Genomic DNA, 58025 nt, shown 5'->3' with positions numbered 1-58025 from the left:
CTAAAGCCCTTTGCAGCAGTGGGGGAAAGGCAGGTTTGGAAGAAATCCGAGCAGCTGGCAGATGGGGAGAGCTGGGGCACCTGGGGGGGCTCTGCCTGCCCCAGCTCCCACCAGCCCCAGCATCGCAGGCAGGGCACGGTCCTGAGCCAAAACCTCAGGGATTTTTGGCAGCCGCGTCCCCGCTGTGCCCAGTGTCCCGGCAGTGCTGGCTTCTCCCACACGATGGAGCAAAGTGCCCGGGCATCTCCCAGAGCAATGGCCAACACAGAGCTCCTGCACCCTTTGGCGCTTTGGGGAAACCCCAAAACACAGAGCAAACTTGCACAACTCCATGTTAGGAGGGGACAGCAGGCTGTGAGTAAGGACAGACACGAGCACTCAGGTCTCCAGACCGCTTTATTGGGGTGCTCAGAGCCGGGGGCCGTGGCTTGGGGGCCCCACAGAGCGATGCACACAGGGCTCCAGTCACTCACCCCAAAGGGACGGTCTGGCTGGTCACTGCACGGCCCCTGCCCAGCCCAGGGAGAGCCCCCAGCCCCATGCAGCAGGGCCATGACAGCCAACCCCGCTCCCCCCACGTGCCCCAGGCCACCACGAGCTGTCCCCAGCGCCCCCCAGCACGAAGCAGCTGGAAAAGGCAGTGCCCCCAGAGGGTGTCCAAAAAGGGTGGGAGCACTGGGGCTGAAATGGGTTTGATATCCTGCCTAACGCCTAACGCAGCACAGGGAGGAGGGTCGGAGGGCCAAAAGCAGCGTGGTGTTATAAATAATCCTCTTTTCCCCCGTCGCCAGGGGGTGATGGGGCAGGGGGGGCGTGGAGCGCTGCCGCAGCCCTACAGCCAGCCCACTTGGTTGGATTTGAGTCCCGTGAAGCACATGTTGTTGGAGCAGACCCCGCCGTAGGAGGGCGGGCAGGCTGAGCACGGCCTCCCCACCTTGTAGGGCGCCTCCCCGATCCAGTTGCCCCTGGGAAGAGAGGAGAGCAGCATCGCCCCTGCACGGCACCCAGCGCAGCGTGGCACAGCGCGGTGCGGCCGGCTCCCCGCGCGCACTTACTTGATGGCGTAGTTGCAGACGAGGAGGACGGCGCGGCGCCACGTGCTGCCCCAAACCCGCACGTTGCTGCAGGCGTGGATGGCGCAGCCCAGCCTGTTGGAGGACGCCCACACCATCTGTGCCAGGACAGAGAGCGGGTGGTCAGCACTGCCAGCTCCAGCCAACGGGCAGGGACCGGGCCCCGACAGCCCCAATTCCCTAGGGGGATGCTGTGCCCACCCTGGCACCACTCGGCCACCCGAGGGTGGCTTCTCCATGTCCCTTTTCTGTGCCCACCCAGCACCAGGACACACTGCCTGAAATGAGCAGCGGGGTCTGGTGGTGTCTGATTGACCCGACCGAACCACCAAAGCTCGCCCTGAAGCACTGCCAGCGGAGGCTGCAGGGAGGTGAAACTCCTCCCGTGGGGACCAGAACCAGAAGGCTCCTCCTAAAGCCACCGAGGGCTGAATTTCTCCCTTTAAAAATGTGTTTTGCCCATTTGTAGCCCAGACAGCCCCCGAGACACCCCGGGGAACCACACCGGGACCGAGGCAGCTCTGCGCTCCCAGACAGCCGCACAAACATCGCAGGGGCTCAGCCCCAAGGCGGGGAGGCAGAGGGAGGCTTGGAGGTTTTCCACCTCGTGCTGGCAACGCGTGGCCGGAGGTGCCGCGGGATGAAGGGGCTGCATTCACGGGGCCGGGCAGCGCCAAGAAGCCGCTCTGCCACGGAGGTGATTCATGATCGGGCAGAGCGGGAAGGGGCTGGTTGGGTTTCTTTTGCTTTTCAAAGCCTTCGAGGTGTTAGGGGGGTAATAAGGAGAAAGTGAGGGCAAAGTGGGGAAAAAAGCTCCTGGAGCGAGCTTTGTGACTCAAACCAAACAGAAGCAAGGATCCAGTCCCAGAGGAGGAGGATACAGAAATGCGCGTGCAGGGACCGCTGCGAGCACCTTCAGGGGCTCCATCGCCCCCAGCACAAATCCAGCCCCCCCCGTTCTGTGTGAGCCGGGGGCTCGGGGGGGCTCTCACCTGGGTGTAGTGGCTGCAGACGGAGCCGCTGCACTTGGAGGGGCAGCGGGGGTTGCACTCGCGGGGGTGCGGGAAGGAGAAGTGCTGCTGCTCGCGGTGCCACGAGCGCACCATGTCCACCACGGAGCGGTACCTGCAAAGGGAGCCTGCGGTGTGGGCGGGACGCCCCGCTGCAGGAACCACTGCTCCCCAGGCCAGAGGCAGCAGCTCGGAAGATCCAGCCCCCAGCGGAGCACCAAGTGCTGGGAGCCAGCTCCCGGGGGCTCCCCAGGGGGCCCTTACCTGCCCGAGTGGATGGAGAGGTTCTGCCCCACGTACTTCATCAGCTGGGGGGGGCCGTGGTCCCACACGCACTGCACGGCCCATGCCTCCGCCGCCCTGGCCAGCCGCTCGTCCCACACCTGGAGAGGGGGAAAAGAACGAACGGTGGGGATTTGGGCTGCTAGGGGCGGGCAGGTGGGGAAACCCGCTCCTTGTGTTTGGAGAGGGGGATCTGAACCCCTCCAGCTGCCCCCAAAACCTGGCCTGCATGTCAGTCTGGAAAAGAGCTGCGGGAAGGGGGCAAACTGCTCTGGGGATGAGCCTCAGCCGTGCCCAGGAGAGGGATTTTGGAAGGCAGGGATTTAGGCCAAGCACGAAGCAGCACAGGATGCCCCAGGCACATCTGACCTGCTGTGTGCTGAGCCTGCTGCTCCTCCAGCAGCATCCAGGGACCTCCCGGCTGCTCCCAGCTCCATCCCGGGTCTGCTCCCACCTCCCTCCTGGATCTGCTGTCCCACCCCAGAGCCCTCGGGGACCAGCTCAGGAGCAGCACATGGCACCACCTGCTCCAGGTGGCATGGAGACACCCGAGGCACGTCCCCCTCTGCAGGTGTGGGAGCTTTCTGCTTCACAGGGTACCAGAAAGACCCTCCCTGCTCAGTGCTAGAGGAAGGATGGGGATGTCAGGGTGCTCCATGCTGTAAGGAGCCGGTCCATCCCCAGCCAGGTGCCTGAGGGCACTGTAGTGGTGCCAGCAGCTTTGTTCCCTCCCGCAGCATCCCCATGGGGCACCTGCAGACACAAGCAGGGCCAGGCAGCCTCCCTGCAGTGCTGGGACTGCAGGAAAACCCAGCTTGCAGCAGGGGGAATGGCCCCAGGGGCAGGGAAATCAGGGACCCACATCTGCCCTGGCACGGGATGTGCTGGGTCGCATCCTGCACCCGCTCTGCCTCTCCTGGAGGAAAGCTCTGGGCGCACATGGGTCCATCCTGCACCAGGGGTGCAAAACACCCCCGGGATGAGCCACAAACCCCAGCAGCCCCCTGCCCCGCGGCACGAGCGATGCGCACTCACCATGTACTCCATGTTGGCGGCCGGGGGGGACACCTGCGCCCGCACCTGGTTGTGGTAGTCCAGGATGGCGCTCACCTCGCGGGGGGCCAGGGAGCGGCGGCGGCGGCCGCGGGGCACCCCTGTGCCAGGAGCCGGCCCCGGCCCCGCGCTGCTGGGAGGGGACAGGAGCTCGGTGGCGTTGGGCAGCGCGAAGGAGCCGGCCTCGTGCGCCAGCCAGCAGAGCACGCCGGTGAAGCAGAGGTGCAAGCGCAGCCGCGGCATCGCAGCCCTGCCAGCCGGAGCGCGGAGCAGAGCCCGGGTCAGGCTGCAAGAGAAAACACCGCCCGCACCTCTGCTCGTGTCTGTGCAAGCCCCTGTCCCCAAAGAAGGTGGAAAAGGGTTTGCTTTTGTCCTTTCCGAAATCGGTCTTGGATCACCCTGCTGACCACCCGCCGTTCCTGCGCGTTCGTCACGGTAACTTCACCAGGAGCGGCAGGGAGCTGGCTCGCTTGTCTTGGTGTTTCTTTTAAGAAAAAAGCAGCGCAGACTCTGCCCCAGTTGTTTCGGTTATCCCAGCTACCTGCCAGACAGGGCTAATTAGGGGCATGCAGAGCTACTCGCCCCGTCACTTCTCAGGTGCTGGGCACGTAGAGAAAATCCCCCGGGCAAACAGAAACCTCACACAGGTAAAGAAACACCCGGCAACTTCTAAAAGCATCGGCGAGAAATCCTAACAAGTCCTTATCTTGGGGCAGGAGGGGGAGAAAAATAAACCACCGCAAAACCAGAATGATTAAAAAAATAAAAGGCTGGAACCTCCTCGTCCCTCAGCGCTGCATCTCCTGCATCCCCCACGTACCTTGAGGACCGAGCCACGGGTCCTGAGCGCGGGGCTGAGCGCAGGGAACCTGCTCGGGGCACGTGTGCGAGGGATTTAACCCAGCCAAGGCGGGCAGCCCGCGGCAGCGTGACGCAGAAGCTGCATCTTAGCTCTTCCCCCCGGGGAACGTGCTGAGGTTTGGGAAGAGCTCTGCCCGGCGGTTTATAGCCGGCTCCCCGTGCACGCCTCTTGCACACGCAGCCACCGCCGGCAGGCAGGGAAGCTGCTCTTTGGCTGCCGGGTGGTTTTTTGTTTGTTTTTCGTGAGATACCCGCAGGGAGAGAGCCCCAGGGATGTGTGTCCCTGCCTGTGTCCCCCACGGGGGTCTGGCTGGGGGGCTGCAGCCAGGAAAGCAGGCTGGGTGCAGGGGTTTGCTCCAGCAAGGCAATGTGGGGAAGCAGGGGGACCCCAGGGTGCTGTGAGCTGGTGGCAGAGTTGTCCCTTCCTTGGAGGACACAGCCACTGGGGTGCACGTGTCCTCAGGCCAGCAGCGGTCCTGCACAGATCATCCTGCAGCAGCAGGTGTGTGTTCCTGCAGCACCCGAGCAGTCAGCATCCCCGGGGGGTGGCTGAGTGGTCACAGGGCACCGAAACACAAGAGCCCGTAACTGTTTTGGCAGAGACAACGAGCGGAGAAGCCTGGCACTGGCTGAGCACCCGCAGCAAACCCACGCTGCAGCACAAGGGAAACGGGAACGTGGGGAGCACCAGGAGTGTGCATGGAGTGGGAATAGGGTGAGGGTACGGAGCTGGTGTGAGCCACCAACGCAGCCTCCCCCTGCTGTGGGGCACTGCTGAAACACGCCCCAGGTAGCTTTCTGCCAGCACTTGAGTTTTCCTGGAATCTGCTCTCCTGTAAAGTAACTGGAGGTGCTGCGGGCCCCGGGGGCGGAGGGAGGTGTGTGCAGGAGGGATATCCCCGTCTGCACCCCAGGGAGCTGCTCACCACATGCAGCCTTCCCAGGGCACTGGGGCTGGTTTGCAGAGGGGGTTTTTCAGTGATTTATTGTTTCACAAAAGACAGAGCCCTGCATAATGAATGCTCGCCCAGTGCCATGAACTGCAGAGCTCTGCATTTGAGGAAATAGCTTTTTTTTTTCCCCAATGTGCTGTGCCTTGCTTTGTCAGAGAGGTGAACCTGCCGTGGTCCTGCAGCCACACAGGACAGGCAAGGGACTTGCCTTGGGTGCAGAGGAAAAGCGCTGCTTGATCAGCACTCTGCGAGACAATCCGAATTCCAGGAACTGGAGGGGTTTGTGTCCCTGCCAGGGGTAATATCCTGCAGCCCAGACTGGCCGGGCTGCCAAAGCACACGGCATCTGCAGAGAGCAGCTCGCAGGGCGCCAAGAAGCACACACACTCGGCTGGAGGCAGCAGCACCGGCGAGCTCATTTTAGTGAGCATTGGGGAAAGAAAGGAGAGAAACCACCGGGTTCGCAGCCCTGTCTCAGCAGAGATGTGCTCGGATGCTTTTTGGGCTGATGCACCCAGCAGGGTTTCTCTGGCACATCTGTGTGGCTCCTGGTCTGGGGCTTTGGGCATCCTCCACCATGCATGGAGGTGGCAGGGGTGACACAACCCCACGAGGGGTGGCACAGGGCGGTGCTGGGGACCTGCAGAGCTCCCCAGACCCTGGCACAAAGGATGGAGGTGCAGTGGAGGCAGCCGGACCCTCAGCGGGTGCAACAGAGCCAGGCCACCCCAGCGCCACCTTGGCAGGGATAGAAAGGGATTTGGGGTCTCCTGACATTGCCAAAGCCCTGAGGCAGTCAAAGGCTGCTCAGCCAAGGGCTAGGTTCCTCTTCAGGGAACATGGAAGGAAATTCTCCTGACTTGCAGGTCAGAAGAACTCGATCTTCGTATTTTACAACATGAGAAAGCCCAGACCAACCCTCGCGCATTTATTTGTGAACTTTGGAGGTAAACACGCAGTTAAGCTGTCACTGAGACTCTTTCTTCAGGACTCCCATTTTAAAAATGACTCCTCCAAAGCATCCACACTGCTGGCTCCATGTGGCAGGGCTGTCTGGCACCCTGCTACCACCCCGTCCATGTGCCTCGGCTCCTCCAGGCTGAGGTAACGCCACGATTTCACACCAAAAGCCCGAGGGGGACATCCCACTGCTCCGGGCGAGGATGAGGAGGGCGGCAGAGCCCTGCCCTTGGGGAGCGAAGCAAAACCCATGGCCTGGGGGCATTCAGGCAGCGGTGGCCAAACGCTGCCCACCAAAGGGCGAGGCTGCCGGGCTGCCAGGATCCCAAGTGATCTCTTTGGGAAGGAGCGGGGTCACACACACCGCCTCTCCTGGTGTGCCCACGGCTGTGACGAGGACGCGGGGAGCTCCTGCCAGCAGCGGGGCACAATCGGCGCCTTTCAACGGCGAGAAATTTTTCTGCCGTCTCGAGAAACGAAGCTCTCTGAAGTTGAAGCTGCAGACAGAAGGTTCTTGCGAAGGTATTTTTTACAGTAACCGGGCTAAGTTTAGAAATCCACTTAGCAAACAGCACGGCAGCTACTCGAAGCCCAGCTCAAAGGCAATTTGCTGTTACTGTTTGCCAGCAGCCCTGCAAATGTGACGGGGAGGTGAATATCTGCAGTTCTTCACCTCGCCTGGTGCTTGGTGTCTGCATGTCCAGCTGCCGGGCTTCGTGGCAGAACCACATCCATCCTTTATTTTAGCCCATGTTCAGCCTCTGTCCCGTCCTGCTGGTGCAAAGGGGTCCAGGTGGGAGCTCCCCACCCCTGCCACTAGCCAATGATGCCCGGACCACGGCCAATTTCTGCTGGTGGCCACCCCACGCTGCCGCCGTGCACATCCAGAGCCCGCAGCATCCCCTCTGTCCCTGTGGCTGCTGCGCCCGTGCTGGGGATGTGAGCACAGGGAGCAGGAGCAGCAGCACCCACCGGGGCTGCGCATCGCTGGGTGCCACGGCACAGGGGCAAAACCCACCCCACAGCCGACAGCATCCGAGGTCACTTCTTTCCTTGGTGTCTGGCGCGGGCAGCGCTACCTGCGTGGTGGTGCCGGGGACGTGCTGCAGCTCGGCTGGAGGGCTGGATCCCAGCTGGCCAGGGGCTGTGGGATCGCAGCCCCAAAAGCCCAGACCCGGCAAAGTGAAGTCAGGACACCCTGGCAGCCTCCCCGTGTAATTTTCTTGCTGGGACGGGTGTGCACCGCAGCTTGACTGGAGCCCCTGTGTGTTCAGCGTGCTCACTTTTTTTTTTTTTTTTCCTAGACCAAAATTAAGATAGAAACTGAGCACCTGGCACTGGCTCACAGGCGGATTTCTCATGGCCGCACAGGGAGGTCTTGTTCCCGTTGTTCCTCTCCTTGGTCACCTCCGTGCCCAGGTGGCCCTGGCACCCTCTACCCCTGCTCACTCCCCCCACAGCACCAGCAGTGCCCTCCAGCATCTGCAGCTTGTCCGGGAGAAGAAAAGGGCTGAAACAACCTGCCAGGAGAGGCAGGCTTGGAGCAGACCATGGAGGGACACAGCTCAGCAGCTGCTGGGTGCCCAGGGGCACGGGGGCTGAGCTCACGGCTGCAGGACGGGGACTTCGGGCAGACAGGACTGATGGGTTAAAACCCTTCACGAGGCTGGGAAACTGCAGGGTCCAGCACCTCCAGTGCTCCCCGTGGAGGTGCAGAGGCACAGCAGGGGCTGCCCCTGATGCTTTCGGTCTCCCGAGTGGCACTGGGCACATAGCTCTTCGTGCACAGCACCACGTCTTTGGGGGGTGCTGGTGCCCAGCACCATGCAGGAGCTGATCCCATGCCCCCAGGGCAGCACAGGGTGGGATTGCTGTGATGTCTGCCTGCTTCTAGCATCAAAGCTGAGAAAAAAAAAAAAACTGCTATTTTTTGCACAGATTTATAAAATCTCTTGCTTTACCTGTGCACCTTGAGGACTCCTGGCTTGTGCCAGCAGAGCAGGCACAGCCTGACAGACACCTCATGTTTCCAGCCCTCTGCTCTCCCGGAAAGATTGCCTGAGCCTTTGCCAAGAAATCTCCCTTTTCTCATGGGGCTCCCGAGCTTTCCCACGTCCAGATGGCTGGACCCAAGCCATCAGATTTCTGCCTGCCTGGACGAGAGATTTCTCAGGTTCAGCTGCGGGGGCTCAGATGTTCGCAAGGACCACTTTGCTCAAAGCAGGACAGTGGCTGGAAAAGCAGAAAACGAGCCCTCGGGGTGCTCCTTTCTGCCTTATTTCTTTATTACCTGCCCCATCGACTGATACTGATGCAAAGAAAGGAGCTGTAGGGACGTGAACTTTAACTGAGCGCATCCAAAATGGGAGCAATGTGCTCAGTGCCTCTCCCAGCACAGAGATGCTTCCCCTGGGCTCTTTTCTCCCCTAACCAGGGGACACACAGACTCGTGAGCCCCTGAAAAGCCCAGAACTGGAGCAGCTTGGCTGAGGACAGATACCTTATCTCCCGAGGGCCTGGGCGCTGCCAGCTGCGCTCAGCCCGCGCTTCCCAGCCTCCGGCCTTTGAAGTACAAAGGGAGGCGAACGGGCGGATTCCTGCAGCTCATCGGCAGCTCTGGATGTCGCTGGGGCTGCAGGACAAAGCTCTGGCTGTGCCCTGTGCCAACGCATCTGTGCTGCCATGGCTCTGCCCCAGTGCCAAGAGCAGCGAGGAGGGGACGGCCACGGGGCTGGGTGCACGCGGGGCTGGAGCCAAGGGAAAAGGCACCCTTGGGGCCGGCACGTGGCTCCCAGCTTGCCTCAGATACAGCCCTGGTGCTTCCTTTTCCGCTTGCCTACAGCCTCTGCTTGTCTACAACTTGTCTACATCTGGCTAAAAGTCAGGGAGGGTGGCGTTGCCCCAGGGCCACGGTGGAGCCAGGGGGATCGGCCACCGGCAGCTGGGGTTTGGGATGGGGGAAGGAGCCTTGCCGCCTCCTTCTGCATGTGTCTCATCTGGTGGTTGGCTGGTTTTAGCTTTTCCCTTGCCTTTTTTCTCCTTTAAGATGGCATTTTTGTGCTGTGCTAAGCAAGGGGAAGGTTGGGAGCACTGGTAGGGTTTGGTGTCTCAGCCGATGGCAGGGTGTCTGCAGCACAGCCCTGCTTCCACACTCCACACCTCAGGCCCCCTGCGTGGGCCAGGGGATGTCAGAAAGTGGAACTTCATAAATTCCTGGAGGCGTTATCTGATGTTACAGCTTCTGGCACCAATAGCTCGCAATGCCCACCGCTAAAACCTGCAGGAGCAGGTGGGACACGGGAGGTGTGCGCTCAGCCTCCGCGAGCAGCTGACGCCAATCTGGAGTAATGGGGGTGCGAGGAGGGGTTACAAACCAGAGCTCTGCTCCTCTCCCCTCCTTTGTGCCTGAGGACAGGACCTTCCTATGCCTACCAGCCAGCAACTGAAGGAGATGTCTGTGTGAGTTCATGGCTTGTGGTGAGGGGAAAACCTCCTGCCCTCCTCGCTGCAGTGCTGGGTGTCTGTCTGCCTCCTGGGGAGGTTCGGTAAGCCCCAGGGCTCTGTGCCTGCCAGATCATGCAGATGACTTTTGAGGGGATGAGGAGGCTTAATTGACCCTGACAAATATTTACCTGTTTCCCTGAGTTTACAGAAACCTTGCTCTGGCCACAGCTTTGAAGTGGAGTTCAAAGCCCCAGCAATGCCCACGTCCCTGTGGGTGCGGGGATGCTGCTGCAGGACGGGCCCTGTGCTGCTCAGTGCTGGCATCCCCCATCCTCTGCACACTGGGGGAAGAATGGTTTTCTGATTGTTTGGAGCCTATGTTAAAGAAACAGCCCTAAAATGGACTTTTTTCAGCCCAGTGGCAGGATGCACTTCTTGTGTGTTTTTTTCCTAGCCTCTGAATCGTGTCAGCGGGGATGGGGTTGAGTCACCCATCTGTGGCAGGCTTCTATTTAAGAAAAGCAGCTTGTTTGAGCTGGACAAACAAACACTTCTGGAAAGAACCTGACTGCTTTAACTAAAGCTGTTAAATGCTCGGATTTGAAGCACTAGGATTTGGCTGTAATTCTATTTCTTACAGAACATAGAGGAGAAATATGCTGAAGAGTTCTTCATTGTAAGAACAGGCAGCAGGAGCACATTTGCCATCCCTGCGCAGCTCTGGGCTGTTGGTAGGATCTCGATGTGGATGCAGTTTGGTGTCCATCCTAGCGGAACTGGCTGGGGACCCAGAGCTGTCTCCCTGCTGCTCGTGGACACCATCAGCGGGGTTTGAGTTGGGCTGACACCCGTGCCTTCACCCCAGCTTGGTGAGGAGCAGACAGGACCCTGGTATTCTGGGGATGCTCTGCTCCTGGTAGACTGGGATGCATTTCCTTGGTGAGGGCAGCTGGCTTGTTCCTCTTGATGTCAGGAAGCTGGGTGAAGTGAGTGCCCTGCCACCAGCTGGTGCCCAGCAGTGAGAACTCACTGGATGCCATGGGGAAGGTGCAAGGATCTTGCTCACCTCCACACAGCAAGGCAAGCTGAGTTGCATGCCACAGCCAAACGAGTGCTTCTGAGCTCCTACAGACACTAAAGGAAAGAGCCTGGCTCAGAAAAAAATGTGATGAAGCCAAGCTCAGACACTAGTACAGCTCTGGCTTCTCCTTCAGGTAAGTGCCTTAGCCATCATCCCAGTCCTGAGGACAGCTCAGTGCCTCTGTCTGTCACCCCACTGTCCTTCCAATAGCACCCGTGGCTGGTTATCACGCTGGAACTCCCCAGCCTTGGGCATCCTCCTTTCCCCTTCTGATGCAGGCTGAGATGTGGAGCAGCTTGTGGTGGAAGAGCACAGATGGGGGCAGCAGGAGGTGTTCAGCTTGCTGAGCGCAGGGAATAGATCGGTAAGAAACCAAACAAATCATTAGCAAAAATAAATGTGTAAATTTAAACTTCTTAACTACAGCCAAATTAAGACTAGGACAACCCTGAGTCCACTGGCCAGTCAACATATGCTTTGATGTTTTCTGTAATTATTATTTTTATCTACAGAGCACTTCAGTAGGGATTATTTTCAGGGCGAATTGCATCACATTTCTAGCTGACAGTTATATAATTAACTAAGCCAGTAAAGCACAGATTAAATATTATGTATGCATATTTATTTTTTAGCTTTGCATTTAATATTTGTAATTACATATTTGACTAAAGCAGCTGCAGCTCATGTTATGTGGTTTGTTGTGCCAGTTATCCAGGCAGGAAGCTGGAACTGCTAGCTGTGGTCCCTGCAGCTGATCAGCATAAAGGCAGCTCCAGGTCCTACACCTGAATGTAAACACATGAGCTAAAAATGCACTAGTAAAGTCTGAGAAGTTCATATTTCTGAATTTAAATTCATAAGTACAGATCACTTTCTTCCCGTATTTGAGCAGTTACAGCAAGCTGTTTTTTCTTTAAAAAAAAAAAAAAGTCTATATTTTTATACAGTAGCTCAAAGGCCACCCATGAAGGACTTCATGGATATTGTGAATTTTGCATGAAGTTTAACCTGTGATTGATAACCACTATAGAAAGCAAATAAATGAAAGAAACAAATAACACTTCTAGCACAGGACTACCAGAAAAGTTAATCTAAGTGGATGGGAGTTGCTTACCAGTAGCCGTGCTTCTCTGAGAATCCTGTTAAGTGTGTGTGTGGGGGGAGGGGGGGGGGGGGATACATCAGCTACTGCGAAAAGACAACACAGAACCAACTTAATTCATGTATGCAGGTGTTTGGGAGTGAAGATTTTCTTTGGCAAACACAAAAAGCACGTATCATCTGCTGTGCAAAAAGGTGAATGCAAACCTGGCCAGCTATTTCAGCAGGGAGCTGTACACAGCCACCGCAGCTGCACTAGGTCAGGTAATTACAGAAACATGACTAGTTAAGACCATTTTATGCGCAAGTGCACGTATACTTACATGAATCAGGCATTTTTAGGTGTAATCTCATCCCCATTTCATCTGCTAATGAGCTGCTTTATTCTCTCTGTAGCAAGAATAAATATTTCATAGCTTTGTGAGCTCTGGTTATTTTTAAGCTGTTTAGATACTCACTGTATCTCTCTGCAACCTCACATTATCTCTGAGGAAGCAGGAAAATGTAACTGCTCCCATTTCTTACCTGGAATATGGGAATACAGAGGTTAAGGAACCTGCCTATGGCTTTAGAGGGAGTTTGTCAGAGCCACAAATTAAAACCAGACCCTCTGAATCCTTGCTTGGGGCCTTAATCACCAGACCATCCTCTTCCATAAATTCAGACCTGTCATTAGTCTGCCCTACTGAAATCTGGCTGTGCAGAGCAAGGAACATAAATATTTTGTAGCAGTAGGTATTAATTTGTAGTGTTAGTAAAGTTTACTCCACTGAAAACTGAATTGGTTCTTTATTAGGCTTTGCCCTGTATCCCAAAATATTTTGATCTTTGGGTATAACCACCAGCTATGCTGAAAATTCCCTTCAGCTAAGATCATACCCTTCCGATTCATCTGAAAAGAGTTTGAGGGGAAATGTGTGACCTGCAGAGGTTTTAAAGCTGGGCCCAGTCTATACAAATTACCTGGGGCTAATTTCCATAACTTTTTCCAACATTTTGTGGGTTTGGGGATGAGGAAAGGTCTTTCCCATTTGTTTGAGCAGACGCACAGGTTGTGAATGGCCGTTTTCTCTGTCTCTCGATTTGTCTTTGCTGCTGCAAATAATGCAGCATCTGGTCACAGAAGTGAGAAGCCCTTGGTTCTGCAGAGCAATGATGAGGTGTGCTGGTGTGAAGAGCATCCCTCACCATCAGGGACAGGCAGCGAGGATCCAGCTCAGTGTGATGGGAAGGCTGTGGTGACTCTGCTCTGGCTGCATTTCAAAGGCATCACTGACACAGAAAGGAACAAAGCATACTTTTTTTAAGCTGACAGTGAACAGAGAAGGCTGCAGAACTGAAAGCACTGAAGTTGAAGGATGGTATCTCAGTAAAGGGCCAAAACTATCTTCGACTTCAAGCTTAAGCTCCTATTAGGCAAAGAAAATACAGCACAGATAATGCTTATGTAGCACCTCTCATGCAAACATCCCAGCACACTTAACAATCAAACTCAAACACAATCAATCATGGAGATGTGAGCAGCATTCACCAAGGAAAGCAGAGCAAGCAAGGCTTGGAAAGGAGGGGTGCCACAACCACTGAGAGCCCGTGGTTTCTAAATGGTTTCCATCTGGAAAGTGCCTTGTGGATGGAGAGAGCTGGGGTAGATGGTCCCCAGGGTGAAAAGCAGGCAGGTAATGATGGACAAGCAGATGCCACCGGGTTGTAGGTATTGTTCTGAGACAGGAGGGCAAGCTGGGAAGACGGGGGGTCTCCCATGTCCAGATGGGTGCCTTACTGGGGTATCTCAGACCCATCAAGTGTGCAACCACAGGCAGTGTGCTCTGAAGGGCACCTGTTGTCCTTGTCTCCTCCTGATTCCAAGTGAGGATGAGGTGCAAGTTGTGCCCGCGTGCTACCACATCCATGGCAAAGAGACTGAGCCGTGTGGGCAGGTGAGTGGCTGTGCTGAGCTCCAATACGACCCCCGGCCCAGGTGCCTGGGGAGCGCTCCCTGAAGCACATCTTCCCTAAGGGTAGATCAGCTGCTGAGAGCTCACCTTAGCCCAAACTCAGGTCAGAGAAGAACCAACCTTTCCTGTGTTTAATATATATATATATATATATATATATATATATATGCAGTTGTTTTTTTTATTATTTGTCTGTTTTTTTTTTTTTTTTTTTTTTTTTATTCTCTAGGCATCTTTCTGTGATTGCAACAGAGTAGTGGACCCAGAAATCATACTATGACTGAGCAAAATGTCACTCAGACAAAAAGGTCTGGCAAGAGCTGTGAAGGGTCAGGGTCTCTCTCCACTAACTGCACGCTGAGGTTAGGTGACTGTTTCCAGATGATTATTCTCAATTCTGCAGAAGGCATCCATGCCATAGTCTTGCATGAGAAAGGCAAGTTTCCTTGCAAAGTGAAATGGATGATTAATACAATTGCTAGAACTAGATGAGTTATTTTAAGTGTAATGTAATTATTTTAAATAATATTAAGAACAACTCAGTGTCATTGTTCTTGCTCCAATGAATAATGGAACACCTGCTAAAACATGGAACTTTATGACCATGAAAGATTCCCTCCAATCTGACACGGCTCAGGAGCAAGGACACTCTCAAGGCATATTTGATCTCATTTCAGACCTCTGCTCAGGATGCTGTGATTTCCACGTTGCACGTCCAAATAATTGCCCAAAGCTTTGGGCAACTGGGCATGCAGGGGCAATGCTCACCAACTTTGTCTTGGGCCTTGGTTCATGTTAAACACTTTCTTCAAACGGGGAGGAAAAAAAACCAATGATCTTCATCAAATAGTCTGGAAGTATTCAGCTTGAATCAGGCAGTGACTTGGTGAGCTTAAGGAAAAAGGTATGAAAAAAGGAAAGGACAGCCAGTTTTGTTATACCTGAGCAATTAATTGTTTGCTATTGTTTATAGCCGTCAAATACTAATTTGCTGTCTGTGAGAACATTTTGGGAACCTTCTACGATTGCCCTAGAATAAACCCCATTTCCTGGTTATGAGTAAAAGCATTTTCTGCAGTTTTGAAATATCTAAATCCTGCTTCTGTTTTTTTTTTTTAATATTTTTTACTTTTAATGAGGGAACTACACTTGGTTTCTCAAAAGGACTGTTGGCCTTGGCTGGTGCATGTGGCAGCATATACGTGGTATGAAAGTACAGATTCAGTCTAAATCTGCAGGACACCTGGAACCCAGTTGAGCTTTGCTCACTGCACTTGCTAGAATTGATGATTTATAGAGATAATCCTCAGACATTTCAAGCTGGGCTGAAGACAGACAAATTTCCAGCCCATGCCATCAATTCCATTCATCTGTAACAGGTGCCAAGCTTATGAAATCCTCCTGCAATGTGGTAGACACCACAGTATGCTTCATTAACAGCCAACCAAGCAACTTGCCATCTCCAGCTCACAGGCACTGAAAACAATCTGGAGATCAGAGACCCAAACCTGTGAAGCAAAGAAGGAAAAGTTTCAAAGGCAGCTGGACTCCCACAGGAGGGGATTTAGGCAGACAATGCTGGACTCTGTGAAACCTGCTCCCAGACCCTGTTATCCTCACTCATTTGAGTGAACGCAGCTGTCTGTCTTTTCTAATTCAGGGGTACAATGCTGTGGCTAGAAGTGCTAGACATGGCCATGTCAGTCTTGTTAAAAACAACATACAATAAATTGCCAAATGCCATTTACCCTGGATAACCTTCTTAGCTGAAACTGTCCATATCTGCTGCAGTTGCTTGTGCGTCAGTCGACTTTGATGTATCCTTCTGCTCTTTCAGCCCAGATGTTGTCATAGATTTGCTGACGATGACTGCAAAAAGGCTTTGAAATGCACTCTGGCAAGAAATACTTTCCCATCCTGTCTCAGATAGGGTCTGCTTTCTTTTCACCTCACATTTTTTATTACTAAGGCCATTCAGATGAATAAAGGCTCTTTGTTCATTTAGCAATTTCTCTGCTTGCTGATGGCATTTTCCAAAACGTAAGTTGAAATGACATCTGCAGCAGCTCAATAGATGAAGCAGGTCTCAAACACCATAGTGACAGACTGCCAGTGCCTGGACACTGTTGCTCTCAGCAGTATGAGCAGTGCAGGAGTCTTACCAGAACACTCTTCAGGCACAGAAAAAAAAAAAAAAAAAGTTCAAAAGTTACATGTTAGCATGATTGAGAACTTCTCAAATTCTCTCTCATACTATGGAAAGATACTCTCTTTAAGGGAAGCTGTGCATGTTACTCTACAAGGAATGGATGTTCATTTATGGTGCGTGGTATAACCCCCTTGATGCCCTGTTCTGATGTTCTGGTCTGGAAGCCACCTACCCATTTGGTAATGGATGTAAAAAGTAATTTTTGTTCTTGTTTTGATACATTAGGGTGGGAAAACAATGCTTCTGAATATGTAGTTTACTGACATATGTTGAGGATCTTGCTGTTTGAGCAGCATTTCTCTCATTATACGTGATAGATTTGGAGCTTGTACTCCACTTTACACCATTGAACTGAACCAGGCATGCTGTGCCCCCAGATCCCTGGTTTTCTGTGCTTGTTTGCAGCGAGAGGTGGGGCTGCTCATGTCCCTCAGCTGCACGCCCAGCATGGGAGGTTCTTTAAAGCCAGATGGTGACTTGTGGCTAGAAACCAGTGCTTTTTGTCCACCCAATTTTAATGTTGTGTTAGCATCCCTGCAGAGCGCTTTCTCGCCCTGCTAGGATCACTCAGCTCCTTCAACAGACACATCAGCTACAGCAGCCAAAAAGCCCTCAGAGCTTTACGAGGGAACCTCGAGGGGATTAAGCCCTGCCCGCCCCTGAGCCGTCTGTCGGGGGCAGGAGCACCCCTAGAGCCCAGGAACCCTCCCGCGGCCCGAAGCAGGGCGCCGGGCCCCATTCCCGCAGCGCAGCTCGGCGCCCTGAGGCCACGGCCACAACATGGCGGGGCGGGGGGCGCGCATGCCCACAGCGGCCGCGCTCCTTCCTCCCCTCACCGCCACCGCGGGACCGGGGGCCCGGCGGGCGCCGCCCGGGGGCGCCCGAGGAGCTCGGCGGTGGCCGTGTGGTGGCGGCGGGCGGAGCCGGGAGCCGGGCTCGGCTCGTTCCGGGGGCCGCGAAGGAGGCGGGCGGGGAGCGATGGAGCGGCTGGAGCGGTGCAGCCGCTCGCTGCGCGCCGGGCTGGCGGCCGGGGCCGTGCGCCGCCGGCTGCCCTGGGTGCTGCTCGGCATCGTCCTCCTCGGGTCGGCGCTGAAGGACGGCGACCTGGTGCCGGAGACGCCCATGCAGAACAAGCGCAACCTGCTCAACGTGTGAGGAGGGCTGGGGGGGCCCTCGGGGGGCGAGGAGGTGAGGGGGGCTGCGGGTCCCCCCGGGCTGGGGCTGCCGGGGGCTGCCCGGCTTCGAGGAGGAGGAGGAGGAGGAGGAGGATCCTTGCCCCTTCTTCAGCTCCCAGATAATTTTTCAGGTTTTCAGACCTGGCAGTGAATTGATCCAAAAGCAAGCTGAAGTCTTGCAAGCCTAAGTCTTTTAGCATCTTTGTAAAAGCAGCGTTATTATTCTTGTTTTCTGCTCCTTAGGCGATGGCTCAGCGTTTCCTTAACCCTTTGCTTGAACGCTGAAGGGATTGAGCCATGCGAGTGCACCCATCCTCTACCTGCTGTAGACCAGAAGATGAAGCTAAGATTTCTGTATTCCCTGGCGACTTGGGGGTTCTTTACTTTATTGATTTGAATTTTTCGCTTGTCGACACGTGGTAGAGGAAGTGCTTTCAGCGTGACTGCAGAGAGCAGTTGGCAGGGTGCTCGGAGGGGAGTTGGTGTGACAGTGCTGCGGTGCCCTGCCCGGCTGAAAGAGGGGAGCTGTGTCAGTACCGAGGCATTTTTTTTCCCCACAGGTTATTTGTGTGCTGGTTTGCTGACAGCAGTCGTGTTAGCAGCCTTTTTTTCTTTTTTTTTCTTTTAAGTGTCTCAGCCAAATGAGAGTTTTATTTTCAGCTGTAGTTGCTGCACAGGTGCCCATGCTGTACAGTGCAGGGCAAGGGAGGTGCTCCTTAAAGTCCTGGGCAGTCCCTGACAGTTTTTGTTAGGACCTTAATGAAAACACAGAGCTTTGTTCCTGCTTGTTCTTGTCTTAGGTGCTGAGGTAGGTGATGATTAAATTATGAGTGTGTCTGGCTATAACTTGGTCACAGATCAGAATTCTGCCTATGCTTTTCAAACAAAGATGTGGGTAAAGAGGAAGCAAGCTGCCTGGGAAAGTGCTGCTGGGACAAAGGTCAGAGGCCACGGTCTCCTTAACGTGGTAGTAAATTCACTTGAACCTGCCCCATTGTAAGATCTGAAAAGGGGACTAGTTACGCAATGCTGTCAGGACTAGTTAGGCAATATCTTGTTAAACAGGATAGCAGCACGTTGTCAGCTCGTTTTCAAAATTTACAGACATCACAGGAAAAAAAAGGCAAGGCAGAGAGTGAGTTTTGAGACTGAAAGGTTTGTGTATGCCATAGGATGGCTTTCATCAACTGGAGGGATAGCAAAAGACCAGACACTACTGTGAGGTTATGTTACTTCATTTATTTTACAAGATATAATGGAGGAAGAGTGTTGTGGGCTGATGAGGGAGAAGAGTCAGCCCTTCTCCTGGGTATCTTAGTATGAAGAGGGTGAGGTTGTGAAGGGATTTGAAAGCAAAGATAATCTGAGATGGAGGAAGAGGGGAACACTGAAAGTCAGAGAAAGGGTTACTGTGGTCGGGGTGGGAGGCTGAGAATATCTTTGCAGCTGTTCTTTGAGTAAGGCAAAGTTGAATGGGTTTGTAGGGTAAAGGCAATTGCAGTGGCTGAACTGCAAGTCAGCTGGGAGTCTGAATGAGGCTCTAGGTCCAAGGGATTGCTGCCTGGGAAACAGTTGAAGTATGTGGTCAAGAAAGTACTCAGGTTTTGGACCCAAGAGAAATTAATGGGGAGAGGATTAAGATTTTATCTATACTGTACTCGGAGGGCAGGAATCACGTGCCTAATTTAGACAGCTCTGAACAGTGACCTTGAAAAGCTGCTAGTTCAAGCACCATAACATACCCCCAGCTCCCTCGTCCTGGCTCCTATGAAATTTCACACGTGCATGTTTCTCTTCTGGCTTTTCTCTGGCAGATACTTTGTCAAGGTGGCTTGGGCATGGACGTTCTGGCTTCTGCTGCCCTTCATCGGAGTTACCACCTACCTTTTTGCCAAGAGCAAGTTCCTCTATGGTCCCACGAAGAGCATTTTGACAGCTCTGCGGCGTCTTAGTGCACTGCTGGTGGGCACTGCCATCTGGTACGTCTGCACCGGACTCTTCATGTATATCGAGAATCTCACCGGCATGTGCTCTACCTCGGGTAAACACAACGAGCCTCACCGGCTGTACGCCACCAAGCAGGAGTGCCACCAGAACAATGGGATCTGGAATGGTTTTGATATCTCAGGGCACTGTTTTCTGCTCTCGTACTGTGCTCTAATGATTGTGGAGGAAATGGCAGTGCTGGAAGGCTTGTCCATAGACCAGAACTCAAAGCTGCGTGTTGTGGTCAACAGCCTTTTTGTTTCCTTGTGTTTTCTCACCATGATCTGGGTATTCATGTTTGTGTGCACTGCCATATATTTCCATGATTTCAGTCAAAAGCTTCTTGGTGCACTGATAGGTTTGTCAGCTTGGTATGTAACGTACAGAGTTTGGTACTTGAAACCCTTTTCTCCTGGACTACCTCTCCCAAATATACCTTTGAGTTCAAAGAAATACAGCTACAGCAGATAAAAGAAGTTTTAAACACTTTGAATTTTGCTTTCAGTACTGGGGTAGTTGAGTATAGGAATGGTTACAGTATTTCCACTGTAAGGAACAAGATGATGGGCTGGGGCAGAGAACAATCTTCACTAGCTGATGGCTGGCAGGTGGTAATGAGCTTTGTCCTCATGAGAAAAAAAAATGGTATTGGAAAAGGTCAGCTCTTGTTTAGGAGTTCCTGGCTGGCGTTCTCAGCAAAGGAGTAAGAAGTTGGATTTGTTTCTCTTAATGATATATTGAGGAACAGATCCTCTAAGACTGACAGAGGCCTTTGCTCGTTAGGAGCTTAACTGATCTTAAGTCAATTCTTTTTCTTCTTTCTTGGTTTGTTTTTGTCAAAAACTCCAGGGATGATCCAAACCTCATATTCTTTTTAATGCTCTACTTGTATTGCCTTAAGGGAAATCTCTCGTAATGATAGTGCTGCTAATTGTTGCAATAGGCTTGGCCAAAAATATTCACTTGTTAAAGCAGCATAGAGCTCAGTTGTGAAACTAGAACATCTTATGTTATCAAACCAACTTGCCACAAATTATTGTTAAGAGGATGCACAATCTACAAGAAAAAGAGTGAACCTGACATGTAATGTCTCAAGCAGATTGTGACTTCAAATTCATGCCTGCCTTTGGAAAGGAAACTCTTGAATAACAAGTCTTCACTTTCTCCTTACATGAAGTATCTGTAGTCAAGTTTTGTCATTTTATTCTAGACAGAAAGCAAGTCAAATAAGAGACTTGGAGGGGTTATTTTTATTTTTTTAATTTTGCAAATTGAGCACCTTACAATGAAGAGTATTTTCTAGTATGTTTCTCCCAGAAGAACAATGAAATTCTGGTGTTACAAACATGTTGGTTTAAGCTGCCATTTTCTGAATATTATGCTTGGAAATGAATGAAACATATCATTTATCCTAAGAGCTGCAAAACGGTGTGCTTGAAGCAATATTTATTCTTGCTTATCCAGGCGTATCAATAAGCTGCTTAATTTTGATTGCACCTGAAGTTGTGGCCACTTCTGTTGTGGTTGGGAAGCCACTACTGAATAAAACACTACTGTTGTGTAATGAATAGGTATGATATGGGATGGGTTTACTCATCATATCAAGCAAACATTTAGCATAGTTTTTATCTGGAAAAGCTTTTTATTATTTCATAAAGGCTTATTCATGTCGCAGTTGCACAAAACTGGTCTGACAGTTGTAAAGATGAACAAGACAGTCCAGAAGGTCTGTAGGCAAGGCTGTAGAAGTGTCTGTTGATCCGATAGTGGACGTGATCTGTCTGCAATGTTTGATTATTTTGCTGAATATAGATTATGATGTACCATAGTCTAATCTCGGCACATTATTTTGCCATCTCAACATCTCTTTTCCAGCAAGTGAGTGGAAGTATATGCAGTAAATACGATATTAATTCCACTATTGGGCCTGCCTCTGAGGAAAACTGAATTCCCTTGAATTCAGTGGCAAGTGGGAGCTGCACATCCTCAGAAAGTGCAAATCACCTTTCAGAAAGAAGCTCTTTCAGGAGGTTATGTATTTTCTGTCAAGTGTGCCCTTTTGTTTTTGGCATTAAACTGCATTTAAACTGACTCTTTGGGAAATTTGTACTGACTAACTCATATTGGGTTTAACTAACAATGTAGATTCATTTGCAGACGTTCTTTTGATGTAATATAAGCCTGCTCCCAATTGAGTTAAGATAGTTTGCAAGCAACTTTGATCATGAAAAAGGATTATATACCCAGAAGGTCTTCTGATTAATTTCACTAGATTTAAGTTTCTATTTTAGGTTATCTTTATGTAACTTTGCTACATAGACAAGGCCTAATAATAGGAAATGCTATTTATTTAAACTAACAGGGCTTGCTGAAATTATCTTCAGTGCCACCAGTGTTTTGTGCGATCACTATGTGGATGTTTCTGTGCACTTCAGACCAGTGTCATACAAACTGTTTATTATGAAAATAATGTGGGATATGGCTGCTCTCAAAATTTAAACAATGAAAGAAAAATACTTAAACCTTATCAGTGTTTGTGTCTTTGAGGATGTTTCTGGAGTCTGTGAAGATACTGCTGCTGCTCTTCATTTCCCTGAACAATCCAGCCTTCCAGTTGTGGTTGTTTTTTTGTTTGTTTGTTTTTTTGTGGCTGTTGAGATGCAGGATTATCAATCACAGTCTGAGCACACAGTATTTGAATGAGGTTAATATGGCACAAGCTCTCAAATGTACAAGGTTTAAAAAAACAAAAACAAAACCTGCCAAATGCAAGATTCCTAACGTGTGCCTGTTACGCCATGCAGCTGATTATTTAGACACCAACAATTGCTCATCATAGCGAAATGAAAGCCTAATCCACTGAAATCTATGGAAAAGTTCCCATGCACTGTAATACTCCTTAGGAGTTTGAAAATCATGGCCTGTGTGTCTTTCTCAGTGCCCAGAGACCATGTGCCGACTGTTACCTTAGGTTTCCTTATGCGCCAGGCCTCCTTTTTGTGCCTTTTGACTTTATTTCCGTTAACTGGAAATCAAAGGTGCAGATTTTCTGTTTGCATATGTGCTGTCACCTTTACCTGACTTCCTCCTCCCCACACTTTTATCATTAAAATAACAATGTGGGTCTATTAGAAATTTTCAGCCAAAGAAGAAACAAGGCTATGAATAACTGGAGTTGAGGGCTTCTACCAAACTGTCAGATCCTTTCGTTCAATTATCAACAGTTACTCATAATTTGTTTTAAAATTTTGGAATAAAATAACATCATCTAAAGGTAAATGTTCACATTCTGTAGTGGATTCCAACAGAAAACTATAATATTGAGAAACAATTGGGTTTTGGTTTGTTTGGTTTTGGTTGGTTGGTTTTTTGTTTTTTTTTTTTGCATTAAAGTTAGTTCAGCACAGCATTTCTCTACTTCCACAGAATTGTATTTCCATGTTTGTAGAATTACATAGAGAATTTTTCTCTGCAGCATCTTACTGGCTTATTGTTTTAACATAAGTTTGCTAATTTTTCATTGCATGTGATTGTCTAGCTTGTTTTGCAGGCTCTTTATCTCTGCTTTCACAAAAGTAGCATTTAGCCTGAGTGATGCAGATGATGATCTTGGTCTTGGTGCCTTAGAGGTTCTCCTCTGATGGAGCCACTAAAGGAGGGAGTCTCAACTAGAACACAGGGGGAAGTTTAAATGGATTAGGATTCATTTCACTCTTCACTTACCTGGGACTCGTTCAGCTGTTTGCATCACGGGAGGCAAGATCAGGCAAACAGGAAGGCTTGGGTCTTTTGTAAAATCCATTCGAACAGTTCAGGCTTCAAGCATACCTGAAACTGGGGGTTTTGATTCTTCCTCAGTGTCTGTTCACAGCAGACTTGTTCTGTAAATCACAGAATGGCTGAGGTTGGAAGGGACCTCTGAAGATTATCTAGTCCAAAACACTTCACTGGTGCTAAATTCCTGGTTTCCCCTTTTTTTGTGTGCATGGGCTGAAGCTTGGGTCATGGAGCAGCCACAAGAATCGAATCCCGTTTTCTGTTTTGATGCACGGTAATTTGTGACAATGTGAGCAAGGCCCAGTTATGTGTGGTGGTGCACTTTAACTGAAAAACTGTAGGGGCTGCTGTGATATATTAAATGCCTTGGAAAATCAGCCTTTAGTTCTGAACGCAAATATGCAGCCGCTTTTCTTAGTAAAATAATACCCATTTTTTCACCGTAGCTTAAAGCCCATCCCTGCAGCTTCCCTGCAATCAGCCTTTTCCAGCTCTTTGCCTTTGATCAGCCCATGTTTATCTCTGCTCACTCAAACCTGTTTCCTAGGATTATTTCTTTTCATAGCTTCATCTCAGCTCCTGGGGTGCAGATTAGTAATAAGCGCTCCTTACCTCTGCTAAATGCTTGCTTTCTCCCTTTATGTTGTCTTCCCCTCTTTTAAGTATTTTGTCAAAGCTTAAGACAAAGGTAGTTAGTACTAGCAATAAAGGCTGTTGTGGCTCTGAACTCATAATTAACCATTGTTAAAAGGAGTTGGTCACTGTAATTTTTTACCTGGAAAAAAAGCGCATGCCTAATTTTTTGAAGCAGGAGTAAGTCTGATGTGCCTGAACTCCTGGAAGGAAAGAAGGTCACTTGAGAGCGCCACTCAATGCGTTAGTAGTTAGCTTTTTCTTGTTTCTTGGGGACAAGCACTGCGTTTTCTGCAGGGTAGTTTTACCTGGGTATTTAGCAGAAAATTACTAATTCATTTGAACGTGAGATGGGGACCTCAGTGCCTTAAGTATACAATGAGAATGTAGAGGTGGCTAGTTGGGAAATGAGAAATGCAAATGACCGTCAGGATGGAGAGCAATCCCTGAAATTTCAGGCAACATTTAGTCTGAAAGTTGTTTTTTTTTTTAATCTGCCCTCTGGCTGTCACGAAACACAAGCAATGCCACGTGCTTTGTAACAATCTGAGCAATGTTTTCTGTAAAGCTTTGGAACTGTAATGTGGCACAGAAAATAAGCAGCATGAAGAGCTTTACTAGCTTTTCAGGAGAGTTGAACATTGAGGGAAAGGAGTACTCAGCAAAATGCCCTTTCTTGGTCAGGCTTCTCCTGAAGATGTACCCCCTGGTAGGAGATCTGCAGTTGTACTGCATGCCTCCCTAGTGGTATAAGGCTGAATAAAGAAAAGCTTGGAATAAAAGTAAATATAAATGATTATTTTTTTCTGTCTCATCTCTGAAGCCTTTTTCCACGTCCAGTCTAGATTTGTTCTGCAGTTTTAGATCATGCATTCCCTCCATCATGCAATTTAATAACATTTAATCCATGGAAAACGTTGATGTCCAAGCAACAAACAGGCACATCCTTGATGTAACAGCAGCTCTCTTCTGAAACCTCTTCCTGACTCCTGCGATGTTCTGCAGAGCGATGGGACCGGGGAGAGCTGCAGCGCTCAGAGGTCGCTCATGGCGTGACTGCATCAGTGCCAGGCGTAACGGATCGTGACTCAGTGCTGGGGAAAATTCAGCTAAATAGGTTGTGGCTCAAAATAGGTGATTGTGACAGAGAAATGCATGGAAAGCTAATCGAGAATGTGATGCTATGCCCACAAAGCCTGTTAGGCTTACAGCCACATATGTGAGCTGTACCCAAAGCCAGCAGGATTGGGCTGGTTCTGCATGGCATTCAGTCTGCACTGAGTACTTGGCAGATGATGGAAACAAGGCACGATTTAAAATCTACTTGATACACTCAGTGTCATTCTAGGTCACAGCTTGGCTCAGCACCGTGCACCATGGCTCCAGCTTTGCTGGAGCCTGGCGTTACCATTTCAGTCTGTAGGAGAATGGAGGTGGTAGAGGATTGAATTTAAGAATGTATTTTTTTCCCATTCATTGTCATGATTTGGAAGTTGAGAGGGAGGTGAAGTGATGCCAGGTGGGGTTTTTTTGTTTGTTTGGTGGGAGAGTTTTTCTTCTTAGTTCAGTTTTGTGGTGTTTTTTTTTTTTTGTTTGTTTGTGGCCAAGAATCCTTTCTGTTGCTCTTCTCTAATGCTTGGCTCAGAGAACATGGGATGGGAAGAAATTGCATTTGGTCAACAAAAATAGAAGAGTGCTCTAGGAGACTTGCAGTGGAGTGACATTACCTTGTGATGTAAGTACGGGTGAAACAGCTCTCAACTATAGAAAGTGGTTCTGTGCCAAGAAGTGCCTGCAACATTCAAACACGCCCTCAAACCCAGTTACACGCAGTTCTGGTTGCAAAGTAGCTTTATTTGGCTAACTCCACTGCAGCTAAAAGGGATTTGGGTCACAGGAGAGATGAGGTACAGTTGGGAAAGGGTTGAGACACTGAAAGCAGGGGGATGGACAGTGTTATTTTTGAAGAAAAGCTTTCTAGGTTGTCAGTTGCTCTCTGCTGTTAGGTGAGAGCCCTTTAACAAGATTTTATCTTTTTTTTTTTTTTTTTTTTTTTTTTTTTTCTGCTCTTCCTCAGAAGGTGGAAATGGGACGTGCTTTGCCTACTGATGCAGTTCCACAGCCCATGGGCTCCTGATAATGGAGATGTCCCCGTGAAAATACTCATGTATCCCTATGCTGCAGATAGGAGTGAAATCAGGAAAATCCAGAAGGGAGAAAAGGGGTAGGATGGTGGAGAGGGGCAAAGAAAAGCGGAGCAGAAAGCAGATCGCTGTGCAGAGAAGAAGGACAAGGCAGAAAAAAGCAGTGTGAGCTCCCAAGGAGTGGGTGGAGGTTGGCGATTTGCTCATCGATACGGTTTGGTGTTGAAGCTGTGTGGAAATAGAAATAATCTGCTTTGGCAGTGGCAGCTGCCCTCTGCACGTACGGCCGTGGCCTGCAGCACGCGGCTCTCTGCAGCCTGCGGCCTCCGCTCCTGCTGCTGCAACAGCACACAGACAGGCATCTGTGTGCTGACACAGCGATTGTTCCCCTCAGTTATTTAGGGCCCGCATGCAACTCTTTGTTTTGCTGAGGCATTGAAAGCAGGCTGTTTCCTCTCTGTTGAATCTTGCAGGGGAAAGCGTGTAAAATGGAAAATAAAAGGTAATGATAGTACGTGTCACCTGGGCATGTTAGGAAGTCAGTGTGACGGGGAGGAAAGGAAACTTGGTTGTCATGGATGTGCTTTATCTGAGAATAAAAGTTCCTGGGGTTTTTGCTCCTGCTTAAAACCTTAGATTCAGTATTAGGGGTCTGAGACAAAACCTTTCCTGTGAACAGTGAGGCCATGCTTTAGGAAATCCTTTAGGGGGATGGACAGGAATATTGCAGAACCAGCTTGGGTGGGTTTGGCTTTGATCTTGATGTGAATGTCACAAAACACAGTACCGTCACCAGCTCTAATGTTTTCTGTTTGCCATTCTCAGGTGGGGAAGTCCCTCATTTATTTGCATAGCAGAAATGAAGTTTCCCCTTGCTTGAAAGAGTACCTCTTACACCATCCCCCTCTCCTCATTAGCGAGGTCACTGGAACTGCAGTTGGGTGGTAAGGATATTTTTCCATCCAGAAGCACAGCAAGACTCAGCAATTAATCTCTCAGAGGGCCACAAGACTGTCATTAGGTAGTTTTAGCCCTTGATCTCGATTTCTTTGGCAACCTGTGACAGACAGGCTTAAGCTCTGTCCTATGTCCTCCGCCAAGCTTTGTTTCCAAGTCCTTTATTTTGCATGGAGAGATTTTCCCCATGCCTCAACATGAAGAGAAGGCTACAAGCTGCAGCCACAAGACTGACCCATACATTTTGGTTTTCATATTTGAGCCTTTTGAGCAAAACCCATAGGAGTAAAAAGATCTGTAGGGTTATGAAAGAAAAGAAACTGTAGGGTTATGAATCTGATCCCTGGGAGCCTCTTGAACAGGAGGCTTGGGAGGGAGGAGGAGGTTGTGCGGTACCTGCAGCTCACTCAGTGTCATGAGGCTCCATCTCAGAGGTGTTTAGAAGAGCTTGGACTTGACAAGTAGCCACTGATCTCCCCTCTTTCAATAATATCTCAGCATTTCAGCATGCATAAAGATTTTTAAGGTCTTTAGGTGTCTAAAGGCATGGCTGCTCCTGAAAAGCAGGGATTTTGAAGCCTAAAAATTTGCTTGGATAAATAAGTGCGTGTAAGGTGAAGCTGTCCCTCGGTGCTGGACTGGGACTTGGCAAGTGGGAGGGAAGAAGGACCCTAAATGGGGCTGGGTCAGGTAGTCAGGAGTGTGTGGTGCAGGATGATACAGCAGAAACCATTCCCTCTCTTGTCTTGTGCAGCTGAGGCAGTGCTTCAGGGCTAGCAGCTTGCTACAGAATTGGTCAGCAGCAAACTGTGAGGTATCCCAGGGCAGGCGTTTGTTCCAAACAGCATCTCTGAGTGCCTCACCTTCCAGCCTTACCCCTGGGAGCTATTCTTACCCCACACCTTGCTGAGAGCAAAGCACAAAGTCCTGGAGCGAGAAAACAGATGGTTGCTCTCGTTTTCACATTTGTACGTACAGAAGGCACCTTGGGCAGGGAACATCAGGCCAGAGCCTGGCTTACGGTGCTGTAGGATGGGGCTCCCTGTTTTTAAATGGAACTGGAGGAGGAAAAACCGATGAGGCTTAGGTCAACTGGAGCGAAAGCAACTTTTTATTATGATAGCCTGTAATCACAACAGGGCTGCTTCATAGTAAGTCTCTAATCTGGATCAATTGGGGTGGTGACATTCATCTCGTGGTTCACTTCAACATCCATCCAGCCCCTGCCTGTCACAGTAATTGTCTCTTATCACTCTTGGAGATTGCTTTTCCCTGGAGCAAACTCCTGTTATTTTTCATTACCAAGGTCGGGAAACAAGGCTCAGTGACAGGGAGTGGCACTGTCTTCATCGATTTTTATTTTTCTTTTATTTGGATCAAAACAAAGGTTTGTCAGTAAGTAGTACTAGCCCACCTACTACCCTATACAACACTCGTCACTACAGCATCTGTGGCTTTCCAGCAGAACATGAGACAACAAAACAGACAGCTGTCAGTTTGGTCCGAGCTGACCTGTGCCTTGTTCTGGCTGTTGGCTCTCTCTGACATTCCTTATAATAGCTGGATTATAACAACGTGCTCCAAAACAAAACAAGCACCTACTTTCCCCAGTGGTTAGAGTTCTGATTTGTGATTCTAAATTTATTCTTTATTTCCTTAAAAAAAAAGGGCGGGGGGCAGCAAAATAACAAACAGCAGCCTTGCTAAGAAGCTTTCTTCTGCCTCGTTCTCAGGCTGAAATGCTGGGAACTGTGAGAGTATTTGCTCCTGTTCTCTCTGGGTTTCATGGCCTTGTTCCCCCATTACTATTCCTTTCTATATCTGGTGGGTATATTTCATTGGCTCTTAGAGAGCACCAGGGAATGCCTTTGTAGAACAACCAACAAAGGTAGAAGGATGAAATCCTGGTAAAAACAACTGTGGGGGAATTTAGTGTCACAGACACGATGAACTAGGGATCATCATGTACTTACACCTTTCAGATTCAACAGAAGGGATGACCTCAGGGGACCCCCTTGCTTCCTTCTTCAAAGAGAAGCAGAACAACTGTTTCTCCTGAAGTCACTGATGCCATGAAGCAAATAGGTAACCGTATTTGGGAGGACATCTGATGTTCCACTCAGCAACCTGAGCTGCAGGTGCCTGCTGTGCATGCACAGGTGGTGAATTTGGGTTCTCACACACCAAAAGCATGACACTGGGAGGTAACGGGGGTAACTGCTATTGCAGCTGCACAGGTTGTATTCCAGAGGTACGCCACCAGCCCATACTCATTGCAAACACTGCATACATTTGTGCATTTTGCATTTGTCTAATCCCTGCGTGCTCAACCCTTGTAACTCCTGCTCAGTATTCACAATTCCATGGCTGCCAGGTTGTACTGAGAACCAAAGCTCCTGGGAAATCCTGCAGCTTTCCAAGCCATAAAGATCATTTTTGAATTGGAGGCGATGAAACTCATACTGCTTCAGCCACAGTTGGCATACGTTCCCAAGCCGAGAGAGGCAGGGTGGCTCGGCAGGGATCACCAGAGCGCTCTGCAAACCAGCCACAGGAGGTCCTAGCGGGCTGAACGCCTGCAGAAATGTGCACTTTGGAAGAGGAATATGCATTGTTTCCACGCGAGTTTTATACCAGTACAGCTCAAAAGAAAAAGCACAAACCACCTGCACATGCCTCTGCGCATGGACATGCTTTGAAATTAGACTAGGAGTTTGTTGAACACATTTAGGAATGGGAAGCAGCTACTCCTCCCATACGGTTTATTGAGGATCTGTTTCAAAGCACGAGTAGCAGTGAGGCCCGTTATTCTTTCCAACATGCAAAAGGCACAAGAAAGTCATAAACGTGATTCTGTGCAAAGTGTCTCTAAGAAAACACACAGCGAGGAAATGACAGAAAAGAGCCCCCAATGGAAGAGAAGGCCAAAGTGTCTTCAGAAAAGTCCTGAAAGTTCGGAAAACGGTTGTACTTTTTCAGAGTCCAGGTATGCTCAGGCGGTGAGAGATGCAAATCCATGAAAGAAAACTCAAGACCGAGCCAAAAGGCTAAAACAATAATTCCCTTTGTGTGCCAAAATTCAGGGTGGGAGTCAAAACAATTTATCTCAGGAGGAAAGCGTGACAGTTAAAGACAGACGTGAAATTCTTTTCTAAAAAAAAGCCCACCAAAACCAGACGTAGAAAGTGGATAGATGCTAAGAGTAGCTTAATAAAAATATTCTTTTTAACGAAAATAATTTAAAAAATGGGAAATTGAAGAATGCAAATCCACCTTGATCATGACCAGCTACTGCACCCTGCTCCCAGGAAAGCCTCCGAGCATGACAGAATGGCTTCTAGAAGAAGAAAGTCCCCACTAGTTACACTTGTGAGATGTGGCTGGTGAACACTTCGGAAACAGATGTCGAGGACCGATTGTCCGAGTCCTGTGGTGTTCCCATCTCTCCCAGTGGAGCTGGCCTGCACCAGTGGCACTTCCCAGTGGGCACGGGGAGCCAGTGACCCCCTGAGCCTCTCGCTGGCGTTGAATACTTAACCCTAAAAAAGGCATTTACAAGTTGATGCTTTTGTCGTTGTTGTTGTCTTATTTCCTTGCAGTATACTTTTCTACTTCTAGACTATGGAATGTTACATTAAACAATATAATTAGTCATACCTTGCTTCAAATTTCATTACAGTTACTGAGGCTTCATCATAATTTCACACAGCACAGAGACACCAAACTAAACACCAAGCAGCCAGCATTAGATGTATTTTTTCTTTAAGTACCAATAAGCAAAATATCCCATTCCCCCCAGCGATCCCATCAGGAAGGAGGCTCCAAAGAAGGAGGGAGGTTTCCGCTTGACCAGCCGGAAGGCGTTGGGTACCACCGCTGAGAGCAGCGTGGTGTGTATGTCTCCCAAGACTTTCCTGAAGGCAAAGCGTTTCTGTATCCTGTCGAAGAAGGACTGTAGGTTAGGTCTGCTGCCGTCTTCCCAGTATTTCTTAGAGAGTCCTAGAAACTTGAGGCGATGCAGGGTAGCTCCTAATAAGACGTCGGCCAAAGTGAAGACGCAGCCGCAGAGCCAAAGCTCACACTTCTGCCCTGGAGAAAGAAGTGACAGAGGTAGGATGAGAATAGGTCCTTGGGTGGGCACTTAGAGGCTTGCTCAAAAGCTCCATGGAAGGAATAGGATTTGGATTAGACTCCCAGTGCTTTTTCTCAGCTCTCTGATGTCCCAAAAGACCAAACCCTATCTATCAGGCTGATCATTTATATATATATATATATATATGATCATTTACATATTTTATATATATATTTATCATTTATAACCTGCATGAAGATACAAATCACTCTGTGAAATGGCTTTTTGTGGTGCAGCGAGCACTTCTGCTGTGTTAGTGCTCAGGGAGCGTTTGTCCTTGGCTGCCGCTGGGCGTTGGGAGCTGTTTGAGAGGTGGCATGGTAACACGTCCTATTTTAGGGATGTGAGAAATCCTCAGGAATCAAAACCGTTTGCTGGCCCAGCCTGGCTGCTCTCCCTGTGTGCTGTCTCAGAGGTCCTGCCTCTGTCCCCCTTCAGCTCTGGGCCCCTGCTCAGGGCCACCAAAATTTGTGCAGAGAGCTGGACTTTGTGGGGAGGCAGAGCTGGGTGTGAGGGAAGACGCCACAGTGCTGATGGCCCCCAATAACAGTGACCCTGATAACCTCACCTGGGATATGTCCAGGAATAAAACAGGCTGGAAGAAGCTGGCTGGGGTCAGGGTAGTGTTAAACGCACCCCTGGTGACCTTTTAGTACTAACGAGCAGGGCAGGGCTAAGGGAAATAATGGAGGTGCAGGTGAGGAAGAAAGCACAAAGGGTACAAAACCTGGGCTCCCCCTCTACCTCTGCTGGGGCAGTGTGCTGGATATTCCTGCTTGTTGCACCTTGCAGGCAACTGCTGGAGCCAGCAAATCTGGGAGGCCGAAGAAAAACGTGGTAGGCAGCAAGAAGCCTGGCCCCTGCCCTCCCCAAGCTGGAGAGGGACAATGTCCTCCCTTGCTGGATCAACATGCAAAGGGAACCCCAAAATTTTGGGGTGCACAGAGGAGGGGAGGCTGGGAGCTGCCTGTGCTGGCACTGGGGAGAGGCGTCTGTGCTCTGCTCCCGCATTAAAATTCCTGGTTTGCCCCAAATCCTTAGTTTTGTGGCTCTGCCTTACAGGTGGGGTGAAAAGCCTGCGTGATGCCCTTTTGAAATCGGGGGGAGGTGGGAGAGGCCCCCACTGCACCCTGTGCAGGCCCTGCTGCAGCTGGGCTGCCAGAGGGGTCAGGTCAGGGGAATTACTGGTAATTAGCAGGCCTCGTTTGTACCCGCCTGGCAGCCGGCCTAGTCCTGCCAGAGGCACAGCCCGAGCAGACAGATTGCCTGTGCCTAATTAGTCAGTAAATATTTTCAGTGGCTAATAAAGTGTGGGGGTGCTGCAGCTGGAGACTGCTGGGCCCCAAGGATGCCGTGAGGGGAGGGGCGGGTGCTGGCCTGCCTTGTTCCTCGGCACCCCTGTGGTGTGCTGGGAGGTTTGGGGGCAAAAGTGGCTTTTCAAGAGCAGCCCCCGCGCTTCTGGCACCTCCGAGGGCAGGTAATGAGGTGAATTCAGCTGGCCTCTCCTCTGGGATCTGCTAACGAGGGGGTTCGTTGGATGCAATTAGGTCAACGCACCGTGCTGCTGTGGGCTTCCAGCAGGTCCCCAGCCCCAGGGCTTTTTGGGGTCTCGAGGGCCCCTTGGTGCCACCCTGTGTGATGCATGGCTCCCAAGTGGAGGTAGCTGTGGGGTCACCCCCTTGTTAGCATGTCTGGGCTGTGCTCCATCCCTGGCACCTCTGGGTGTCCTGGGGATGGGGTCAGGAGCCCTGCTCAAGTGGGACTGGGGGGGATATGGAGGTGGCAGCAGGACAAGTGATGCCCAGCTGTCTGGGCTCTGGGGGGGCTCTCAGTGGCTCTCAGCAGTGCTATTTGATGATGGGGGCTGGCTAGAACAGCTCCGTCTCTCCTTCTGCTCTCTTATGTGGGCTCTGTGCCTCTCACACTTCTCAAGGGCCCCCAGATTTCCCTGCCCTCATGCAGTGGGTCAGAAGTGGCAGTCCTGGAACCTGGCCACTCGGTCCCTGCGTGTGCCATGGGTGCTCACCAGCACCCAGGGGCCGAGGACTACGTCCCTGCTCCTGGGCTTTCAGCAACCTGTGCTCCTCATGGCACAAGAGCTGGGACTGGTCTGGTCTTCCCAGAGCTGGGCAACCAGCGCTGGGTCACAGCAGGGCCTGCACTCCTGGGGATAGAGGGAGCCAGGAGGGCGAGAGGACTTGCTGGTGACACGCGTCTATGTGGTGACACACAGTGGCACAGGTGCCAAAATCGTCCTGTGCTGCCAGAGGTGATGGAGGGCAGAGCAGAGGGGCAGAGGACCAGTAGGATTAGTGGCTGGTTGGTGGGTCACTGGTGGCCCTTTGTTGGGGATGTGCCATCATGCTGCAGTGACCTTGGATCTCCTGCAAAGTGGGTGTGAGGACAGAGGAGCTGCCTGTCCCCTGCAGTAAGCAAGGTGTGCGGGCTCCCAGAGCAGCCTCTGCCTGATCCATACAACCTCCACGGAGCTCAATGTGGTCTTTCACTGGGCGTGAAGCCATCAGCCCTTCCCAAAATCATGCCTGGGCTGAAAACCGCCCCATGCAGGCAGCCCTACCTTGGTACTCCAGCTTCCTCTTCTCCAGCTCCGCCTCAATCTGGTCCAGCACCATTCCCAGCTCACCAAGGATTTTCTTCAAGTAGTTCACATTGTCGTGCTCCAGGATCTTGGCCTGGGTGGAGAGCGGAGGTGAGGGTGGGAGTTGGATGGCCGGGTGGCCATGTGTCCCTAAAGCCATTCCCCACCACCTCTGAGCGGCTTACCATGAGCTTCTTCTGCTTGGAGAGGTACGGCTCCGTCAGTGGCGGCTCCTCCTCATGGTCCAGCTTCATCAGCTCCGTGCTGGCGTTAGCCAAATGTCCTGGAGGGAGACACGAAGAGGGGCTGCGGGGGTGTTTCCTCCCCGCTGAGAGGTGCTGGCTGTGTTTGGTGGGGTAGGGACAAGCTGGGGCAGGCAGAAGCTGAGGCCTTAGGAGGTTTCCCTGGTGAGCTGCAGCCTCATAGATTTTTACAGCAAGAAAGTACTGTGTTTGGTGAGCTCAGCGGGCTGAAGGTGCAGTTTTGGAGATATGCTGTCCTGCAGGTGAGCCTGGGAGGCAGCTGAGCTCCCTTCAAAGAGTTTGATTAAGGGGGATTTGCAAGCACAGTTCAGCTGTTTTGTTTGAAGAAGAGACTTTTTGATGCATTAAATGGCTTTGAAGTGCTGTTCCTCTGCTAAAAAGAAAAAAGAAAGGACCAGCACGAAGGCTCCCTCTGGGGCCGCGTTCCCTGGCTCTGCTGGGAGCAGGGCGGCTCATCCCCTTTGCTGAGAGTGTTGCATGGGGCGAAACCAGGCAGAAAACAGGTGCCTGCCCCAAAGGGCTGGCAGAGAGGCATCCAAAAACTGGGGCAGAGGGGTCAGGTTTAGGCAACACAGCTGATGTTTGGTTCAGCCTGGCTCAGTCTGCTAGCCCTTTCCTAACAGCAAAGCTCTGTGCCAGATGGAGCAAAATTCAGACCTCAGGTCCTAGGCTGCTGCTGGGATCTGGGCAGCAGGGATCAGGGCTGGTTTGTTGCAAGAGCTGGCGATTGCCTAACGCCAGCAGACGTGTTCACACCAGCCTGAAACCACGCAGACTTTGCCTGTTGCAAGATCTCCTTGCACAGAGCAGCCTCTTCTCCTCTGCAATGCACAGGCAGAGGGATTTGGTAGGAAAAGACACAGGGGAAGGGAGAAGGTAGTAAAACTGCACTAATGGGGGGTTCCCAGTTCTTCTGCTCTGCACCTTCTGCTATTGCCAGCCCAAGGTATGCCCCTGCCCAGAGCGGAGGCTCTGGGGAGCCAAGGTGGCTGTTTTACTGTTGTTGGTAGCCTTGGAGGTCAGACCTGTGCTGTCACCGCAGGTGTCCCTGCCCCAGCAGAGGGGTCCCTGGGCTCAGCTCTGTGCATCCCCCAGCCCAAACACAAAGCTGCCATCCTGAGCCGTGCCTCACCCCACTGCCACAACGGAGCAGGAGAGGGACTGAAAGGAGGGCATGGAGCTGTGCCTGGGCTGGGAGCAGAACAGCGTCTGCGCTGCCTGATTTACAGCCCCGTGGCTTACATCAGGTGTGTCTGCCACCTTTGCAAGTCATCCCGGAGCTGCTGGGATGATTTCCCAAGGGAAGACTCTCAGCATTTCACCACCAGGGTGAATTTGCATCCCGGCAGCATTGCCTGCTCCTGCCCTGCACCCTCACTGCCCACCCAGCAAGGCCCAGCCCTGCTCTCCCCAGTGCACCTGCTCTGCTCGGGAGAGCCTGGCCCTCGGTTCTCCTCCTGGGGACACATTTCCAGGCCCTTCCCCAGCACGGTGGGGCTGCCAAGCCATCCCCTGGGGCCATCAAGGGCAGCACCACAGGGAAGCAGGGCACCCCCAGCACCAGGGCACCTGAACTGCCCAGCCATCGCACAGCCCCTCCTCTGCGATGGTTTGGGGAAAACGCCACCAGCCAGGAGCTGTGGAAGGCGAGAGATTTTGAAACATCTTGGCAGGCCCTGGGCAGCATGGTGAGTCAGGCGGGTGGTGTGAAGCAGTGCAGCAGCACGCTCTGGGGAGGGGACCGGGCTCTGCGTGATGCCTTTATCCAAGGCATGAGTTTGGGTCCCTGCTGTGGGAGGTAAAACGTGACTTTGTTATGGGAACTGCTTGGGGCTGGAGCCTGCTGGAGGGGGGAGATGTGGGGCAGGTCGGTGCCGTCCAAAGTCACTTTTCTGGAGAGAGGCTCTCCAGGAGCGAGCCCAGCTGCTGAGTTATATTGAGCATCATCAATGTTTCATGAGTGCTTGGAGGCTGCGTGCTGGCTGGTGCCAATTCATCCACCCTCTGCAATTCAACCTCGCTCTGCTCCCCCGCCTGTACCCTTGGAGTTACCGGAGGGAAGAGGGGGAGCGGGAAGGGAGCACCCCAAAAAGAGCTGCATGAGGATGCACTGAGCGTGGTGACGGCACTGCTGGGGAGGGAGGCAGCCAGGCACCCAGTGCCTTGGGAGAACCCTTGGAATAGGGGTGATGGGGGGCACCCCAGAGCCAGGAAGCCCCCCCAGGGCACCTGCAGCTCCCGGGCAGCTCTGCTTTGCCATTTTCCCTGCCTTGCCTGAAGGAAGGGCCGCGGTGCCATCCCGCCAGCCCCCTGCCCCAGAGGCGACTTACTGCGGATCTCAGCGGTCGCGTACTTTGGGATCATGGAGTCGGTGGTGAGCTCGGGGTGCAGGATGCAGCCGTGCGTGTAGGCGTCCATGGGCAGCGAGTCCAGCAGCTCCCGGTACTGCAGCACCCGCGAGTGCAGCGGGGTGCCGGGCTCAGGGATCAGCTGGGGGACGTTGTCTGAAAGGGGCAAAGGAAAGCTGTCAGCAGTGCGGGGCTCGGGGGGGTTAGCCCCTGCTGGAGCCCAGTTTGCAGTCCTCTGGTTTCACAGCCAAGCAGGGGAACGAAACATTTCCCTTCTGCAGAAAGGAGCCCAGACCTGCAGACTCTACACCGGTGCAATGAGATACCTCATTTTTTTGAGTCTCCTTGAAAATCCCATTCAATATAGGTAATGAGGGTGACAGAGCAAGGAGCCGAGCACCTCTCCCCTCAACTCTCATCCAGTGCTGAAACCACGGGAGCATCCCTCGTCCCAGCAGCATCCTCGGCCCGTTGTGCTTTCCTCACTCTCACTGCATGGTGGTTTGCGTCCTGCTCCTTTATTTCATTTACAGCTCAAAATGCGCAACAGATGACACCGGGAGGAGGGAACCATTCCTGTCGTCTCCTCCAAGAATATCAGGCCCGTTTCTTTATGGGATTGTAAAAGTTTATGGCTTTTGCTGATAGTTAATAAGCCCCCAGATTTACTGCTGGGGCTCAGCAAGCCGGGCTGTCCGTGTGTTCCTTGCTGGCCTCTGGGGCTGAGCAAAGGGTGCAGCAGCAGATGGACTTTTGCAGATGTGGCTGATGCTGCTCCCTAATTAAGGACCCAAAATAATGATTCTGGCACTGCTGGTGGTGGGAGCGAGGCAGGGCAGAGGCCGGCCCAGCAGGGACAGACAGCAGAAGCTTGGGCAGCTCGGGTATTGCAAACCTTCTGGCACCTCTGACCGGGGGACTGGGTGGGGGGTTGGATGCAGACCCCACAACACACAGCAAGGGGAGGTGACAGCAAGAGCAGAGGCACCCGATGTCCCCCCAGCTCCCTTCGAAGCGATTACACGCTGCTGCCTGTGCTCCAGGTCTCCAACTTTGGAGTTTCCACAGGAGGAAAGCTCCCGGCTGAATGGAATGGTGACAACCAACCTGCAGCCTGCGTGCTCCCTCCTCGTGGTGCATGGTCAGCACCCAATGGGCTGGTACCAGGGCTGGAAACCAGTGTGCCCAGTGCCACAGCCCCGTCCAGCAGCTGGAGGGAGTGACCACGAGGAAACAGGAGCTGCTGGCTGCCAGCCCACGTCCTTCACCATCCTGCTGGGGGGACAGTGTTTGTTCAGCCTCTGCACGCTGCAGCTGATCTGGGTGGTGCAGGTGCTGTGGTCAGCAGCTGATGGCCCATACAAAGGTGGCCCAAAAAAAGGAAAAATATTGGTTATCGTGCTGGCATATAATGGTAGCTCAGCATAACTAGCAGAAAAAGATTCCAGTCCTGGAAACAAGCTCTGTGACTGCTCCTTCTAATAGAGGCATTCCCAAGCCCTGCGTGTTGCTGCAGGGTGGGCGATGCCTCCTCGGACCACCGCAGTGCCACCCTGGTGGTGCTTTTTGTCATTAATTTTGGTGGGCCACGGCTCCAGAGCAGGTGGTGCAGAAGGGGGTGATGGCCCTGGGCCATCCTTCCTCTCCCCAGGTGCTCCCCTCATCACGTTTCTCAGTGGAAAGTTAAGAAAATGCACCTGGCTGGAAGAGCTCGAGGGCAGGAGTCTCCCCAGAGCAGCGGGGAGGGAACACCGCGTTCCTCCACAGCAGCAAAGCTCAAGTGACAGCGGAAAGATTGTGTTGCCAGCTCCTGAAGAAAAATACTTGCTGTGTTTTGGAGGGCGAAGGAAGAGGCAGGAGCAGTCTCCCTGGTACCTGTGCTGGCTCCCGGCTGCTGCTGCAAGGGGATATTGCTGCCTGTCCTCCCAAAAAAAGAGCACAACATCCCCTGGCAGGGCCACAAATCCCCACCGTGCTCGGAGCTGTTCCCTGCCTCGGTGTTAGCTGATGTCCCTCCCCTGCTGGGGCAGCGTGCTGCCAGCAGATGCCTCGTCACCTGCTCCTCGCAGCACCCGGGTGACGGCACCGAGTGGTGCGGGGACTGCAGCCCCACGGGGCGGTGAACCTCGGGGCCCCCAGGGTGTGGGGCTGCCCCTCCTGGGAGCCGCTGCTGGCGAGGGCTCCCCCATGGGATTTGGGGTGTCCGTCCATCTGTCCCCACGGCGGGGAAGCGCCATTCCTCTGCTGAGCAGCACGGTGAGGCCGGGAGAGGACAGCAGCTGAGGCTGGCAAGGCGCCCTTGCTGGGGGAGCTATTTTGAGATGGTTTTGATGTCTCTGTCGCAAGGGTGATGGATGCTGGGGCGAGCGTCGTGATGCTGCAGCCAAAGCTCCCTGCTTGGCTTTGAAGTCCCCCGGCTGAGTGTCCCAGCTGGGCAGCTGCAGAGTTGGCAGAATGAGGGCAAAGGGGCTCGAGGTGCTGCTTGCCATACAGCACCGCTCAGCATCCCGGGGTCAGCCGGGCACTGCAGCCCTGCCCTGTTCCCCTTCCCAGTCCCCTCCTCTGGATCCGTGTCACATCACCCCACAGTCTCCAGCACTGCTCCCTTTGTTTGACCTCGCTAGGGCCATTTTCCCCACACCCTGCGAGGCCTCAAGGACATTTTTCATGGGAAAACGTGAAAGCGTTGGGAGGGCTGCTCGGTCACTGCTCCTTTTGGGGACAGCTGAAACTTTGCAGGGAGAGACGGCTGCATCCAGCCAACAGCATCTCACTCAGCCCTAAATCTCCGCTGCGATGCAGCTCGGCCACGCGGCTCTGCCCCCCCCTTACCTCCCGTGAAGTTCTTCTCCATGTAGTCGATGATCTGGTTGTAGTCGCTGATGATGTTGTCCCTGTGGATGATGACGGGCACCTCCTCCCCCAGGTTGAGCCGCATGAACCAGGGCTCCTTGTGCTCCAGCAGGGGCATGCTGACGTCCCGCTCCTCGCAGGGCAGCCCCTTCTCCGCGATGACCAGCCGCACCTGCAGCGGGGGACGGGGGGGAACGGGCCCAAGCTGGCCCCAAAAGTGCTGCGAGGCCATGGGGCACGCATCGCCCCCTGGCACAGCACCGTGCACAACTCGCTCCCCCTGCAAGGAGCCAAGGTGAGGGTTTCCCTTGCTGGCAATGGATGGAAATATCACGAGGGAGACCCGTGCCCACCCAGAATCATGCAGAATTTGTCACTTCTGTGTGGTTGGTGGCCTGCGTGACACACAGATGAATTTAGGGATGGGGTCCTGGGGCCCTCAGCAGCAGGTGGAGGCAGGCAGAGGTGGCAGCTCCCCAGCTGGGGGGGATCTGTGATGGGGCTGTGGGTCCCAGCTGGGCAGGGCACCCTCACACACCCAGAGAGGAAGAAGAGGAAGAGGAGGCGGCTGCAGCAATGCTACGCCTTGTGCCCAGGGGATGCTTCAGCCTGGCTGGAGGAAACACGGGTGGAAATTCAGGTATGCCCTGCTCTTGGGGTCAGGCTCTGGCTTTGCTGGGCACGTTTTGGAAAAAGGCTGTGTTTTGGGGAGGCTTTCAGGCAGCTGGTGTACTCCAGGAAGCCCTGGGAGCAAGGAGAGCCCTGCCTGTGTTTTCTCCTTCTCCCTGCTGGAGCCCTGCCCTGCCTCTTGTGTGTTTCCTCGGGGCATAGCTCACCCCCTGCACCCCTTTGTGCCTCCTGTACCACGGCACTTGGTCTCCCTGGTGTCTGCTCCTCTCCTTTCCTGCCAGGCTGCCTCTGGGGCAGCCCTGGCCCCTTGTGCAGACAGGAGCCCAGTTGGGGGAGGGAGCTGGGCACAGGGCTGGGTATAGGAATCGGGTCCCTGCTGGGCCCTGGGGTGCTGTGCACAGCTCAGCATCCTCCTCGGAGAGACTGGCTGCTCTTTCCTGTGCTTGGGGTGTTGTTGAATGTGCACTCAGGATCCCATTTCAAGCTTCTGGATTATAAAAAACCTGACCATTGTGAACCAAGTATGTCAGGCAGGCCAAAACACCCCGCAGGGATGTCAGAGAGCCATGTTTCTCAAAACTGCTGAATGAAGGCAAATCACTTGCTTTCCTCCAAGCAGCAGCAGCAGCTAAAAATATGTCTTAACAAATATAAGCATTTCTATGAGCACTTCAAAGTTCCTGGGGAATTAGCCATTAATTATTTATGGGGCTGACAAATTAATATTTTTTTTCCTTTTAAGTCGGGCAAGGAAAAGCCTGCTTCCCTCAATAGGAAATTGCTCCCAGCGTTTTCTTCCCACCCGAGGGACAAACCCTGGCTGGGGCCACCCCAGGTGCCCCCATGGGCTCCCGCTGTTGCCCCGTTCCCTTTTGCCATCGGGACCTGAGAGCGGGTCCAGCAGGGACCAGGCAGGGGCAGCCTGGGGTGCTGGGGTTCCTGAGGGTGCCTGTGACCCAAGGAGGGGTCCCAGCTGCTGGAGGCTGTGTCAGCAACAACCAAAAAATAAATAAAAGCCCCCCTGTTGCCTGCTGCAGCCCGGAGAGCGTCCCCTTCCTGGTGCAGATCCAGATCAGCACGGTGGGGCCGAGCGTGTGCGGCTGCCCTGCTGCATCGGGCGCCTACGGGCCCGTGGTGCACACGAGCAGATGGGGACATCGCTGCCGTGGGGCTCCCCAGGGCCCCATGGGTGCCCCCCAAGTAGCTCGCTGCCCTTCTGGTGTCAATGGCAGGGGAATGACAGAGGGGCCGGCAGGAGGTCAGGTTTGATACGCCGCTGCTGCGCCGCAAAATGAGCGTTTACCACCACCCAGAAATGGGGTTTCTGGCTGTATTCCCCCCCCCCCCCCCCCCCCCCGCGGTGCCTTGCACAGGACTGGGATTTCCAGGCTGCTGCAGCAGTGCCAGGGCAAAATGTTCCCGGCACGGGGCCGTGTCCTGGGGTCGCTCCCTGCTCCGGGAGGCGCGGGGGTCCCGCGGCCCCCAGCTGCAGGGTGGTCCTGGGCTCAGCCTTTGTCTGCACGCCCCGCCACACGAGAGGGGGTCGGGAGCGAACACAAAGCAGAGGCGTCTCCCGCTGCAAAGCCTGGTCTCAGAGCCACAGCAGGATTTGGCTGAGCCCCCCCCTCCCACATCCCTTCCCCAGGGAGATGCTGTTGAAACGCAGAAATGCGGGTACAAAAGAGCTGACCCGGCACACGCCGCTCCCCTTGCCAGCCTGGGGAAAGAGCTGCTGGCTCTTCCCCGAGCCCCCTCCTCCCGAGGCAAGGGTGAGCCCTGGATGCTGGAGGTGATTCTTGCCGAGAAGCCGGCCGAGCGCTTTACCTTTTGGGAGCTGAAGGACTGGGTCCAGTGGTACAAAACCAGCCTGTCCTGGGCTTTGAGAGCGGGATCTGTCGGATCCTGATTTTCCTCCCCATCCTTGCCTTTCCCCGTGTCGTTTTCCAGAGCCGAGATGGGCCACCAGCTGCAGTTGGTGGGAGTGACATTATTGGGAGTCGCCATGACAGCCTGCGAGCGGAGGGGGACGATGGAGGAGCCGCGCTAGCCCAGCATCACATGGGCTCCCGCCAGCAGCATCACTCCCGGGGCAGCTCCAGCTCCCTGCGCCCCGGCGGGCACGGCGTGGGCACGGCGTTGGCGCGGGTGGACGCGCAGCCCCACGGCTCCTGGCCGCGCTCCCCGGGGAGCGGGCACGCTCGCAGCATCGCCGCGATGGGCGAGGTGGCGCCGGGGGCTCCCGCTGCACGCCTGCTGGCTCAGCAATCCGGGGCAGCTCCGAGCCTCGATGTTTCCCAGCAGGGGTTAAAGGGTTTTCGCTGTCGTAGGTAGGGCTGATGGGTGATAAATGGCTTCAGCTGCGGATGCCGGCTTTAAAATGTCCAGCGGGCGTCTTGCCTGCTTTACAGCCTTGAATGGAAAGCAGCAGCAATGGTTCTTTATGGATATTCAGTGCTTTTTGGAGAGCACGAGTCTATTCCTGGCTAACGGGTGTTGTTAGGGGCTATTTCACAGTTAGCACGGTGGGACAAAGCTGTATGGCAGCGGGGTTTGTGCACTTGGGAAGCTGAGGGGTCCCTGTGGCTGTTGCCCTCTGTGCGCTGCAGGCGTCCCAGCAGGGATTTGCACAGAAGCATCCCAGCAGAGATTTGCACGCCCTTGTGTGGCCAGCTGGCACGTTCCTGCACACGCCAGCCTGGCAGCCTGGTGGTTTGGTGGCACTTGGCCTTGTCACGCTCCTTGTCCATCTGGCTGGAGGCAATTCCCCGCGGGTGGGACTGGCTGCCAGAGAGAGGAGCAGTTTTGGGGGGTATCGGCTCTCCCCTTGGTGTCCGGACGTCCTGCTCTCAGGTGATGGGTGCCAGGGCTGCAAAACCTTGTTGGTGGCCTTTGCTGCTGCCAACCGAGCAGCTTGGTGGCTGGAGAAGGAGCCGGCCCCAGCGCCGAGCTGCGTGGTGCTGCCTGTACTCGGCTGGCCCTGCTGCTGGCCCTCCGCGGGCAGGCAGCATCCTCTGGGGATCTTGTCACAGGGAAGGGGCATCTCTGGCTGTAGAAAAGGGAAGGAACAGCTTGGGGAACCAGAACCGTGTCCTCCTGCGGGTCTGTGTCTGGCAAGCTCCATCTAGTGGCACGTTTGGTGCTGAAGCTGCTGCGCAGCTGGGAATGGAGCAACGAGCACCCGCTGCATCCCTCGTGTCCTGCGGGTCTGCGGCCCCTCTGAGTGCGTTCATTTACCCAGCGCCTTGCTGGCCAGAGCAAAATCCCAAATCCTTGCTTGCCAAACCGAGCAAAAGGGCGGGATCGGTGCGGGCGCCTTTAGCGGGGCCTGACCTTGCCTGACCTTGCCATCGTCCTGGCCCCAGCTCCACGCGGAGCTGCAGAACTCAGCCACAATCTGGTGTTTGTTTTTTTTTTTTGTTTTGTTTTCTGGGTGTCCTGATTCAGCGTCTGCTGATGTAAAGCTCAGCCAGGGCTCGGTTTGGCTTCTGTAAGGTGAGAAATAAATGTCATCGATCCCAGGTGCCCTTCTGCATCACGCTTCAGTTGAACTGGCCCTGAAATTAGATAGGCAAGTCGCTTGTAAAATGCTGCGGGTGGAGGGGGGATGCTGAAAAAACACATCCTGGTGCTGCTGATGTAGGAGGGACGGCGTTAGGGCGAGAGGGACAATATTTGTGGGCTCCAGCTGGCATCAGGTTCCTCCAGACAAGCTCTCCTGGCCTTCGGGCAGCCCCCTGGGAGCAGGCAGACCGCAGTGAAGGATTGCCTCGATTGCCTCTGGTTTTATCGACGTTACGCTGCTGTGGGTAGAGGAATGGCAAGGAACGGGGTGTCAGAGGGGACTGAAAACCTGCAGGGGAAAAAAGGAAGGGGAAGAGAGCCCACAGGCTGCCCCCTGTCCAGTCCCATCAGCAGGTGGGTCTGAGGGCTGCAGCGCTGGTCAGGGCAGCGGTGCTGTGCAGACGTTCCCAGACCAGGGGCTGTTTGCTAAAAAAGCCTGAGTTTCCAGTGAGAGTTTGCAGGCTGCAGGCCTCACTGGATGTTTAAGCACTCTCACAAATAGCAGTTCGGGCAGGATATGCCACCACTGAGCTTTTGCCTCTTTCCCCCCCCCCCCCTCTAGCTACTAGTTATCCTGCCTTGCGAGGAACTCCATGGAAACGTGCCCAGAGAACCCTTCCTCTCGCCCAGTCTTGTGGCAATTTGAATTCACCTCTCGCCTCCCTAAACCCCTGGATGTATCTTGGACTTGCTGAACTTCCTATTTCCTTCCTTCCCCAGGCACATCAGGCCTTTGAAAGAGGGGACGGAAACAAAACATGGAAAAGAAAATTAGCACTTTCAAAGTGGAAATATCCTTTGAAAAACAGCAGCAACAAATTAAGTACCTACACATCCCTGTTCCTCCTTCCTAACTCAGAGGTAGGTAAGGGAGATAAGGAAGACAAAACTTAGAAATCAGTTACCTTGAGAGTACCAGCCAATATTGCTTGCTAAGTAACTGTATGAAGTGGCAAAGCTTAAGAGCAACGTAAGCTTTAATGGTATTCTCACATAAATTTACTTGGATTTCTTAAGAACTTTTCACCTGAATTTAACAGAAGCATAGCGCAGAATTTCGGGATGACCAGAATAAAAGCAGAACGCAATCACCTGGAACGTCTGTGACTTCTCTAGCACAGAATGCAAGGCCAACAATCTGTTACCTATTTGTATACAACTACTTGCGGTTCCTTGGCTTGCTGATCACTGATCTTGAAACATGTAAGTAAAACTTGCACTACTTTACTCGAATGCAGCTGTTTAGCACGTGCTTGCCTCTGACACTGAAAGCAGACTTTTGGTTATTTCTAAAAACAAAGCAAAACCAACCCATTATCCTGGGGGAAAATGAGTGTAAATCAAATTATTCAGGCTTTAATTTGTTGGGTTTTGACAAACATTTATTAATGCAAGTCTCAGCAACAATTTTCTTTTTATTTCAGTATTTTCAACCAGATGGAATGTTATAGCTCTACACCACAAAGCCTGTATGATACACAATCCTTGCATTTCCCAGCTCCAAACTGCTTTGTGTATCAAACGTGCACAAACTGTGTATAGATGGCTCCACAATCTCCACGTCTGAGACAGCATGGCCCAAGAAACTGTTAGCCTGCTTTGCTCTCCCTTAAATCATTCCATCTGTAAAGCACAAATAACAAAATATATCTTTGCTTCTAAGAGCTTCACTTATCTGCAGAAAAATAGAACTGCTTAAGAGTGAGCTAGTTAGATTACAAAAGGGTCCAAGCACACACCCACGCACTCCAGACCTCCCCCCAAATCTGAGAGGAGGAAGCACTCCCAATTGATCCAACTAAAAAGGAGCCAGGCAGTGTTCGAGGAAAGGTGATGCATCCTATCCAAAACACTGAATGCCTTCTCATTCTTCTTCCTAGAGCAGGATGAGGAGGACAGAGCTGTAGCCATGAAACATTTCGCTACGTATTGGGACACGTTAAGAATGAACTTTCCAAACACTGCAAAATTTCAGAACAAAACCTAAACGGTTCTTTTCCAAAGACACAGTGAGAACAGAGTACAGAGCTTGAATATCCACAGCACAAACCAAAAAACAAATGGAGTTTGTTTGATCTACAGTGCTTTTGTTAAGGTATTTAGAGACCTTAGTGCATTCTTTTTAGAACTAAGCTCAGAAACTATATTCCATTTTTTATTTTATTAGAAAACTAAACTGTATGATGCAAAGAAACATTTGATCAAACACACAACAGCTAAAACATGGCACTGACAAGGCTATTAGCCCAACCATTGCTCCGAACTCTGAATCACGGTTCTCTATTGCTTTCAGTCAAGTGTACATCATTTCTGCCATGTGGGACATCTTCTTAGGAATATATAAGTAGTATTCCATGTAGCCTGAAAGATCTTCAATAGTCACATCATCCACAAAGGCTCGAGCTTGCTCAGAACACGACCTGGGAGAACCCGATGAGGCCGCTCCACACGGGGACCTGTTCTGACGCGAGCAGGCGCGTGCTCCCAGGACTGCCTTCTCGCACTCAGACAGGACGCTCCGTAACCCAGAGAAAGAGTACACCTCCATGGAGCGCCACTGCCTGCACTGGCACTTCTTGTCCGTACAAGGGCACTGCTTGCCATTGCTAAGCATGGATAAGGACTGGAAATCTGAGGTTTGGCTTGAGTGCAAGCTAGTCTCGAAGGACGAGGAGAGACCGAGGCAACTCTCCCTCGACTTCCCCAAAGGCTCTTGAGTGGTGGAAGCTTCCAGAGGTTCAGTTCTGGCTCTTCTGTCATCACTGGCCTCAAAGTGAGAATCATGCCTGTCCTTTGTACCGTGTTCTGCTGGAGCAAAAACGTCTGGAGTGACGTTACTCTTTGACACGTCTGACTGGGTTTTGTGTTTCAGCTGGCCGCTGGCTTTCATGTTGCAGTATGTAAACTTGGGGGGATGCAGGACAGGGGACTTGGAACGTCTGCGACGTGGAACTCTCGCCGATCCTCTCGAAGGCTTTCTCACACACCTGTGGGGTTGTAACGGGTCAACAGGTATGTAACGACAGAATCTACGCCACTGCTCAAAAATGTGGCTAACTGTATATGTCTAAATAAATGCGTGTGTACATAATGGTGTGTGGGGTTTTTTTGCTTTTTAGAAAAATCGGATGACTGGTGGCATACAATCTCTGACAGGAACAGTGGAGAAGCCTAAGTGAACTGGAGCTCCCCCAAAGGAGAGATCCATAACAACCTCCCTGTTTTAAAGGTACCTCCCCCAAAATCTTTTGTTGAAGGTGCTTGTCATCCCAAACTGAACTGGAATGCAGAACCTGGTATCGGTTAGAGCTGCTGGCAGAATTACACTGAATATCCAGGTACTTCAAAACAGAAATAAAAGAACCCCAAAACGGGTGAGAGAAAGGTGCAAACATTAAAGACTTGAAGAGAAGGATCTCTGAGGAGATTAGTGGAAAAGAAAGGTTTAGGTACCTTCTCTCTAACAAGAGGCAATATTTTTTTTATTTTATTTTTTTTAAGTATTTGATAAAAGCCTCTAAAAAAATCGTATCAAACAGTTATGGTAAATATTTGCAATAGAAAGGAAAGGAAAGATATGTTCAGCCACACAATTAACAACAACTTTCAGTAGAAACAGTACACAAGATTTAAATGTCTCGATACACGTATGGTGCAGCTAACGGGATGTTTTACCCATGCCATGCTTCCTTGGAGCAAACAGACTGTTGTTTGGCTCCATCCACTGCTGTTCTTATCGGTGTCCTGAGAATCGTCCCGTCGCCCACAGACAGAGCTGCAATACATCTAAGTAAAGAGGAAAATGTCACATTACAATGGTGCCTCAACATATGGCTTCAAAGATCTGAATGCAGCCTCATAGGTTTAGATGCTTAGCGAGGACAATTCAGTTTGCAGCCCTGACTTCCTCTGTAGTCGGTGGTTAGAAGCAGGATCTTACGGAGATCTGCCCAACCACCCCTTTTCTGTTGACCACAGTTAAGTACCTAAAAATAGGTGGGATGTGAGGAAACATGGCCAAAATGCCCAGAGGCTGATGTCATGCCCTATTAGCAACAAGATGACACATTAAAGGAATGTAAACTCATGTTCCAATTATTTTTGTCTGACAATAGCTGTTAAAGATAGACTCCTACTCATCTAAAATGCAAAGTCAGGATCCCACAGCAGCAAGCTGAGGAATAGTCAGAGAAGTGGATGAGGTACAGCAACAAACAAGGAGAGAGTACCAATTTATTTCTCATTAAAACTTCCAGATAAACGTATAATGGGAAAAAAATAAATACTTCTGGCCCTGGAAGTCCAGGCAACAAACATACCTTACCTCGCGTGCCTTACCACAGTGCTCTGTGCCTAGTTCAGTATGGAAGTACAAGCAATTACAGAGATGCTCAACAAAATATCAACATATGGATTTGACAGCCAGATATGTGATTTAGAACACAGGACAGAAAATCCTAAGTACGGTGTCTGAAATTCTAGTAGGAGAGCCAAGCACCCTGCCCAAAGTTCATCTTAACAGACCAGTCGGTAGGTATTAGCTGTTCAAAACAAGATCTTTTTGGGACTGAAGAGAGGTCATCGGGCATCAACCAGAATTCCACACTGGCAACACATTAAGAGCAGTATGGTTAGTAAGCACTGCTCCTTGCTTCTCTCAGATCTATAGAACAGGTATTTTTTTCCACATTTAACAGAAAACATCCTCAAATATAGAAAAGGAGTAGCAAATGAAAATGTATTTTTATCGAGCAGGGGAGGTCATGAGTTCAGAGTATTGATGGCTATGGAGATGAGCTCATAAGCCAACGTTAGTGATCAGTACAAAAGCTTTCCCTTATGCCGGCGAATTCCCAAAAGGCTTCAAGTGAACTATCTCACAATGTATTAGCCTACATCATTTTATTATCTCCTGCTGCAAAGGAACAAGCTTATACTACATATTATCTATGTATTTGGTGCGTTATCAAATGTTTGGGGTATAAAAATGTCCACAGACATTTTACTCTGTTATCTTCTGAAATAAGAAATTATCAGTGCCCGCATTTAGCCCACATGCTAACTGCCAGTGAGGCCCGGCTCTAGAGCAGCACAAAGTTTGGGTACTCTTCTTCAGAGGCTCTCCAGGCAAATGCTTGTGTGCTGCAGTAAACGATGATGAGCCTGAAGGCCCCGGCATTTCGATAGAAGGATGAACAAGTCCCGTGTCTCACAGGGTGACTAAAGCTACCACAGCAGGTAGAGTGGGTCTGGGCGAGTCACGTCACGGTTTCACGCCGTCACTGTGCAACTTCAGTGGGATACCGAGCCAAAACTAGCACCAGAGCGCTGCTCTGCTGAGCGGGCAGTGATAACGACCGCGTTGCGTTTCACGCAATGAAGTTCCCTCCCCCCGGAGCCTTCTCCCAGCCCAGGCAGCCTCCCACCGGCAGCCTGCCCCGTCGGGGCCCCCCCGGTCCCGCTCACTCACCCCGCCGCGTCCACCCGCAGCTTTTTGAAGGCCAGCTGCAGGCTCTCCTCCTCCTCCTCCTTGGCGGCCATGGGGGGGCCGGGCCATGCGCCGGGAGCTGCAACACACAACGGGGGGGGGGGGGGGGGGGCTCTGTGAGGCGGCACCGAGCTCCAACGGGCTCCCCCCGGGGGCTGCGCCTCAGGAACTCCCCGGGGGGGGGGGGGGGGGGTTAAAGCTCCCCCGGTGCCCCCTCCGCCTGCTCCCAGCCGCCCCCCGGGGCCTACCCCGTCCCGTGGGACCCCGCCCCGCTCCGTGAGGCGGCCCCGGCCCCGGTCCCGGTCCGGCCGCTCCGCCCAGGCCGCGCTCCGTGAGGCGCCCCCCGCCCCCCCCTCCCGCCTCGCTGCCGGGGCGGTGCCGGGCCCGGAGCACAACAGGAACTGGCGTCAGCGGCGCGGGGCGCAGCGCGCATGCGCCCTTCGGGGCTTTTTTTTTTTTTTTTTTTTTTTTTTTTAAACTCCCTCCCTCCCCCCTCCCCTCCCCTCCCCTCCCGTTCCCTTCCTGCCGCGGGTTCGCGTCCCGCCGCCGCCGCCGCCGCATCCCGGGCCGGGCCCCGCCGCAGCGCTGCCGGGCGGGGCTGGGACAGGCGGGCAGGTACGGGCCGGGGGGGCCGGGGGGAGCTGGGGGGCACCGAGCTGGCCGCAGGAGCTGGGGAGGGGACGGGGGAGGGCTGGAGGATAAACAGGAGGGGTGGGGGGAATAGCAGGGTTGTGGGGGCAGCGGGAGGGCTGGGGGCAGCCTGGCGCTGTGTCCCGCGGATCCGCCAGCCGGGAGCTGCCGGCGGTGGCTCATCGCTGGGTGAGGGCCCGCAGGGAGCTGGGGCCTGAGGGAGGAGGCTGGAGCTGGGCGCGCAGCTCCGGAGGGGCTCCGTGGGGCGGGGGGAAGCCTCGCTGGGGTACGGCCCCCGTGCGGTGTGTGCCCGGCTCTGGGGGAGGTCCGAAGCGCTGCCCTGCTGGGGGGAGCGCCTGTGCTGGCTGCTTCCCCTGGGGTTTGCTCCGCCGTGAGCCACGGGCAGTGAGTGCCGCACCGTGCCGGGACCCGTCCCCAAGGCACGGCCGAACGGGGCCGCATCCGGCCGAGCAGCGCCACGAGAGCCGCCCCCCCCCCGCTCACTGGGGCCGGGAGCAGGGGTCACCGCCCCACACCTCCACAAGCCGCTGAGCCTCTGAGGGGCGGGTGGCTCCTTTTCTTTACCCAGACTTCTTCTTTTCCACGCTACAGAAAGCGCAGAGTGTTTCCTGGTGTTCAGACAGAACTTCTCGTTTTCCAGTCTGTGCCCTTAGCGTCTGGCCCTGTCCCCAGGCACCACCGAAAAGAGCCTGGCTCTGACTTCCTTGTGCCCTCCCCTCGGGTATATTTAGACATTACGACCCCCCCGAGCCTTCTCCGGGCTGAACAGCCCTCGTTCCCCACCTTTTATCACAGGAGAGGTGCCCCAGTCCCTTACCCATCTTTTTGGCCCTACTCTTCCCAGTAGCTCCACATCTCTTTGGTACCAGGGAGCCCAGAACTGGACCCAGCGATCCAGGCACAGCCTCACTGGTGCTGAGCAGAGGGGAAGAATCGCCTCCCTTGACCTGCTGGCAATGTTTTGCCTGAAGGAGCCCAGCATACCATCAGCGTTCTTTGCAAGCAGGGCACATTGCTGGTTTGTGTTCCCCATTCAGCCCATTTATCCAGCCTGTCAAGGTCTGGGTGGCAGCACTATACCCTCAGTGCATCCACATCTCCTGCCCATGCTGTATCATCAGCAAACTTGCTGGGGCTACTCTTTGTGCTGTCATCCGGATCTTTGATGAAGGTGTTAGGCAAAAGTGGTCCCACTATTGACTGCTGGGGTACACCGCTCGTTACTGGCTTCCAGCTTGACTTTGTGCCACTGTTCCCCATCCTCTGTGCCCAACTGTGCAGCTCATCCGGCCTGTGCTTCATCAGCTTCTCTGTCAGGATCTTGTGGGGATCTTGTTGGAATCTTGTGTTTGAATACCTTACTGAAGTCAAAGTAAACATCCACTGTTCTCCCCTTGTCTGCCAAGCCAGTCGTGTCATCATAGAAGGTTATCAAGTTGGTCAAGCGTGACTTCCCCTTGTAAATTTTTGAAGAAAAAAAACCACACTGATGATCTGCTCACAACCCACGCAGCCAGGCTACCACCAAATGGCCCCCTTTTTCCAGAAGCACTCAAGTCAATCCATTGGACTTCTGTCCTGTTAAAAAGCAGTTTTGCAGAGACCTCAGTAGCAAAATACCTCTGTTTAAGGGCTTTGATGTGTGGTAATGGAGACTACACAGGTGAAAAGTATGTTCTTTTCAAAACATATAAAGTGAAGCAGGTTAACTGGCCAGGCAAACTTCAACAAATGCTGAGCTTGTGGTGTAGAAATGAGACTTTTTTTTTTTTTTCTGAAATTGGGATAGTCTTGATTGCCAAGATGTGTAAAAAATTTCTTTTGGGTGGGTGGTATAAGCAAAGTTGAGGATTCTGGTTGTTCAGATTCTTTCACAGTCTTGACCAGTTTTTGTTGTGAGTTTACTGCTTCTGGTTTATTTAATCCAAATTTGTATGTCTGTATATTGCCTTGCAAACTGAAAACAAAATCATGACAACCCTGGAAATGTTTTTATTGGTACTTTTTTAAAAACAAACAAACAAACAAAAAAAAACTTGTAAAACTGAGGAGTACGGCATGCAAAAATCATCACTTCTGAGTCCTGCTTTACTTTTTCTTTCCAATAGTCCAGTGTGTGTGAGCAAAAACAGATGCAGCTTAACTCACTTTGACTATTTTGGTATTACGTGAATGTAATTAACTTTTTTATTCAACCTGCTTAAATTTGGACAACTTATATTTAATTTTAATGTGTTTTAAAAGCAGTGTGTTCTTTGTCCTTTGGTCCTCCATGGTAGCAGTAGCTAGTCGATCATAGAGCACATCAGGAGGTTGTGAGTCTGACGTGACTCACTGCAGTGTTTCATCCAATTGTAATGTAAGAGGAGAATTTCAACCAAACACCTGGGATCTAGAAATAAGAAAAAAATGTTTAGCTTAACACTTTATCTTGGCTTAAGAAAGGTCTGTTTTTTTTTGTTTTGTTTTGTTTTTTTTTTGTTTGTTTTTTGTTTTTTGTTTGTTTTGTTTTTGTTTTGGTTTGGTTTGGTTTGGTTTTTAATATATATGTAACATCAACTCCCGTAGTTGTATAAAGTTGGCTGTTTCTAATGTTTTTTCTTCTCACCTTTTCTGGAGTTATCCTGGTAGCAGCTCAGACAAATGGAAGAGTCTGTCTAAACTTTATGCAAGATGCTCTTGCCACCAGATTTTACTTTAAATTGCTAACTCATCAATGCATTTGTATGAGAGACTGTTGCATAGTTGGGTATCATAGAGTTTGTTCTGAATCAACTTTCAGAAACGTTCTGTTAGAATGACCTCAGCTTTGTGCAGTTTGCTGTTTGGAGCTTACTTTCATGTATTGTGATGCTGCTGGGCAACTAATGTTTTTAATGAGGTATCAGTTCTTAGTTTGGTATGTCTCTTTTCTGATTTTAGCAGTATATGGTGACTCTGTCAGCATCTGACCGTCCCAATAATGAAAACAGAAGCTAAGGATGGAGAAGAGGAAAGCCTGCAGACAGCGTTCAAAAAGCTAAGAGTTGACGCAGCTGGGTAAGTAACAACACAGGGAGGTACAGAGTTAACATATTACAAACGGACTGGAAGGGAACACCCTCTGTGCTCAATCTGAAGGAAGGAGGTAATTCCAAAAGGTTAGGCACTGAAAGCCTTCATTCAAGTTAAATGGAAATAAATTCACTAGCTGTAGACTGCACTTCGCAAGGAATTGTGATTCGTTCGATCACTATTAGGTCCCAACAGGATTGAAACAAACCTAATAATAAGGAGCAACTGACAGCACATTTGAAATGAATTTTGGCATGAATCTGGCTGCCAGAGGTCATATCCATAGCACTGGAGCTGTACTCGAAGTTAGCTTACTGCCATGGCTTTAAAGGCCTGTCATGAGAATAAACTCCAATCTTTTCCCAGGAGAGAAATGTTCTTTCCATATCAGTAAAGGAGGGCACTAGCTGCAATGCATGATTCCCACTCAAACTATTTTCATTGATGTTACTTACAAATTTTCTGTTTATAACCAAAACGCTAAATGGGAAGGAATGCTTTTTGTGTAGTCTTGTTTCATGGGAGATCTCAGATGTGGCACTTAACCCTGACTGTCCCAGGAAGAAGAACACAAGCAGAATGTGTCTTCTCTGTTAGAGACAATCATTTTTTTATCTAAAATATACAGATGGCTTCTATATAATGCTTTTTTTTTTCTGCTGACAAATGGGTGTGATTACATATTTATTAATATACATATATATTAATATTATATATTATATTAATACTGTATATTAATAGAGTACTGAATTTCAGTAAGCTATTGGCAGTGACGCAGTTATGCTGGTGACGGAAACAAAAGTGTAAGTAAGGCAGTATGCAAGTATCAAGTTGGTAATTGGAATTACTTTAGAAGCTAAATGGCAAGTAGAGGGACTTCTAAAATTATCTTTCATTTAAGTAATTAAGCTCATTAGGAATCTATCACCACCCAAGTGCCTCTCGATACTTCGGTATCCTCAGTCCCCCTCCCCCCCAAGTCAGGCATACTTTAGTTATGGTAGTTTTTACTGTCGACCTTCAATTTACTACTGTGTTGATGTTTGTTAAATGGAAAATAGCAGGTGCTTGACTGATAGGATAGTCTCTTAAATGTCAGTTAATGCCATCCTACAACGGCGTGCAAAGACTTATTTTCACTTTTCAGGGGATCAGCCCTGCTTAAAAAAAACAATTTAAGAAAAAGAATTTGGAAAATAATTTCCTTGTCCATTCCAGCTTAATATGTAAAAGCACAACATGGCAAAATGATTCCTGGTATTCTTATAGCTCATTGAAAATGGTGGTTTGGAATGGTTTTATAGCACCAGGAAAACTAGTAAAATTTTTTTTAAATGATCCCTAGCTTAAATAGAAGTTGAAAATCTGTCACGATTCTGTTGCTGAAGTGATTGCACTTGCAGTAGTATGAAGAGCTTTAGTTTACATCGTCCTAGACAAAGACATGAGTGTTCTTCAGATAAACAAAGTCTATTTATGTCCAAAGAACATTTATTTTTAGGAAAGAATAGCTTATTTGTCTATGGAAAAAGAGGCACATTTCTTCAGTAGTGTTTTTCCCCCTCTCTGATATTTAGCTATTTTGTGTGCTTCATCACCGAGGTGAGGAGTTTGGATTTGCAATCTGTGTGGTTTGCTGTATGACGCCACCTTCAGCGAAAGCTTGTTATACAAACTTTTGGCATAGGAATGCGTCAGACTTGGGTCATCTTTGTGGGCAGGTTTTTTAAGACGTCATAAATAATTTGGAGTAGTCTCTTCTGGAAAAGAAGTTTCATAAGCTTTTTCATATTTATAATATGAACCAATCTAGGCTGTTATGTTTTCATTCTCTTTTTCACAGATCTACTGCTTCTCTTCCTGTTGGTGAGGGGACAAGTCCAAGAGCAGTAGTTAGAACAGCAGCAGATGAAAACAAGCCTAAGAATGTGTGTACTTCCAAGGAAACCTGGCATGGGTAAGAGAAGCTAAGGATTGTCAGACTACTTCAAATGTGATTGCATTGGAAGTGAAATTTAAATAGCCAGGTTTTCCAGTAACTGGGCCCCTAAAGAAGGGACCCACATTTATTTCATTAAAAACACTATTTAAAAATATTCCGCACTACCCTTTTCTTGTCATATGTGACTACTGTTCTTATGCACAATTATATGAAGTGCAAGGAAACGCTGTTCAGCTTTGGGTACATAAACATTATAGATGTTTCTTAATATAAATGTGAAGTGCTGTTTTTCAGGCAATCTTTTGCAGTAACCATTCAACATTGCAGGTGTCGGTATGCCTTGGGAACTAGGTTAAAGAATTTGTTTCTTGAATGTCTGTGCAGAACTTGACACATCTACTGAAACAAAACTATCCTCTTGCCTTGAGTCATTGGTTTTGTGCTGTCATCTTGTGCTTTGTCCTTCTCTTGGAGGTTATTTGTCTCCCATGCTTTACTCATTATGTAATCCTTAAGACAAGCACTTCAGGTTTTATTCCCAGGTGTTTCTTTCATATTTTATAGTGGTGCTTGACTAGAACAATGTCAAACTCCAAGACAGTGGAATACCCTGAGCAAATACTCTGATGTTAAAGCTCTTGCATGCAACACTAGGCATCTTGCCTGACGTTACCTGTAATCCAACTAGCCTTTTAGTGAAACTTCACCCACTTTTATCTTTCCATGGTAGGCCTGTGAAGAAGCCTTCAAGAGGAGTTGTGAGAACCCAGCGTCGCAGGCGTTCCAAATCCCCAATTCTTCATACTCCAAAGTTTGTCCATTGCAGCACAAAATCACATTCCACGTGCAGCCAAGTAGTGCACAAGAGCCAGATTGATGCCCCAGATGATGGCACAGGGTTTGGGATGCCAATCCCAAAGGAAGCTTGTGCACATGAACGATGCTGTATTGCTCCAGATGTTGGTCAGAAGGGAGATAACGTTGATTCTTCAGGAGCTTCTGTTTTACGGTCTACATCAGAGAACAAACAGGAAAACTCTCCCACTGCCATGTCTCTAGAATCCAAAGCAGGCCCAGAGACTACGCAGCTCTCTGACTTTCAATCTGTGTCCAAGCTGAACAAGAGTAAGCCATGTGCCTGTGCAGATAAAGCCTGTCAGTGTAAACGATGGCAAGATATGGAAGTGTACAAATTCTCTGGCTTGCAGAACGCTTTCCCATTGGCACCTGATAGAAAAACAGTTGCTGAGGATCACTCTCAAACTTTGCCATCAAGAACTCCATCAAGTTCTCCACGCTCTTGCTCTGAGCAAGCCAGGGCCTTTGTGGATGATGTGACTATTGAAGATCTTTCGGGATACATGGAGTATTACTTGTATATTCCAAAGAAAATGTCTCACATGGCAGAAATGATGTACACCTGACAATGAGGAGCACTAAAAACAAGCGTGTGGGTGGTTTTAATGTGACCTCAGTCACATTCCTGTGAGATGCGATCCAATCAATGCTCACTGTGCTTGCAATAAAAAACCTTTCTTTGCATCCTAGGTAAAGTTCATTATTGCAGCTGTACAAACACTTCAGCGTAAGCATTATAGTTTATACTTGGAATAGCTATTGAAGTAAACAGTGAGCGTGTTTAAAGAGTATCTGCTTAAACTTGAGAGATCTACTGTGGGAAATTCTACCTCATTTTCAAAATCCTCCTGTTTCATTTTGTTGGAAGGGAAGTACCTAGGTCTCCTGGTAGTTAGAGCTCTTATGAGAGAAACTTGGTGTAACTCAGCTTCTTTGAATCGACTTTGGCCTCAGTTTGTAATGCTTAGGCTTGCATTTTTGGACAATTGTGCCTCTGATTTTATTTCGTAAAGCATGATCATTTCCCATCCTCTGCTTGGTACAAATCCTACTCCAGGCAAATTCAGGAGAGAGAATCTGCTTTTCCTGGGTGGAGATACTGTTATTCCTTTGTGCCTGAAGAGAGGCTTTATTATGGTCACCTAAACAGTCACCCTCTTTCACCTGTCTTTGTTCAGTTAGTCAGGTTAAAGTAGGTTAACAGAGGAAAGATTTGCTTGCTAGACTGCCTGATCAGAAAGGAGATGTGGACTATCAAGGGAAGGCCTTATTCAAGAGGTTATCCTGATTTCTGTAGTGTTTTCTAGCGGAAAACGTGAAGCAAGTGTAACTCCTCACTGAATGTCCCAAAGGCCTTAGAGGCTTGTCTTCAGGAGCAGAAATATCCTGCTTTCTTATGGACAATTGCTTCTCAAGGTAACAGAAGTAAAAATAAGATGTAAAGAGAAGTAAAAAGATGTAAAAATAAGCCTGTTCAGTGCATTTTTAGGAAGGCGAAAACAGCATTTTCTAGCTTCAGAATAAAATACTTCTCAAATAAGTATTACTATTCCCAAATGTTTGCCAGTAGCAGCCACATCACCATTGCATGTAACGTGGTAGGTGCCATGGTGATGTGAAGACCTTTTTTGAATATATGTTATTTTAACATTTCTTTGATAATCACCACAGACCTGTACTTGCTGGGATTAGGATTAAAATGCCAGGTGCTCGATACCACTTTATAGAAAGTGGATTGAAATCCAGGAGGTAGTGTGAAAAATACAGAAAGAGGTGAACTGGTGCAGACTGGGATGGGAAGCGAGTGCTGCAGGGCCACTAGAGGTCACCCCATCCCGAGTCGGGGCTGGCTGGGTGCGGCTGACTCCTTGCCTCCCCAGCCTTCAAAGCAGAGCGTTATTTTTTTTATGCCAAAAAGAAGAAATCAGAGGAGCTCTGGGTAGTGCCTGATTACACACCAGATTTTAGTGTTTCCTAAAGTTTGATTGCATGGCTGATTCAGTGCTCAGCGCAGGCTCTCTAAATGCCAGCATGTGCATAAATTATTAATATTTAAACAGCGGTCTATCAGTTCACAACTGTGCTACGTAATTAGGAAGAGTTCCTAAGTAAATAATTACGTGGTCCTGAACTTGGCATCCTCCTAGGACAGTTACAACATACTTGGGCTGGCAAATCCTGGAACACTGCAGAACAGCGGGCTGCGGGCAGCTGCGAGTGCTGTCTTAACACTTTCAGCCCTGTTACTACATGCTGCTTGGCTCTGCCCAGGAGACGCAAACCAAAAAACCTCCGGCTTTGCTTGGAGAAAACATCAATTTCCAGCCCTGCGTGGTGCAGAGCAAACCTTGAAAGCATGACTAAGTAGTCTGAAAGTTTGTTTGTTTTTTTTTTTAAATTTCTGACATGAAATTTTACATAAAATTGTCAGAAATTTTAAGATCTGATGTTAAAATGGAAAAGGGGTGTCTGGTTCTGTCAAGGGGTGCTTCTGAGTTGTGTCAGTCCCTTATCCAAGGAGCCCATTCCCTCGTTTGCGTGGCTGAGTAATTTTTGAGGCTTTTTGTAATCCCCTTCACGGCGGCGGCCCTCACCTGTGCCCACACAGGAAGGTGCACAGCTATTCTGTCTTGTAGGTGACATTTACACACATTTAGCTCGTCCTGCAGACACATAGGCTTTCTTTAGCACCTCTCCGGCTGCTCGGGAGGCTGTCCAAGGTGCACCACTGTTACCTGAGCGTTGGAGCTTTGCCCCAAAGGGGGGCTCAGGGCTCCGCGTCTCGCCCCCCAGCTCCTGGGCCGGGGGAGGCTGGGGATGGAGCCAGCCCCGAGGGGCGCTCCCTGCCTCCGGGAGGGGGCCGGGCAGCAGCTCGCCCCTTCCCAGGCGCTATTTTCGGCTATTTCACTTTCCCAGCCTCTCCTCTGCTGGCTGCCCGCCCGGAGGTGGGGGGGGGGGGGGTGGAGGCCTCTCCCTCCTCCTCCTCCTCCTT

The 58025-nt window shown here is 51.0% G+C and overlaps 5 protein-coding genes across 10 annotated transcripts; 2 read left to right on the top strand and 3 right to left on the bottom strand.

Annotated features, from left to right (window-relative positions):
* Positions 1 to 832: 832 nt before the first annotated feature.
* R3HDML (R3H domain containing like) lies at positions 833 to 3661 on the bottom strand (the record flags this gene model as incomplete). Its single annotated transcript, XM_084296901.1, has 5 exons — positions 833 to 965; positions 1056 to 1171; positions 2066 to 2198; positions 2348 to 2466; positions 3401 to 3661. 5 exons carry the CDS (start codon positions 3659 to 3661, stop codon positions 833 to 835), a joined length of 762 nt encoding a protein of 253 aa, XP_084153027.1.
* Positions 3662 to 16887: 13226 nt separating this feature from the next.
* On the top strand, positions 16888 to 24350 carry FITM2 (fat storage inducing transmembrane protein 2). Of its 2 annotated transcripts, none has more exons than XM_084296707.1 (2): positions 16888 to 17133; positions 18972 to 24350. In XM_084296707.1, exons 1-2 carry the CDS (start codon positions 16961 to 16963, stop codon positions 19612 to 19614), a joined length of 816 nt encoding a protein of 271 aa, XP_084152833.1. In that variant the 5' UTR covers positions 16888 to 16960; the 3' UTR covers positions 19615 to 24350. The 2 variants fall into 2 exon arrangements, 1 of the variants encoding a protein (XP_084152833.1); XR_014618903.1 differs by having other exon boundaries at positions 16990 to 17170; positions 18972 to 19111.
* A 6049-nt stretch (positions 24351 to 30399) lies between these two features.
* On the bottom strand, positions 30400 to 41483 carry GDAP1L1 (ganglioside induced differentiation associated protein 1 like 1; the record flags this gene model as incomplete). 4 transcript variants are annotated; one of them, XM_084296652.1, is made up of 6 exons in its annotated part: positions 30400 to 30743; positions 33365 to 33479; positions 33571 to 33668; positions 35979 to 36206; positions 38808 to 39021; positions 41304 to 41483. In XM_084296652.1, the coding sequence occupies 6 exons, from the start codon at positions 41481 to 41483 to the stop codon at positions 30400 to 30402; spliced, it is 1179 nt and encodes a 392-aa protein (XP_084152778.1). The 4 variants fall into 4 exon arrangements, with proteins under 4 accessions (XP_084152778.1, XP_084152779.1, XP_084152780.1 ...); XM_084296653.1 differs by having other exon boundaries at positions 35979 to 36152; positions 38829 to 39021; XM_084296654.1 differs by lacking the exon at positions 35979 to 36206 and having other exon boundaries at positions 38829 to 39021.
* Positions 41484 to 44406: 2923 nt separating this feature from the next.
* LOC311215554 (oxidative stress-responsive serine-rich protein 1-like) lies at positions 44407 to 49865 on the bottom strand. 2 transcript variants are annotated; one of them, XM_084296779.1, is made up of 4 exons: positions 49744 to 49865; positions 48511 to 48607; positions 46716 to 46826; positions 44407 to 46027 (listed from the first exon to the last, which is right to left on the bottom strand). In XM_084296779.1, exons 2-4 carry the CDS (start codon positions 48579 to 48581, stop codon positions 45334 to 45336), a joined length of 876 nt encoding a protein of 291 aa, XP_084152905.1. In that variant the 5' UTR covers positions 48582 to 48607; positions 49744 to 49865; the 3' UTR covers positions 44407 to 45333. The 2 variants fall into 2 exon arrangements, with proteins under 2 accessions (XP_084152905.1, XP_084152904.1); XM_084296778.1 differs by lacking the exon at positions 49744 to 49865 and adding an exon at positions 48777 to 48915.
* On the top strand, positions 49047 to 55709 carry OSER1 (oxidative stress responsive serine rich 1). Its single transcript, XM_084296777.1, has 4 exons — positions 49047 to 49143; positions 52102 to 52218; positions 54077 to 54190; positions 54906 to 55709. Exons 2-4 carry the CDS (start codon positions 52142 to 52144, stop codon positions 55597 to 55599), a joined length of 885 nt encoding a protein of 294 aa, XP_084152903.1. The 5' UTR covers positions 49047 to 49143; positions 52102 to 52141; the 3' UTR covers positions 55600 to 55709.
* Positions 55710 to 58025: the final 2316 nt, after the last annotated feature.

The sequence above is a fragment of the Netta rufina genome (genome assembly GCF_964035555.1).
Source record: "Netta rufina genome assembly, chromosome: 16".
NCBI lineage: Eukaryota > Metazoa > Chordata > Aves > Anseriformes > Anatidae > Netta > Netta rufina.
The sequence above is the reverse complement of the archived record's forward strand: the minus strand, read 5'-3'. Positions and strand labels throughout refer to the sequence as shown.

Excerpts from the sequence above, each read along its gene's own strand:
- LOC311215554 (XM_084296779.1), bottom strand. The coding sequence starts at position 48,581 with ATGGCCGCCAAGGAGGAGGAGGAGGAGAGCCTGCAGCTGGCCTTCAAA. Across the intron at positions 46,827-48,510 it reads CTGCGGGTGGACGCGGCGGG|ATGTATTGCAGCTCTGTCTG; the intron begins GTGAGTGAGCGG and ends CTCTTTACTTAG. Across the intron at positions 46,028-46,715 it reads TCCAAGGAAGCATGGCATGG|GTGTGTGAGAAAGCCTTCGA; the intron begins GTAAAACATCCC and ends ACAACCCCACAG.
- OSER1 (XM_084296777.1), top strand. The coding sequence starts at position 52,142 with ATGAAAACAGAAGCTAAGGATGGAGAAGAGGAAAGCCTGCAGACAGCG. Across the intron at positions 52,219-54,076 it reads CTAAGAGTTGACGCAGCTGG|ATCTACTGCTTCTCTTCCTG; the intron begins GTAAGTAACAAC and ends TCTTTTTCACAG. Across the intron at positions 54,191-54,905 it reads TCCAAGGAAACCTGGCATGG|GCCTGTGAAGAAGCCTTCAA; the intron begins GTAAGAGAAGCT and ends TTTCCATGGTAG.
- FITM2 (XM_084296707.1), top strand. The coding sequence starts at position 16,961 with ATGGAGCGGCTGGAGCGGTGCAGCCGCTCGCTGCGCGCCGGGCTGGCG. Across the intron at positions 17,134-18,971 it reads AAGCGCAACCTGCTCAACGT|ATACTTTGTCAAGGTGGCTT; the intron begins GTGAGGAGGGCT and ends TTTCTCTGGCAG.